We start from the raw sequence: 72,089 nt of genomic DNA, 5'->3' as shown, positions 1-72,089 counted from the left end.
AGGAGGCACCAATAGTTAAGACTGATAACCAACATCATCATTATATTATATACTTTACATTGTCCTAGACTGATCGTGAAGGTGTACCAATTGGATGTATACGGAAATATTTCAAAATCTATGTCATTAGAAGAAGCAGAGGATACATTAGTGCAAATAATAACTAGCCTACTAATTGATTAAATAATGTATAAATTTACTAATTCAATAACCTGTATATTCCATTTCACAAAGATATCATTGAATATAGTAGCTTATACAAATTCAAAAGGAATTGGGCAACAGGCGTAATGCCTATACAAGCCCTTTCCGGGTGTGGACAATGTACTTTATAACATATTAATTGTGAAATAATCTAAGAGCTCATGTAAAGTTATGATGGCAGAGATAATGTGTATGAACAGAAACTAGGTTAAATGTAAGTTTACTCACACTCCAGTTACTTACGATGACAGATATAATGTTTATGAACAGAAGATAAGTTAACTGAGAGTTAACTCACACATGAGTTGTCTATGATGACAGCATGACTCTTTCAGATAAGTAATTATAATATGCAAAATGTCCAGAAAATGTTGGAGGTCAAAGATCATGCATTGGCTCCGTTACAAAGGACTTTATCCGACGGCTGATACACCCATATGTAAGGGTTATTCTGGTGTTATCTTCCACTCAAATACCACACACAACCACGTCCTGGCCTATTAAACAAATCACGGATTTAAACATATATCTCCTGTTAAAAGATGTATGTGAGCAGAGAAGAATGTCCCTATCTTGACACGAACTCGCCGTAAGTGTTTATACCCTAGTGGGATATAAAAATGATGTGATAACAGATTTTCAACCGGAAACGCTAATGCCTGGTTTTGAATTTACAACTTTCTCGGTGAACTTATTGTGTTTGTTTATATATATTTGCCATGAAGATCATTCCTATTGATTTGTTTTTTAATTTGGTATGTATTTTTTCTCACAAAACATTAATAAGACGGCCTGGTTGATATTGATCATCTTTCAGTAACCATGGTTACATAATAATGCCGCTCGTAAGTTGTTCTTTCATACCTCTGTAGGTGCCTGTACGTGTTGACAACCTAACGGTCTATGGAACATGCCTCGGCGTCCGTGACAATGTGCATGATATTTTATCGAAGTTTTCATCGTGTTGCAGCCCTCTTACATCATGTAGCCTCACGCAGGAGGCCTTTTCCCTTCATTCACTCTACTCTTTCATTTTCTCCCATGCTACCATTAATTCAATCTTCCTTCTAATTCATTCCAACAATATTATTATTTAATTTACTTATATGAAATTACATATCATATCCAATAAACAAATCCTTAAATTTATATACAAATATTGAAAGTACGTACATATGTATACATGCATTTACAAAATTCCTACTGGATTAATTTTAGGTTGCTATTATTTTCTCAACCTAAAGCAAATTTATATTATCTTGCCATTCTTTTTCGAGATTAGATATGTGGTTCATATTCACAAAATTATATCATGACTAAAATGACATAAAAATGGATAATCCTTATTCCTCCAAAGATTGAATATTTCTTCAGATTAAGTATGTTTCGATATTGAGACCGTACAATGAATTGTCATTTGTAAACAATGAATATGAATGCATAAAGAATATCATATAATAACAACATGTTATGAAGATGTTCACATGTTATGCCTGACTTATATGCAGAGAGCGAGATTATATGACCGGATGGTTAGTTTGTTGGGTGGTTTATATTTCTTGAATTGACATACCGGGCTCACCACATATTAGCCCTACCGCTCGCCCGCCAGTTCTGGGTAGGGCACTCATAGGGACTTTAGTGACAAAACACTTTATTTACACAAACATATGATAATTGAAAGGTAGATAGCAGTAAATAACAGATAAGAGCAATCCTTAACATTAAACGATACTGAGGAAATAAGAACGTAAGATGACAAATCATGTTAAACAAAGTTCAGTTATAATAATAAAAAATAAATTTATATAAAATTCGTGACAATATTTTGATGTAAGTTTTATGTGAAGTTTGGTCTTTCTCCCTTTTAGCGAGCTCTGTCAATTGAAGGAGCTCTGACAAGCGAACTGATAAGAGCTCGCGCGCGTCTATCGCCTACTCAGTCTGTCGTTTGTAACCTACAGAAGGTGGACCAACTCTGCATAAAGTTTCAGAGTTTTAACTGAAAGTCGGTGCTGAGTGATACACTAACGTCTGTGCTTTTATCAATTTTCTCTTTTGTTTGGATTTTCATCGAAAAAGTGTTTCCTTGGATCTTTGTGAGCCGTGAAGTAAGAATATCAGTGAGTGTTTCTTTGTCATGGTTATTAATGTTATTAATTATATTTTGATATGCATGAGGAAAAGACAACTCTTTGGAAATAAGTCTGATATACCAGATGATTATAGATGCCAATGTCAGTTCAATTTACTCTTTTAAATGCCCTGTTCAATTAGTTTATTTTTAGATTAATATGTTGATTAATGGTTTGTAATGGATTTATTGAATTCAATTTGTTGATTAGAAGAGGACTTTGAGAATATCGACTAGATACTTTCGCGTATTTCGGTATAAGTATACAACTCCGTTGACAATATGATAAAACCATCGGGTCTCTCAGTGTTACAGGTAAAATGTACCATGGTTAAAGTGACTCTTTCAATATATGATAAAAAGGGGATTATCAAAGCTAATTTCGTCACCTGAATGGCTCTTAATGCTAAACTTAGAACTTCCGTAAGGGATACAGATCCATTGATCTCTCCTTTAGCCTAGTTGCACAAGCCATTGAATCAAGACCCCATGTAGGACTACACTAAAAGTTGCCTACTTGAAAGTTTTACAAAGTTCAGTTCGTATGTTTTTTGCAATCTTATATTCAACCATAATGTGTTTTGATACATTACGATACATTAAAACCACATTTTAAAGTACTGTATATATAAATCTTTTGCATTAATACAATGTCTACTGTGTTATTATAAACGGTAAGCTGAGTTATTTAGTACTACAGTATAAATTGAATAGTTCTGTACTGAATACTGATATTAAAACTGTATACAGAGTTATATATCCAGTATACAGATACTGTATGCAGATCTTTATACTTTACACATAGTTATGTACACTGCATACCGAGTGAGTTTATACTATCTGCTGTATATATGGCTATCCAATACAATTTACAGAGTTATTCTTTTCCTATGTTTATGGCTATACATATTGTATACTGTAATATTGTGTACTGTTTGCTATGTTATTATGTAATGTATAACGGGTTTCTAGTATTATATACAGTATACTGGGTTTTTTTTACTGTAGACCTAAAATTGGGTCCTGAAGAGTAGTTTCGAAGTTTACATTGTAACGGTTAAGGCAAGTATTTGAAAAGCAAATTGCATCAAGGCTATTTTGGAAATTGTTGTGATAGAATGAATCCGTTACAACAACAAACTAATGAAGGATTACACAAAACGATTGAATTTGTTTCACGGAAAAATCAGGATAATAACTCTTTTAATCTATTTCATTGAAGTGATATGGCTGCGCCTCATTCGTTACAATGTTGGCAGCATTTTGGGATTTCTCAGGTAAATGTGTTTACCTTTTCAATCGTACAATACTTGGCTTATAAGTTAAAATACAGATAATCCCTATTTATGAAGCAAATAAAATGGATATGACCTATACAAAAAGAATCTGAAAGGACCTGTTATATAAAGTCGGATATGACCAGACAGTGGCTATACCTAAATATGACTTTCAAGTAATAGTCTTTTTCCTTTTGTTTCGCTATTGGAGTTCATGGTTTCTTTTTGTGTCTTTCACTCTCCTGTTGCTGTCTTTAAATATCGAGTTTGAATTCCCATATTGTTCGCGTGAGTTTGGCGCCTTAGTAACTTTACCCTATTTTACTTTACGTCAGATATACGTCAAGAAGACCTGTCTCGACGATGTTTGTTTCATAGGCTTTCACTAATCATGCTCAGCAACCGTCAGATAAAGGACCAGTGACTAATCGTCCCAGTTAATGTATGTTTATCACATCTTCATCAGAATTATGATAATATAGGCGTGTTTATTGTGGTAAGGTGGCAGTGAAACATGGGTTTGTTGATGATGTTTTGATATCGGTAATATAATTATACAATATATTATTTCTATGCCTAAGGTCAGATGGACTTTTCCTTATTGTACGATTTCATAATTGTATAATACAATGACTGAAATGGTATGCCAAAATGTAAGGATGGGTTTTCTACATGACTTTGGAGTTGCGTAATCCATAGATAGACTTCACATATCACAAGCGTGGCGCATTCATTGAGTTATTAATGATAGTGGGATTATAGACTAGGGTCAGGGTGTAAATCGGGTAGGAGTGCTGAGTCACTGTGTTAGGATGATACACGACAGATCATATAATACCAAGTCACCATACACATACACCAGGTAATATCTATGTAACAAGTCATCATACACATGTACAAAGTCATCAGACACATGTGACAAGTCACCATACACATGTACTAGGTCATATATACGTATATGTACCAAGTCATCATACACATGTGCCAAGTCATCATATACAAGTACCAAGTCACAATACACATGAACTAAGTCACCATACACATGACCCAAATCATCATACACATGTATCAAGTCATCATACACATGTACTCAGTCACCATACACTAAACCAAGTCACCATACACACATACCAAGTCACCATACAGATGTAATGTACTAAGTCACAATACATATGTACCAAGTCATCATGTTCATGTACCAAGTCAGCAAATACATATGTACTAAGTCAGCATGCACATGTACCAAGTCACAATACACATGTACCAAGTCACCATACACATATAACAAGTTACATACACATATACCAAGTCACTGTACACACGTACCAAGTCATCATACACTATGTATCAAGTCACCACACACACGTACTCAGTCACCCTACACTAAACCAAGTCAGCATATACACATACCAAGACACCATACAGATGTAATGTACTAAGTCACAATACATATGTACCAAGTCATCATGTTCATGTACCAAGTCAGCAAATACATATGTACTAAGTCAGCATGCACAAGTACCAAGTCACAATACACATGTACCAAGTCACCATACACATATAACAAGTTACATACACATATACCAAGTCACCGTACACACGTACCAAGTCATCATACAATATGTATCAAGTCACCAAACACACGTACTCAGTCACCCTACACTAAACCAAGTCAGCATATACACATACCAAGACACCATACAGATGTCATGAACTAAGTCACAGTACATATGTACCAAGGCACCATTTCATGTACCTAGTCACCATATACACATGTAACAAGTCACCATACACATTTACCAAGTCACATTACACAAGTACCAACTCACCATACACATGTATCAAGGTAACATTCACACGTAAAAAGTCAACATACACATCTACCAAGTCACAAAACACATGTACCAATCACCATTCACATCTGACAACCAAGTCAGCATATACACATACCAAGTCACCATATAGATGTCATGTACTAAGTCACCATACAATGACCCAAGTCACCATACACATGAACAAAGTCTCCATACAAAAGTACCAAGTCACTATACACAAGTACCGAGTCAGCATACAAAAGTATCAAATCACAATACACGCGTAACAAGTCACCAAACACACGTTTAAACTCACCATACACATAAACCAAGTCATCATACACTTGTACCAAGTCCCCAAACACAAGTACCAACTCATCATACACATACAAAATGGTGAATTGGTACTTGTGTTTGGGGACCTGTTACTTTTGTATTAAGAGTTGGTACATGTGTATGATGTCATCAAACGCGTCATCGAACGCATATACTAAGTAACCATACACATATATCAAGTCAGTATACACATATATCAAGTCAGTATACACATATATATTTCTGTCAATACTTTACATGCGTCCATAATTTACTCTACAATGATTTCATATTTCACCAACTCTTCAACTACGATTTGTCCCTTCTTTGACTATATAAGTAAACAAAAATCGTCATTTTTGTAATATCTTAGCTCAGGATCAAAAAATACCACTACCACATTCTGACCGATTATGTGAATTTTATTTTTCATAGCGAAGACGGAGACTTAGATATCTACAACTGATAGCCTACAATAGTAACTATTTCAACACGCATTCAATGATGTAAGCTTGCACTACATCACACAAAGTAAATCATTTCAACAAAGTGTATGGTCATTTTGGATATTTTCGTCACCGTTAGCACGTAGTACGGGAATATTTAAGCATCAACTGATAACCAGGATTGAACCAGAACGACCTGTTTCTCCAATAGGCCAAATGACAAACGTCACATAAACTATGTACAGCGACATAAGTAAAAAGTCCCCGATCTGTAATTATGTTAATCGGCATGTGAACCAGAAAGTATACTTCAAAGTTATGTTTTATCATTTATCAGGAGATGACATAATCAGACCAGAAAAGGTAAATTGGCAAAAATGAATATTCCAAAAATACAAAAATACTGAGGAGGCGTTTCTTCCGTCACATTGCGGATGTATTTAGATACATTAACCACATGGTCCGAAAATATTTTCACGGCTTTTAACGACGCTACTTGACCTTCTGTGTTAATTACAAACGGACGTAGGGTAGCCGGTTACTGAGATACATGATGTTGTTTACTGTTGAGTTATGTACTGAACGTGTAGGGGTGAAACACACAAAACCACCACCGGAGTCGGTGAGATAGACTTTATAAATAGCTAGTTATAGTGTCGGTAAAATATATGATATTTTATTAACACTTTTTTATATATATATAACGACTCTTGTGCCAAGTTATTACACAAATTACGTTTTTTTAAAAAGTGGTTCCATTATTTGGATAAAAAAAATAGGAACTTGCAGCTGACTAAGCTTTAGGAAAATAAGCAGGAAGAGTTGCTCGCTGACAATAGACAATAACAGGGATTGATAGTGGTTCGGTGCACAGTGCGGACTAGAGTCTCAATACCCACTCTTGTCGGCGAAAGCGTGATAGCAGGTATTTTATTGCCATTATGTATAAAACATTTAGTTACTTATCTTTCTTGTGTTAGAGATAAAACTGTTCCCATGGTCTTGATTTCGTCAGAAGGGTCACCTGATCTTCGCGATCCGACATCATTGTGTCTGAGAGGAGGGGTAGGGGAACACTGCATGCCATAGAGGAAGTATGGCCACACTAGGAGGGAAGCAACATGCGTCTAAGGCTTTGTTAAGAAACTTTTAAAAAAGATTTTGCAGTGTTATAGCTCGAAATTTGCAATACAAAACGAACATTATAAGTTCAAAAAGAAAGAAAATATTGTCTTCATAGGGGTCGTATCTTACGTCATATTGAAACAAATGACGAACAACCTTTGCGTAAAGAGCGAATGTAACCAGATGAATGCATTGTTTTGTTACACTAATTTGTTTATCTATCCGGCCTAGATACATCTAGTTTGGCAATTATTAGCATAAGGTGACCAAGTGTTGTGTCATGCTACTGTGTCTCAGTTAAGACGTTTCAGTGGGATAACACTTTAAAATGTCCCTTGAAAGGCTCCATCATCTTTGGCAGGTGCCTCATGTAGCCTTAAACGTTGCAAGGACACTTTACCCCAACGAACAAACAAAAGCCCGAATCGTTATATTCTATTCTACTGTAACACAAAATAAAATGTCAAAATACATTATTTTTAAGAGAGCCAATGCAATATCAACCATAATATGAGAAAATCAATTATAAATCAATACATCAATGAGTTCTGTTATAGCTAATATTCACAACAATAATTATCAGTTTTATTCCTGAAGTCGAAGAATTCCTACTGTAATGTTAACCGTCGTTCTTCGTTTGAATGTAATAGTTAGAATCTTTCCTTATGTTTGAAGTCAATACGTGAGATAAGATCTGGTACGAAACAATATTCTACAAAACTCCAAGTACAGCACATTCCAGGTGACAGCGGGCTAGTTCATGTACACCTGCTTTAAAGGGACAAATACTTGACTTGATCGATTTCTCGCTTACCAAGGGGATCGGTCTAAGATATTTTGTTAAACTCGTTGATATTTATTTTATCTCTGAGGTACAAAAAGGAATCTCTTAACTTAATACAAAATACCTTAACAAAAAATGACCTTAAACGAGATCTCAGCTGTTGTTCTTAATCACCTTTATAAAGTTTTAAATGAAAAGAAAAAAAATGTGCAAAAAAATATCTTTTACATTCAATTATTTGTTATATTTTTCCTACTCTGAAAATCTATATAATGTTTTTCATATATCTTTTACAGTGAAAATCCGTAGGAAAATCTAGGAAATAAAATACTTGATGATGTCCGATATTGTGCTAGTGACAAGCTCGTCTTGTTTCCCACGTTATTGGTTAAACATCTCCGGTACCCCTCCTCATACTGTGTCTCCTCACCAGTAGTGTTGCCACAACAACTTCGGCGTGTTTTCACAACATACCATCATACATACAACTGTTTGGGTCAGTTAGTGCCAGGATGGTTTGGTTTACATCTAAGAGTCAACATTCACTTCCCAAGTTAGTCGTAACGTACCTATTGCCCCAACTCTTACTTAGTCCAATATAGCTTCCTGTATATCTTTATATTTAAATATAACCATCTTATCTATGGTCCGATATCTAGTATTTGTATGGCCGCTGTGGTTGCCCACTGCTCCCCCTCACTGGGCCACACCCACACCCCAGTGCTATGTTACACTATTTCTATTTCCCACCCGACAGGGGTTAACACCTGTCTGTAAGTCTGTAGACGTGTGGGTATAGGGATTATCTGGGATCATACCGTGATAGAGGGACCTGTAACACCCTTTCACTGTCAACACATTCATTACAGCCTCTGTTACTACTCACGTTTGACAATCAGTTCGGATACGTCAATCTTACTAGTATCTCTGATATCTGTTCGTGTAAAAGGCTGCGTTACTGCAGTGAATTTTATGGTTTCCAGGAGAGATGCAAATTTGAATGGGTAGAATTCATTAAATTGTTATTGAATTTTATTTAACTTTTGATGTTTATTGGATATTCGAGGAACTGGTCAAAATATGATATAATAAAATATAGATAGGAAATGAATTTATTAATATATGAACCAGCTATGTTATTATCAGAATTTCGAGAAAATGTAGTTATGCATTAAAGCACGTGTTTGCCTTTGTTTCATATAAATCAATAAAACGATACTTTGTTTTAGGTAAATGTAAAAAACGAAGGCGTAGCGAGTAGATATAATTGTTATGAAAAGGGTTTAAGTGAGTTCCTTCGATGACATAAGGACAATGGTCGAATTTTAGATTTGTTTCTATCACAAGATTTACTACATAAAATAACAAATGTTTCACAATAATGAAACGCAGACATTTTTTGCATTAAACCGTAATCTGGTGACGTCATCAGGATCATGTGATTTACCACCCACCAAGTAATAAAACAATGAAAATACTTTAATACAATTTGGTATATCCAAACGCATGTATGCTAAGGGATGCATTAATATCTTCTTTGTACATGTACATATACTTATGTTAAAGTACCACACTAGTAAACCAACCAATTGGTTTAACGTGAGTACATATAAACGTTTGTCAAACAGTACATATATGTAATACTACATGATAGGCATCAAACTGGCGACACATATCGATACAGTATATCGAGGAATTATTAAAATTCGGGTATTATTGATAAATGACAGATGTCGATTTATTTGTAAAGGAAATCATTAAGATCACATGTTTTTTAACACGTGGAAAAAATGTTTATCGTAACACATTATCTTATATAAAGATTGCCAAATTTATTGATAAAATTGCTTGTAAGCAATTCCGTTCAATTTATTATTAGCTAAGGAATACGTTTCTATTTTGGTCAGGTTATGAGGTGAATTCCCCCGTTGCTATCTATCAATTCACATGTGATCAAATTGAGAAAACCTGTCCTTATACTTACAGACTTTTTCTGAGAATGGTTCATAACTGTTTTATTCAAAAGTCTGATCAGTGGACACCAATTTCATTTCCAGAATCAATAAGAATAACAGCCTGTAATTTGCTCCGTGATTTTGTTGTGCCCTATTGTGTTGTTAATTATGTCTTTGACTCTTGCCCTATTGTACTCGTCTTGCATAGACTTGGAGGTTGGACCATGTCATTGTGTAGTTGCGATGCGGTGCATTTTTCTGTTTATTCTTTCCTATTGCAGGCAATCTTAGAATTTAATACAGAGGGGTAGCAAAAGTAATAGAGATATCTATAAATATAATGGAGATTGGAAATATCTTTATATGAATTGGATGATATTTTAAAACACAACTTAATAAAGATATCGCTATTTCAATTAGCACAATTTAAAACCATCGGATTACAAACTCTTGGAGGTCGATGAACATGCAGGTCTTTAATTTGTGTTAGTGCAGGTCAATTTCCAGAGATTATGCAGGTTTTTTTTGTTTTTGAACAGGTCCATATTATGAGATTATTTATCGTTATCATGTGATTGCGCTGGTCTGTCTCCTGTGATTGCACAGGTCTAACTTCTATGCATGTGCAGGTCTATACATTTTGTGAATGTGCAGGTTCATACCAAATGATTTTGCATTTCTATATCCTCTGATGGCACGTTTTTATATCCTGTGATAGTATAGGTATGTATCCTATGATTGTGCAGGTCTTTATCCTGTGATTGACATTCTCCAACAGGAAGCAGGCATTCGTATACAGTCAATAAAACGCCAATTATCACAAAACAATGCATATTCCGTTGATGTAATTGTCTCGTGCTTAGCGGAGCGTGTCAATCTGAACTATCTCCCCGCTCCGATACACATAGGTACAAACGTACAGGTACAAACCTTACAGGTGTTTCTGATGTATAGGCTTCCCATATCTCATGATCCTCTCGACTGGGAGCTCGCTTTTATTGATGGATAATCTTTGTTTTTTCACACTCCGATTAATTTCAGATGACTTCGGATCTTTACACCATTGAGATTAGATTGAGCATAGGGAAATCCGAATTTTGAGGAGTGTGCTATTTGTGTTTTCATATTTGGATTTTAAAACTACATCGCACATTTTTGAAGTTAAATAATATATCACTTCATCAATGAAAGGTAAGATTTTTTGTTCTTCTGCATGTTAAGATGTATATAAAGCACTTTCATCACACTCTTTTTTATCATTTGTATATTTAACTTTTATCTCATATTAAGAAACTTTTTAGCCTCAAGCATCGCTGAGAAAATGTATTAATGGAGACAATCGTCATTGCTATAGTAGACGGTTCTTATGTTTTACTATTTTCACCAGTGACTATTTTTAAAATATGTTTTAACTTCCATTTGTTATCTAATAAGATTAAGAAGTTAAACAAATTAAATCAACTTATATTCTGAGTAGGAAACTCAAGCTTTTTTGTTTTGTTTTGAGTTAACAGATTAATCCCTTAACAAATCCCTGATACTTAGCACAATATGATTATAGCTGATAAAAACACTATGAATAACAACACTTATGTAACCAATATACAACCCCCAAATGTCTCCACTAGGAGTCAGACGAGGAGTTACATAGAGCTAAATTGCAATTAATTTTGACCAAGTCAGAAACAAATCACATGGCGGTTTACAACTGCAACATATTGCACATCAATTGAACGTCACATCTTCTTCTTCCAAAGTCGACCAGGCTTTGGCTTGAAAGGAGGGAAAGAAAAAGGGGTGTATCGTAGCTCCTGGCCCATTTTCGTCTGAAGTCTTCTGTATATCATTTGAGATTTCCTTAAACTTTGAGATGTTGACATATGTGGGGTCAACGTCACTTCACCTTACCAGTCTAATCCACTATGGATGGAGCTAATAGAATATTCCTCAAGTTAAGTATGGAACCATCGACTAAATAGTTCACTACTGTGACATTCATGCTTTCTGGATATTATGAGTATTTTGTCAGCAGAGAGAATGGCAGCGAAACGTGCTGAGAATGGAACCATGGTTTGAACGGTAAATTGATACTTCTAAGTATAACAAGGCATAAGGATACTTTTGTGTATAGAATCTGGAATCTAACTACCGAAATAATTAGTTGAACACGATAGTTGTAACATACACTTTACGATTCATATCGCTATGTTGGAGCTATAAAGTAATTCAAAGTATGTTCCGAATTCATTCTTATCATTGAATCGCTATTTATTCAATTTTGTTATTATTCAAATAGTTAAAAATGAAGACGTGTTTTAATCTTACATTTCTCATTTATAAAATGATTTTACATTTTTGGTGTTCCAATGTTGGTTTCTGGGTTGTATGCATCCTAAACCTTACATTATATCTATATGAGCAAATAATAACGGGTGCCAAATGTTCTGGTTGTGTCCGTTTATGATGTGTATTTTTATTTTGTCTTTTCACTTCTTTGCTTATTGCAATTTTGTATCAAATTAAATTTCGAAGTTTGTCTAAAGTTCTTGTGGTAACTATCTATTTCTATTTTGGTTTATATATATATATAAATAAATATCCTTTTTTTCCTGTTATACATTTTGTTTTATTCCAAACGAGAGTTTGTATAACAGGTCACGTATGTGTGATTTCCTCTCGATGATTTCTGATTCCTTGATAATAATAAGTTATGGAAAATGTCTTTATTCTATTGAGAACAAGCAGTGTGTAATATTATTTGGGATTTATTTTTAATTTTTAAATGACGACGTAAAATCTTGTTTTAAGAATGATATTGTATTGATTTGTGATTCCATGTTGATATTGTGTCGTATTTTTTTTTTGTATTGTTTTTTGAAAGTGCAATTTATTCGTCTTATCACAAATGAACTCCTGCGGAATCAGGGATGGCTATGTCCTTGTCTTCTGCTTAGGGAGTATCAGACAAACTAAAAAAGTCACCTACTGTATCCAGATGCAAAATCGTGAGAGAAGATTTATGTCAACCTCTAAAGAATTGGTTGTTGTCAACGTTGTCTTCTACCTAGTGGGGAGATGGAAGGTAGACTCTAGTTGAGGTTTATATCTTTATCTGCTGGTACACAGTTGATAAACATGTTTAATTTGTTTAAAATGTCGATGATGTCCATGAAGCGTCAGATAGAAGGTGGATTTGTGATAAAAGCTGTCAACATATGGCTGGTTAGTAAATGTGTGCACTTAGCCTTAATCTTATCAGTGTTAATAGCTAGGGTCAAAATGTGTATGTACAAACCAGGCCCACCCGTATTAAATGGAGTTTGGTCTGGAGTAATTAATCTAGCTCACCTATCGATCTCCTCTTCGTTCACGGACATAACCATGTGGAGGTGTTACCATGGACAGAGTCTTAAGTTGAATATCAGTTTTAACAAAGCATAGCTGTCCTTATTAGATGTCAGCATACATCATATGGTGACTTCAATAAAGGACAGCTATGAGTAAGCTACTAAAGTGCAACTTGCTTTACAGAAAATAATATGAATAATAACAAACATTGAAATGTCTTTCTTTCTGACAAATAGCAGTAGTACCGTAAATGTTTCGCCCATTGAACATAAACTCTCACAATGTTTAATTTGCTAATGTACATTTTCTGGTATTATACTTACTGAATGTGTTGTTCTCCACTTGTTCAATTCGTTAGAGAAAGTAAAGAGCAAAATTGCAACAGGGATGAGCCTTTAATGTTTGATAGTAAAAATGCATTTGGGTGACCACCTAAATATGATTAGCAATCTGTTGAGCTTGAAGTAAAGAGGCTCATGATTGATTTTTTTTCACAGTTTTGTAGAAAAATAATTAAAAGAAAACTTATATAATAATAATATAATATAATATAATTGTTATAAATCATAGTTGCTTGACGGGCCCGCTTTTTACTGACATGGCGTGTATGGTATGATTGACAAGTAATCTCGCGGACGGTCATCATGTATCTGTCATTCCGGAGTGTATACTTACCATGATACGTAACAAGTAATGACAATGGCCAATGCCGGCTTGGAATACGGCAAGGGTCACTCGGGGTCAGGTCCATGTGGTCAGTGGACAGCGGTCATTCCTTTATAGGTCCTACAGATACATGTACAACCGTCGGTCAATCACTGGGATGTTGTATGAACAAACGATTGTTAGGAGTTTGATTTTGTTAGACAGCGGAATGTTCCCCTAATACTTAATTATCGTGCCGCTGTCCTCTATCGAACCTGCTGATTCACAATGTAGAGTATTTTTCATCTAATTTCCGGAAACAAAATCAATTAATGCATCCGGTCGACATATTATGTACACAATTAAAAGATATGTTCTTGAAATACGTTTTATTGATACTGGATATAATTTAATTTATGTACGTTTAATTCCAAACAATTAAGACAAATTTGTGGTCACCATCCACAAACGTTAGTTAACACTTGTATCTATAATGTACGAGTATTAGAGCAATTATTATGTTGGCCGCCAGAGCCATTGGGATTTGCTATCAATTGCTCTTTAGCTGTCATCAGGTTCGACAACCTTAAATTGTAATGGTTTAAAATGAAACATATTGCCAAGATCAAGCAGCAGACAGTAGAAAAAAACATCATGTAGGTTTACCCTAAACTTGGGAGTGGTACTCTCTTAACCCTACTTTCCTCTAATAAATAAAGCAATATTTCATTTAGGCAAGATTGTGAACGCCGTCTATAGACTGGAAAAAATATCTACTTCATTCAAGCATTCCAAACATCATGGAATGGCAAAAGATAAGTATCTAGTGACATTAATGTCGGAAAGACGTGTACTTCTTATGTAAATTTTAATTTATTTGTATTTAAATATTCTTTAAAGGAAAATCATTTATCAGCGAATTTCAAATGGCTGTAACTAAGGGATATGAAACATATATCACAAATCAAATACGAAAAGTAATTTCTTGAAAACTTAGAGCCTATGGGAACCGCAGCTTCTGATAGAATCTCCGGGAAGCAGCTATATAACGTCTCTACAAATTAATATCACTTATCTCACAGGCCATCGCACACCTAGTTAAAACAGGCTGGAGTATGTTAGGAGATGTCTTACTCTGTATATCTACCCAGGACTTTTTGAATTTATATCAATTTTGCCAATTTATATTTAAAAGGAATGTTATGAGTTATACATTCGTTGACACATTAAGATCCATACTTTCCCAGTCAATTTTTTTAACTGAGTCAAGTAAGCAAACATGGGCGTTACATTTGAAGTAAAATTCTATAAATCCATTGGGTTTTTTTAAACATATTTGTTATCAAATGATTCAAAAGGATCGTCAAGTCTTAACGTATAACAGTCCTCACCATAATACAACAGCAGGGAGGTGGAAAGTGGCTATAGGGTACAGTTGGGGTAGGAGAGGGCGATGGTGTATCAGTCAAACCTATTTGCCTTGATATTACATATAATGCAACTCATACGAAGTACAACATACCAATATAAGTGTATTACTTATAAGTATAGTGTACACGGCTATAATGTCAAATATGAAATGGTCCTAAATATGAGATACACTTGCCCACAATTAAAATCGATTGCTGGATTTGATTAAGTGTTTCACGTGTGTTAGACGGTTCAGGATCAGATTTGGTACAGAGGCTAATGCGATAATGAAATAATAATTTTCTTTTGAAAACATAAGTGAAAGTAAGCAACTTCCCATTCAACATAATGTAGACAAAACAGTCATTTTATTATGAACAATATTGCTTCCTTTCCGAATTCGTGAAAAGCATTTGCGATGAAGCCATTCGGTCCTGAATTTATGAACTGAACTCCATTCTTTTGTAGGAACCGCAGTTGCAATAACATTCCATTTACCGCTATAGTCAACCAGTTAACGTTTGGCATACCAATGGCTGTTTTGATAGGCGGCTATGATAGATGATAATGACCAGTAACATCACGCCTGTCCGAGTTCTCATTAAATTATCATTGTCACTGACAATCAGAGCGGACATCACTGATGGATCTGACCGCCGTAACGTTACGTCATGTTCTGTGTATACGTCGCAGTAGCTACGCGCCACACTATACCCACTTACCGTATAATGAATAACACATGATGTGTGTGTAGATCTACAGTCGCAGTAAGGCGACACGCGAACATGCACATTACATACTTTGTGAATCTTATTATTTAATTTCATTTTAAATTAAATCTGACTATACTGATACAAACAGGTCAAGCCAGGTTATACAAAATTAGCAACCAATGAGTTTGAGCCAAAAGTGAAATCTGACAACTGGGGTGCTGCAACATCTTGTTTTATCACATTGTGAGATACGTAACCAGCTGGTTATACATGGTCTGAGCACTAGTCGTATCTTTATAATATGGATTAACGTTTTATGTAATAGAAGCCAAAGATAGTGAAGTTATACATACGTGAATACCATTTTGCTGTAAACATTTACATCAAAACATTTACACCAGAATTAATGCCTTTGTTGTATAAATCTCGTATATATATATTTTTTTTTGATTATTCGATGTAGGTGCTTTTTAACGGAGTTAAAGTTTTTTTGTCCTATACATTTTCTTTAGCAATCTACTTTTCTTTATTTTGAATTATTTTCATTCTTGCGTCGTTTGAATCTAAATATCAAATGTTTAATAAGACATCAGTTTTACAATTTAAAAAATATAACGTTAAATATCCAATAGTCGATCGAGTGCTTTTTATTTCAACGAATCCGGCAACTTCACGTACAAGAATAGAAAATTGTTATGCGTCAAATTTCACAATTTCATTCATTATTGTAATAACTGCATCTCTCAATGTTAGCATAAGACCTTCTGGCCATTGGTCAGCTTATATTCACTGTAGAGTGCCAATCAACTGTAGATAGATCGTGTACTGCCGGGGGGGGGGGGTAACCAGGCGAGCACGCGACAATTTGTATGTCCATCGACAACTTTACCGTATATTAGTGTTGCGTCATCAATCATTGGCATTTATCGTACCAAGTCCATCTTGTCACGTGATCATCTATTGTGGTCTAATTGTTGGAATGTGGACTTCCGGAGTCTTGTAAACAAACTATAAACTCGTGTAAGCCACCGGAACCAGGAAATCACATGTCGTTTTACAGGTAACAGGCTGTGGTCCCTTTGTTATACCGACACTAACACACAGTGGTATAGAACAACTATATGTTAATAACAGAAACGAGTAGAACTTCAATTGACTTGTTTAGTGTTTCCGCAATCAAAATAAAAAAGAAGTGCACAGAAGTCATCTTGCGGTCACACAGAGCGGTTGTTTTCTAGGAAACAATCTACAGTGGACAGAGTAAGCCAAAAACCAATTCTCACAGTTTATTCATGAGTAAAAACTCAAAGCGTATTGACAAACCAGTATATAAACAAAGTAGATGAACCGCAGATAAAATGATTAAATCCGCCGGATACGGTGCATGTACTATGTTAGCTGTCCAGCCGAACCCTGAATCAAACCGACATTCAGCTTCGCCCACTAGAGACTCTATTTTTATTTAACATTGATCATGTTTTTTTCGCATAACTATCTGAACAAAGCATTTATTCGGTTAAGAAAGGTTTCAACAGTAACATTTGAACTACTTTTTACTCGTTGACGCAATTTCTACTCTGTCTTTTTCTGTACATTTTGATATATTTTCAGTCTTGCTCTGTTAAGACCCGACTTGAGAAGGAAACGATTTTTTGACTTTATAGGACATTTTGCCGATACCGAGACTCGGTGTTATCGCGCGCGCGGAGCCACGCCCAGGAACCCGTAACGCTAATAAATTGGAATGGAATATGAAGTGGCACTGATGACAATGAATCCCCGATAATGCAGAACTAAGCCCCGCTCTAGGACGTATTTTTATATACTCAACGAAAACAAGCCAGAGATGGCTGGTTCGTCAGGGAAGCAAATACGCCGATCATCAGACAGGATTGTCCGTGTTTGGTCTCGTCGGAGGCACGACTACGGCTGCTAATGTGTCAACGCTGTCTTGTTGATACATCTCTGGCCGTGTTTGGCTGCAGTCACGAGACAACGGAGCCAATCACGAGGGCTGTCATGTATACAAATTGCAATGTTTATGTCACGCTTCCTAACTGGTCGATATCGCTATCGAGTGTGTTGATGATGCTAGAACCTCAATAACACTTTTGACACTAACTCTCGTATGTAAATTACTTCCGTCACCAGCAGACAAGATGAGGTACACTTGTTGTCCACAACGTCCTGTTTGTGTATCGGTTAATACCTTCACGAAAATCAAAAGTCGCTGGGACAGATACACTTTATATTGTAATCATGCTGAAACTTAATTATTTTGAAACAGTACAATGCTACCACATCGGTTATATTTCACCGAAGGACATAAGATAGGCGAAAGATAGAGTTAACAGAAGAAAAAACGCTGAGTCTTCATACTTAACTCCTAGATCTCGTCGCTATGCGTAATTAAAAGTGCAAATTGCAGACGTAGTCTATAACAATTCTGTTGTAGATCCTAAAAAGAATATAGAAATTTTACGTATGAGATCAAAAATGTTTTTTTGTTGAGAAATGATGAAAAAGCAATTCGCGAATACAATTACTTTCAAGGATTGTTTTTAAACTTTTGAAAAAAAAAAAAAAAAAAAAAAATAGTTGAAGATCAATACTGAATCGTTGTTCTAAGATAACAAGTAACAACAGAAACAGAAAGATGCCTATCAATACTATAATTAACATATTTATCATCAACGGATGATAGGCGAAAAACCCCACAAAAACACACAGCAATGAGTAAACGTATACAATGTAAGATCCGAATGCATATTTGCGTACTTGCGAAAATATACAACTGCACAGAACGGAGGAATATGAAAATATTTGTCTATCATTGTTTTGTTTGAAAAGATTCCACAGTGTTACTAATTATATCTATTTTCTAACAGAACAGTTATCTATCTACGTACAATGCTTGCTTGTTCTGCAAAAGACATTGAATTTTACAGTCAGCGTTAAGATTCACAGACCGAAAACCTATCTTCCATAGAATGTCGTAAATCATGCTTGAATACCACTGGTTATGAATACACCTTCTGTTTGTCATGGTAAATTGTGTTGCTACGGTCGAATAGGGGGTCTGGCGAAGGGGAGGGTCACATATTTTGGGAACCTAGAGGAGGGAGGTATGGAAAGGGTGTTGTATGTTATACTATTACGGGATAAGTACATGGACTGCTAACGGACGATCAATCAGCGCAGACTGCAGACTGTCAGAAAACCACATTTCACTTCTCCTGTTGATGTTAATCGACGAAGTTTAGCCTAATTTGCAGCAGTAATATAGAAATCTTCACAGAAAACTGGTATATCACTTACCACATCTTCTGAACTAAGAACAAAAAAAAAATGTGCTTAAAACTGACTTATAAACTCCACAGACGAAATACAATGAACAGAAATATACATTTAACAGACAAATAATGTTTTTAACAACAAAATATCATTAAAGATAAAACTCCGTTAACAGACAAAATGCAATTAACAGACAATTTATAAAGAACAAATGCATTACCAAATCTAAATACGTTAAAATAATAACGTACTGTTCACAATTTTTCGCTCTTATGATATTAACTAAAATATTATAACTTCAAATAGATTTAAGTACAATATTGCAGCATGTGACGGATAGCTGTTGCATGCTCGACTTCAAATAATTTAGTTGTTGCAAGGACTTCATAATCCCAATAAAAATTAATTTATGAGACGTTTGAAATGTGGCTAATGCGCAGAAATAGGAGTACTTACATATATCTATATATATTGACAATACCACAAGCTGTTAGCAGTTCTTTATGGACATGCTTGGGATTAAAAGTCGTCAAGGGTCTGGATGGAAAGAAGATACATGATTCAAACAGCATTTTAGAGATTGTCTCGATGTCATAAATCTGGGGTACGTCTCGGGTAGACGTATAAGACAATGTTGTTACTTTTGGCCAGTACAACTTAAGTTCAGTAAGACAAGTTCTCATCTCTAATATCTATGTACTTATCCTGCTACCTTAACACGCTGTTTACTTTGTGTATATGACAGATCGATGACATAATGGGAATTATCGTTAGGGTAAACATATTACTATCAATGTGATGATGTGGATTGGCTGCGACATCATAATACAAATGCGACATGTGATTATGTTGTCCAATCAAACGTCTCCTTACAACGTAATTTTGACGGGTCACCGACGTTCATCGATCGTTACAGGATGTGTAGTTAATACAAAACCTAATGGTTTCGTGTCCAATATCAAATATTTCAAGATCGATTATATCAAGATTTATTTCAGTTTTCATTCGCGTTTTACAGTGGTGAAAAATATCAGAATATTAATTACACTTGTAAAATGTACATGTATTAAACGGTAATTACTTAATTTCTTATATATTGTTTATATTTGTGTTAGCACAGTTGCTACGCTTCCGTCTTTGCGTATTGCAGAGTTATATTCTCTTGGGAGCAGGTATTGATTGTTACGTCACTTGTTTGTGAGAGTAACGTCATCAATTTTTGGGAAAACGACGTAATTTTCTCACACAGACCAATGACGTAACAATCAATCCTTGCTTCCAAGAGAAGATAACTCTGCAATACGCAAAGACGGAATAAGTATGATCTGTGAACGTGCTTTGCATATATTACACGTGCCTGGGTGGTCAATGAATTAACAATTCAACACATCAAATGTAATGCCTCAGTACTTGAACGAGTTGTGATCGCGTAATTAAAAAAAAAAATACCGTTCAATTATGGTTAGCACATACAACAATACGATGTTAAGTATCTAATTCTAAAATGTCCTGTATATAGGTCTAACTTATTGTTGTAAATATGCCGGTTGTTGTGAGGGCGAGCCCATTCCTTTATCACTTCAGAAGATATCTGTATAACGTTATCCAGCTGTTCAGACGTCCCCCTTGGGTGCGTGCTGTTCAGGGTTTAAACAATAATTAAGTGAGTCTTTGTAAAATGTTATGTAACATCGAAATCAGAACGTTTTATCAAACAATCACAATTTGTTTGGAATGAATTTCTAAATGAAAAACAGGTTTTTATTGCACAGTTTCCACAAAACAAGACGAGCGGCAAAGCCACGTCATAGTAAAACAATTAGAGCTTTATTCAACGACATGAGCCCTGAATATTTGTTTCTTTCTAATTGATAACTAACCTAGTCTAGAATATATTGCAATGTTGGATAGAGTTCAAGAATGTCCCGCTGATTACGTTGAAGGTCGGTCGGAGTGCATGCGAACCTGTATAATACACCAGTAAACAATGCATGCATAGAGTGTAGTGAAAATGATACTCAATGTTTCAAATTCAGACTAGTTGCCAACCTGGTTATAAAATACATGTATAGCAATGTCAATTAAAGTATGATGATGAAATGTCAGAATAATTGTACTAACAGTTTAGATCAAAAGAATACTTTAGCTGAAGATATTGGCTTTACAGTTGTCTTGCAAGGCTAATGTAGAGCCATTTCTTAGTCAAAATTGGACGATAACCTCTCGATGAGCAACTTGCATTTGAAATTCATAAACAGCACAATCTAAAACAAGTTGTATTCTTTTATGTGTGTACTCCACTTAGTAGGAAATGTCGGACACATTCTTAGTCATCTTTTAAATTCCATATGCAACCAATCTATACAATAGGAGAGAGGAATTGTTTGATAATTGTTTTACACTTATTTCCCTACAGTTATATAGTCATCCTGTGGTGTTTATGGGTGCCGAAAACTTTAGTAGTTGGCCAAAACTCCAAAATAAAGTGTAGTTGTTCAAAATCAGAGGCTATGCCATTTTTTACTGTTTGGTCAATTGCTTAAAGTAAGGTTTTGACCGCCCTGACCTCATCTCTTGTTCCAAGATATCTTAACCAAAATGGGTCATACATGCCTAAATCATACATAAAGAACATATTTTAATAAGCTTTGAAGCATTTCCGCGTGTATTGTCTCATATGCAAGTTGTATTAGTGACCTTTTATTTTACCTGGGGTTTAAAATTGCTTCATATAAGCCCTATGGGCCCAATTTGAAGAGTGACGATATGTATTCGTCATTAAATAACTTTGTTTTTCAAATAACTTATGACATTGTCTATCTTTATAAATTGAGAATGCTTTTGTCAAATCGATATTTTTTATGCAATGATTCAGGTGCAATGTTTTGGTAAATCTATATTTTACTTCACTTTTCTTGCATTTTTTTTTACCATAGAGGTAAACAGTACACTTCAAAAGTTTGTCAGATATGTGATTTCGATAATTTTCTAAAAATAAATAATAAATCTCTAAGACTTATTTTGGTAGAATTTTTGTTACTTTGTGAAGCGGTGATATCCAACATTTTGTTGATTTGTAGGACACTGACTAACTGTGATATTGAGATGTGTCGATTTATTATTTTGTATTAAACTCATATACATGTGATTACTTTCCACACAGGTAACGAGATGAGACGGTGGGTTTGGACAGGGACGATTCTCCTCTTCATCCTCCACACTGTGACGTCACAGACAGGTAAGATATTACTTAAGCATTATGTTGTTTGCTTGCAAAATTGTGTCATTCAAATAGATCATAAATACCATACAAAAACAGTTCAATACTTATATTTATGTTTTCTCTGCCTCTTATGTTCTTTTTTAACTTATAATTTATATTTAAAATTAAAAATGCCCGCCGTATCGACAGTCCACACAATTTCGTTCAATAGTTTGAACAGCGTATTGTCGCGTGCTGATTGGCAAACAAAATAGTACTTTGAAAGTTTAACAAACACTTCAATTTTATTCCACAAATCAGTATCAATACAATTGCGTATGATATGTCTATAGGGTGATTTAAGTTTATCAATAGAACTCTGAGCTGAAAGTTAGATTTGAAATTGTTTCGATTTTTCCCCGGAACAAATTTCGCGCATGGACAAATACAGTGAACACCGTCAATCCGACCTTGCCCTCCACGAGGGAGTTATTTTTGGAAGTTAATTCGAACTTTTCTCTTTACTCATTTTGTGAAGAATCAAGGCGTGAATTTATTTGTTGATTGTATGGGAACCTGACAACAGTCGGCAGATTCTATAATAGCCTCGTTATTTGACATGTTGTCAAAAACTGAGGAACCGTGGATGCGAGACGCGTGAAACTGATAGCGTTTGAAGTGAGTAATCTTGCGACGGAGCACAGGTTCGTTACAAATGTCTGAAATGTTTGTGTTCTGTGACTCATATCAGTAGGTCTGTTACATATGTGTCAGTAGGTCTATAGGATATGTGTATTTCAGACATTTGTAACGAACCCATGTTGATCAGTGCAGTGTAACAGACGATATTTCGGATAAACTGCATGAGCGTTAAAATTGTTTCCATTGCCGGCATTGGGGATTTCAACCGATGCGCATTTTGTACGATATTGCAGACCTTGGTCTTGTTTTCGTTGTAATAAAAGGGGTTTTTTTAATTCATTTTTTTGCACATAAATTTACAATGACATTGTCAAATCTCACAATGCCCAGCGATATTTCAGCAGCCGTCATGTTTATTTATTTTGGATATTGTAGTTCCGGTCAGTGTTGTATTAATACGCTAAGAATTGTGTCTCGTGATGTATGGTAATTAAAGTCTCATCAACGACACAGCTTTCAAAGAGGCTATATAGTGATAATGCCATGCAAATGTAAATATAGTGATTTAATCCTTATACCGGCACACATACTCAATACTGAACAAAGGCTGAAGAATAGGCGAGAGTTCTTTCCCTTTGGACGGTATCGCTATACACATAATATGCCCAATCTGTGCCACCGTACATTTGCTTTAGGTATTACAACAATTTTCGTAAATAATACTATCTATGTTATCCTTAAATTTCCTATGTAAATTACAGTATTTAAAGATTAATAGCATACACAGTTCTTATTCGTTTTATGACATTGTAGCTGATTACAGTAGTCGGCACATATTGCTCATCTCATTCCGTAATTTTGTCACCATTTCGATGTTAATTGTCTACTTTGTGTTAAAACTGTATACTTATCTAGTTTTAATATTTGTAATTCATCCCAACGTACATATCACTGGCACTTTTTTCACTATAACAACTTTCACTGATATAACGTACATGCTCGTGTAAACTGTGCAGTTATGGCGATTTGATAACATTCATACATTGGTAACATATGAATTTCGGTTTAAAAATATCCAAGAACGAACAACTTTGTGGGTTATAATACATAAGGCATATAAAGGGTAGATGTTCACATTTATCCGACGGCACTGCAGGCCTCCTCACGAATGGAACATGTACATATTTAGGTAGAACGCATGTCTATCGTCATGTGACCCCTGACACTGTAGGCTGTGGTAAGTGAGGTGTCTATAGGATCATACGTATCTTTCCTCGAGAGACCCAAGACACTGTAGACTATGGTAAATGAGGTGTCTATAGGATCATAAGTATATCTCCTCGTGTGACACCAGACACTGTGGGCTATGGCAAGTGAGATGTCTATAGGATAATACGTATTTCTCCTCGTGTGACCCCTAACACTGTAGGCTATGGTAAGTGAGATGTCTATAGGATAATACGTATATCTCCTCGTGTGACATCAGACACTGTAGGCTATGGCAAGTGAGATGTCTATAGGATCATAAGTATCTCATCTCGAGAGACCCAAGACACTAGGCAATTGCAAGTGAGATGTCTATAGGATCATACGTATCTTTCCTCGTGTGACCGCATACACTGCAGGTTTTGATAAGTGAGATGTCTATAGGATCATTAGTGTCTCTCCTTGTGTGACACCAGACAATGTTGGCTATGATAAGTGAGATGTCTATATGATCATTAGTGCCTCTCCTTGTGTGACACCAGACACTGTAGGCTATGATAAGTGAGATGTCTATAGGATCATAAGTATCTCTCCTTGTGTGACACCAGACAATGTAGGCTATGATAAGTGAGATGTCTATAGGATCATTAGTGTCTCTCCTCGTGTGACACCAGACACTGTAGGCTATGGTAAGTGAGGTGTCTATAGGACTTTAAGTAACTCTCCTCGTGTGACACCAGACACTGTACGCTTTGGTAAGTCTCTCCTCGAGTGACACCAGACACTGTAGGCTAAGTGTGGTGTCTATATGTGATATGAACCTGAAAAAGCGAATATCATTTTTTCATGTTCATATCACATCATATTTTCTATCACAAAAGCCCATAACTGGATTTTTTTATATGCTTCAAAAATAACATTTTGTTTGGTTAACCTGTACTGGAACGAGCCTCCGTGTGAAATTTAGCCGAAAACAACAGTTCGGCATCGTAGCTTTCGAAGACATTTTCAAGGTTCTTTTCCTTTAGATAAGCATGGCCTTTTTTGTGTTAACAGCATTTTTATCGTCGAGTAGTTTTTGGACATTTTCAGAGTTAACAACGGAGACGAAGCGTTCGCCAGCTGCCATCCTTTGTTGGAATTCCAATCGGCGTCTGATAGATCACGTTCCAGTCTAACTGCGCATGCGCTACGACAGATTCCGGGGAATTTCCAAATAGGCTATATTTATATTTAGAAATCGATAATCACCAGATAACCAGTCTACATGAGTTTTTGAGGACTGGTCACCTATATATGATCCGACCAATCTGACTGCGAGGAATTTAATATAATATTAGTTAATAACGTAAATAAGATAGGTATTATAACTTTTTATCCTCCCGTGACCTTAGATAATAAAGCTAAATTTAGTAAGGTAATGATCACGTTATAAGCACTCGAGTGCTGTAGACTACTGTTAATGAAGTATGTATAATTGGCATCTATCCTCACATGACCCGAAGACACTGCAAACTATATATAGCATGTGACCCAAGACAATAAAGGCTATAGTTATTAAGTTATTGGAATGCATCCTCACATGATACCCTCTGACACTGTAGACTATATCCGTATGTGGCCCCAGACAATATAGGCTATAGTTAGTAAGGTATTGTACTTCATCCTCACATGATGCCCCCCGACACTGTAGATTATATCCTTATGTGGCCCCAGACAATAAAGGCTATAGTTAGTAAGTAAATTAGTAAGTTAACATTGATATGTATCCTCACATGACCCCTAGATACTAGTAAGGTATCGGAATGCATTCACACATGATACCATCCGACACTGTAGACTATATCCTTATGTGGCCCCGGACAATATAGGCTATAGTTAGTAAGGTATTGGAATGCTCCCTCACATGATACCCTTCGACACTGTAGCCTATATCCGCATGTGGCCCCAGACAATATAGGCTATAGTTAGAAAGGAATTGGAATGCTCCCTCACATGATACCCTCCTGTAGACTACTGTTAATGAAGTATGTATAATTGGCATCTATCCTCCCATGACCCGAAGACACTGCAAACTATATATAGCATGTGACTCAAGACAATAAAGGCTATAGTTATTAAGTTATTGGAATGCACCCTCACATGATACCCTCTGACACTGTAGACTATACCCGTATGTGGCCCCAGACAATATAGGCTATCGTTAGTAAGGTATTGGAATGCATTCACACATGATTCCCTCCGACACTGTAGACTATATCCTTATGTGGCCGCAGACAATATAGGCTATAGTTAGTAAGGTATTGGAATGCATTCACACATGATAGCCTCCGACACTGTAGACTATATCCGTATGTGACCCCAGACAATATAGGCTATAGTTGGTAAGGTATCGGAATGCATTCACACATGATACCATCCGACACTGTAGACTATATCCTTATGTGGCCGCAGACAATATAGGCTATAGTTAGTAAGGTACCGGAATGCATTCACACATGATACCCTCCGACATTGTAGACTATATCCTTATGTGGCCCCAGACAATGTAGGCTATAGTTAGTACGGTATCGGAATGCATTCACACATGATACCATCCGACACTGTAGACTATATCCTTATGTGGCCGCAGACAATATAGGCTATAGTTAGTAAGGTATTGGAATGCTTCCTCACATGATACCCGCCGACACTGTAGACTATATCCTTATGTGGCCCCGGACAATATAGGCTATAGTTAGTAAGGTATTGGAATGCTTCCTCACATGATACCCGCCGACACTGTAGACTATATCCGTATGTGGCGCCAGACAATATAGGCTATAGTTAGTAAGGTATCGGCATGCTCCCTCACATGATCCCCTCCGACACTGTAGACTATACCCTTATGTGGCCCCAGACAATATAGGCTATAGTTAGTGAGGTATTGGAATGCATTCACACATGATACCCTCCGACATTGTAGACTATATCCTTATGTGGCCCCAGACAATGTAGGCTATAGTTAGTACGGTATCGGAATGCATTCACACATGATACCATCCGACACTGTAGACTATATCCTTATGTGGCCGCAGACAATATAGGCTATAGTTAGTAAGGTATTGGAATGCACCCTCACATGATACCCTCTGACACTGTAGACTATACCCGTATGTGGCCCCAGACAATATAGGCTATAGTTAGAAAGGAATTGGAATGCTCCCTCACATGATACCCTCCTGTAGACTACTGTTAATGAAGTATGTATAATTGGCATCTATCCTCCCATGACCCGAAGACACTGCAAACTATATATAGCACGTGACCCAAGACAATAAAGGCTATAGTTATTAAGTTATTGGAATGCATCCTCACATGATCCCCTCTGCCCCTGTCGACTGTATCCGTATGTGGCCCCAGACAATATAGGATATAGTTAGTAAGGTATTGTAATTCATCCTCACATGATACCCTCCGCCCCTGTAGCCTATATCCGTATGTGGCCCCAGACAATATAGGCTATAGTTAGTAAGGTATTGTAATTCATCCTCACATGATACCCTCCGACACTGTAGCCTATATCCGTATGTGGCCCCAGACAATAAAGGCTATAGTTAGTAAGGTATTGTACTTCATCCTCACATGATACCCTCCGACACTGTAGATTATATCCTTATGTGGCCCCAGACAATAAAGGCTATAGTTAGTAAGTAAATTAGTAAGTTAACATTGATATGTATCCTCACATGACCCCTAGATACTATACTCTATATCCCATGTGACCCTTAGATAATACATGCTTTATAGTTAGTAATGTATTGGTATGTACCCTCAAATGACCCTGTATACACTGTACACATTATCCTTATGTGACCCCAAATAGTATAGGCTATAGGTAGGAAGGTACTGGTTTGTTTCCTCACACGATTGCCAAGCATTGTAGAGTATGGTTAATAAGGCATCTATCTTGTGTGACCCCAGACAATGTAGGTTATATCCTCAAGTGACCCCAGACAATGTAGGTTATATCCTCAAGTGACCCCAGACAAAGTAGGTTATATCCTCAAGTAACCGAAGACAATAGATGCTGTAATAAGTAAGGAAGTGATACAAGTAAGGAAGTGATATGCACCCTCACATTACCCACTATACACTATATGTTTAGTAAGTATAGCGTTAAGTGTTTGCCTATAAAGTTCTGTCACCCTATACAACAATAAACACATCAGTTCTCAGTGCTTTTTTACCACAGCCTAATTAATGTCGGTAAGATCAAAGGGAACCTTCCTTCCACAGGTGTGAATGCCTCCCATTGTACATAGTGTATTCGGTGTGCCAGATAAAACATGCATCTTAACATGCACCACATGTACTGACAGTGCAGGCAGTGACGCATATAGCTGCAGACCTCGGAGAAATGAGACACAGTTTATAAACAAAACTGTCAATTACCAATCCCTAGTCCGCACATTAACATGCACAAAGGATGCTCTGCGTCTTTTATTATCATGTGTTCTTGTGTCAATGGATATATCATCGTCAATGTGGATTGACAATAAGATACCAACATGGCACGTTAAAAGAACAGAACATGATAATTGGTTTTTACGTGCAGGTACTATGAAAGTAATTATTCAATTTAATAACCCAAAGGGCAATACTGTGTCCCAGCTTAGGTAATAATGTTATATATTTAGGTATGTTATTTGATTATAGGACTTTTGCCCACACGCATATCATTAAATATCACAAATATTGAGATTATATATATATATAACCACATTATCAAACTGCCTTCACACGTATCGATTTTGCAACAAGGTGCTGAATCTTAAATTAATGTCGATATGCAATGTCGTAATTGATATTATCTGTCAACGAAATTCAGTAATGCTAGATAAAATATACAAGAAACTATATTTAAAGTCGCTTACATGTTAACAAAGAACAACAGCTCTAGAGAGCTATTATTGCGACAAGCAATGCTGTAATGATGTACACTTGCTACGGTCAAACAAACAAAGTAATTATACATACAGTGTATAACTAGTATAACATAAAAGCAATATAGAAAAGAGACCAAGTAGTGATATACGTGGAAGTTCCCTTTGGTTTAGTCGTTACAATATAATGGGGATCAAACGCTGCCTTTATTCACATAGTTACAGGATCTTGGTGTTTCTGGGTAGCATACATGTGTAAACAATCCTTACCCACACAAAAGCATTTTGTTTGACATGCGGTTCTATTTACACGTGCTGCTGGTACTTGAGACAAGTCATGTGTTGACAGTAATGTATATAGAATCATCCAAGTAATTAATTCTTATACGTTAAAGGTTTGCGAATCACTTCTCATTTGTTATACAATGGGATTTAGATCACGGTTGGTACCGTAAATACACTTGAACTCAATACATTTTATTCAGCATAGCCTTACATCTAACGTGCATTGACCATTGTCATTCACTGGGCTAATTCTTGCTATTGTCAGAAGGGAACATGTTTACGACTTAACCGGCAAAGGTTTTCGCCTCCTTTATAATCTACATTTCATGATCACCATCCATTATCAAACAACGAACAGGCATTTGTATCAGAGCGATACATAACTAGTAAGACAAGCTGGCCCCCAATATGTCTGTTGTTCCCCTAAAATGTCTGTTTTACTGAAAAAGTTGGGTCAAACCTGATGACTGGTCATCTAGTTCAAGTAACACTGATACCCCTGTATCCAGAATTTGGTTTGAAGTAAAGGTGTTAGGAGGGCCTTAGTAGCGAGACGAATATATTAGTCTGTAACTACAAATACAGCGATGTCGCATGTTTTATACGGCGTCCATTGATGACTGCTGTAGTTACCCTAGTGTATAGTCAAACTAATGGACATCCTTGGGAGCGTTCACACGTTCTTTGACAGTACTATGATGTATTTCAAAGTGTTTATATCATCAAGCATGATTTATTCAAAGATCGTCATTAAATTAAGGATAAAAAGTCGTTTATCATCTTTGTTGAAATGTCTTTTGACGGTTACATAGTGTTTCGTTCAACAAGTGTTTCAGTATGTGAGAAACTTTTTATCATACCACTCCGGCATTATCGGGACAGCGATGACGGGACATGTGGATTGTCAATCTCCTCCATATCGTCTGAGAAGTGTTAATAAAACTGCTCTGGACGCTGTATGAATCCTTTAAAATATTAACACGTGTAGGATTTGCTGTCTGATAACGCTGTACATAGCAGGGAGGTTCGTGGACCATGGGCTCCAGACACAGCGTTGACTGACTTATCGGATACATTGGACATAGATTTTGAGGTCGGCATCACTTTGATCAACTTCCAGTAATTATTGTGCGCGGTATATGTCATTTAGACGTTGACATAACCAGGCACATGTACCATCTGTACGTGACTAGCCTCAGGTACCATGACAAAAGAAAGAATAGTGTCATAGATATGGATTTATTTTATTTAAATTTTGATTTTAATGTTTTTTTCGGGGGAAGGGGGGGGGGAAGAAAAGGGTTATAAATAGAGCAAAACTTCTAAGAAGTAGTTGAACATTTTTTTACTAATCTAAACACAAAAACTGAGAATGAGAAACAGATTTCAGTGTCACAAACAATAACTCGATCGTTGGCTCCTTACGTAAGGACAAGGACTCCGGTGAGATTGAAAATAAATTGAATAGGTTTTACAATCAGACTTGTAAATACTGTATCTTCGTATGTTGACACGAAGAACAACGATGTGCATACGAATCACATAGCATAGATATGCATAATATATTAACACGTGAATTTGTAACTCTATACCGTTTATTTCCATATACTGCAGAGCGCAAATGAGCAATTTTGCTAATTATACAGAGAGCAATGTATTTTTTTTTAAATATTATCAATCAAAAGTAGTAATAAGTAATTGCTCATCCAATGAAAAAATGTTGAGCAGCTTGCAATCGAGCGATTGTGATAGGAAAACAAATAGCACTTGTAACGGTCAACAAAAACACACCCACAGAGTCAGAACGACATAGGTTGTCATTAGGTTTCTGCTAAGAGTACATCTACTGGTGAACGCAAACACTAGATAAGCACAAGTCTGTCAGCGCTTCAAACACCTATCTCTAATCAAAATTCTTCCTAACACAAATTTACGAACAATGCATCCGAAGATTTATCTTCCTCAAACACAACTGACAGCAATAGTGAAATGCGGGTACTTTTTTTTCTCAAAGGTGCGTACACCCATCTGTCTTACATTGAAACTTACCGAGCGAATTGTTTACATAATGTTTCCTGTGACCGTTCTTACCAAAGCTTCATCCTTTCTGTACAATTTACAATTATGACGTGACGTAAGCACCAGGTCGGGGTAGTGTTGCTGTGTGTCTGTGTTGTTTGGCTCTATATCTCTGTCGTTCTCTGCCTCAGATCTACTCACTTCCTTCGCGTGCACAACGTTTGCACCAGGGGTCGTTCCGTTCGCCTGGTAATTATGGTATTATGTGGAGACATTGATGAATCAGTAATAAGTTTGAGGTACAAAGGTTCTGTAATCAGGGGTTATTTTGATGGATCCATTATGTTACTTTGACGCTTTGTTTGCAATACCAAACCTATTCCTATCAATCACTGCTTGGATTCCTGTAACCATTCAGAACCCTTTCTCAACCAAACATTTCCTCCAGATGATTCCTCAATGATAGCGGAAGCTCCTTCCTAATGGCCATTCTTAGCATAATATATGCCTTAAACACTTTCCGAGTCCCCCTCCCCGCTCCCCCTAACTTCTGGCTTTAACACGAATTTGATTCCGTAGATTTCCTCGCCGCTTTCTATAGTGTTGTCGTACGATTGTATAGTGACTGAACTGTTATTGAACCCTCCTCTCTAGTCAGGTGCTGGCGGGAGGTGGTTATAAAGTGGTTGCCCTGTCGACCACCATACAACGTCATTGACTATATATTGGGTAAATACACTTGATCACGCGCACGAGTCCGCCAACAGTTGTTCGCCTGTTACCCAAAGGATCAAACTTAAGTTCATAATTTCCATCAAAGAATTCCTGAGTAATTTCACGTCACATGTTCCAATGTTATTACGTGCAGAATTTATGTGTTTTATTGGAATCCCACTGATTTGCAATATAGATTATAACGTAATGCATTGAGTTAATATCATAGAGCTACCAGGAATATACACACACGCACTAGTATGCTGGAAATATTTCAGTGTTATTAATTCAATATACTTTAATGTAATGCCGCATTGACAAAGTTGAAAACATCTTACGACGGAAATTCTGGTGTAGTTAATAATCAGCTTCTTTAACATATCGCTTACAGTGCTTGTCTATCTGAATGTGTTCGAGGGACTAACATTGGACTTTTAAAGAAGATTTAAGAATTTCAGCGATGCTACAGATGGCCCTGTACCTGTTAGTGTTCCGGGTGATACATGATCCAGTGACCTAATAATGTCAAATCTAGCGTCGGTGTCAACTCGTGGGGTAACCACAACTCTTAAGGGGGCCATGGGGCGTGGCCTTCCAGATACACACGGACCAGTGGACAGGGATACTAATTAGTTTAGTCTGTGAGGCAGGTGATAACGAAAGCTAATTTATGAGGTTTGTCTATATGATGGGGCGACAATAAGATAGCAGGTGCTTTCTTATAGTTACAATACCTTATATTATAAATAGCAACTGTGGTTAAACATCTAGTGTAGACACGTGGGCAGTGTCACTGAGCATTATTTCTTAATCATCCAACCTGGGACCTACAATATGACACTGTCCTAAGACTTGTTATAACTGAACAAGAGCTATCTTACAGTTATCAAAATTGCCATTGAATGTTTTAAACACATGGATGCTCCCCCTATAACAAAACGCAGTGAAAACGTTGAATGGGAAGTGAATTCGGTATTAATGGATATGACAGAGCCTAATGATGGCTACAGAATACAACAATCAGGATTATAGATGAAACAAAACGGATTTCATCACCATATCATTTGGAGATACGTGCGTGCCGCCGTATGTGACATGTAACGATGAGCGACGATGACAGCCAGTGACACGGAGACAGTATGTACGGTATATGTTTTGGTGTACTGAACATTGCGGTTTGGACGTTGTTTGTAGCCCGGGTGGATACCGGGGTAGCACCATACAGGTATTCTCGGGGAGGGGCGCTCGTTTCTCATCCCAAGAGTACGTCAAACGTCAGAAGGGTTAGATCCATGGATCAGGAATCATCGCTCTCAGGGTATAAAATACGTGCCGGGGTCCCAAAAAACACTCCTGGGCCTCCGTCTAAACCACGCCTGTTCGACATCAGAGTGAAAGTTTCGCGGGGTAAGTGACGTGATGCCGTTGGGTCAGTGATGTCATGTGAAGGGGTAAGTGACGTTGTGTCGCGGGGTAAGTGTTGTAAATGTATTGAAGGGTATATGTTATGATAAAACTTTGAAAATCGTTTTGTTCTTGATGTCGAGAGATTAACGATTGAAAATGACGGTTTCAAGGTATATTGGGTTTTTTTAATATGTCGTGAGAAGAATTGTTTGACGGCGCGTGTTGTGAACGTGCTGTGGGCCAGATTAAATGGCAAAAATTGAGATAGAAAGCTAAACACATTGAAGGGTGAAACTCGCAGATTATAGTGTCATTTGTTTGCATCTGTTGATATTCACGGTGCTTAATCAAAATTCGTCTTTGCTCTTTTTTGTAGTTGTCAATAATACTCTGTAAACATAAAGAGAACAACGTAGTAATACCTTACTCAATATCGGAAACAAAATTACCAATAGATTATACATTTGTACCATGAAGCTGTACCGGTTGGATATTGCAAGATTTCTCCATTTTAATTTGTTTGTATAAAGAAGACCTGTAAAATAGGTTTACAACTTGTACCTAGAACAGAAAACCCATTTGTTATTGGAAGTGTTTGATGTTGGTTTACGAGTGTTACTCACTCACATGAGATTGCAGCCTGAAGTGATAAATACTGAACAGGCAAGCAACAGTTTACCTTGTTCTTCGTCTGCTCGTCCACACAGAACCTATGTTACATAAACAACCGGTATATAGCTGTATACTACAGACACATTAAATATTTAGGCAGAGTTACTGATATTGTATATATTGTATAATGATATGTTATGCTGGCATTTCTTCCTCCTTTCAACGTCACCGGTAAAATCACTTGTACAAACCACCTGTTAATATCGGTGAAAATATGTTTGTAGTTCAATTAAAATAAGAATTTCATATGTGTGCAGGGCACCACGTTTTCCATGACGATAGGCACGAAACACATATATAGCTTATATAGGTTCGCCCTTCTTACCACGCGAAAGACTCCTATTTTTCCTGTAACCATCTGCACAGCGGCAGGCAGTTCAAACCACTTGCATTATGTATTACACTTGCACTAGTTACGTATAACAAGCACTTAGGCTTTGAATTGATATTAACGTTAGTTTGTTTGCGTATGAAGCGTCTAATTGGTACTCCTTTTAGAAGCGTCTGTTCCCATCCACCTAACCTTACTGGGCCCGGACACATTGAGACGGGAGAAAAGTTGATCTGTTATCTCCATTACAAGACATTTATACAATCTATTTGTTTTTTCTCTGATGTACTCTTTCCTTACATTATATCCTCTGATATCCCTGGTTAGCCCATTTTCAGAATAATGTTAATTAGTGAAATGGCATTGTTGTAAGTTACCGCCGTCATCAAATGATCGTTGATGATGCCAAGACGTAAGACGGTCAAACGTATTACTGAACAAACAAATAAACATATTGTGTAAGAAAATAGCCCTAGCCTAAAAATAGTTCTGTATAACTATACAAATTATACTCCCTTTAATCATGAAACCGCGTTTCAAATATTTAATACCCCAAGTTAAGATAAGAAGTCGGACAAATATCAAGGAAATTCGGGGAAGATATCTGACCGAGTTAAAATAGCAGAACCTAACACATACGAGTTTAACTCTAAGGCCCAGAGTGTCCAATAACGGTAAAACAATATAACTGTAAACACATCACACTCTGTCCTTACTTTTAGCAATCAACCTTTCTTATTTTGCTGTCTCTAACGAGCCGATGTTTACGAACTGTGGCAGGTGAGGTGAAATTGTATACCAGAATGTAAAACAGAAATTGGCGTCCTGCGGAGTCGGAGTTCTATTTGATCTGAGATTACCATTATGATATAACGATAGTGTTCGGTAGGCACTTGTCTACACATCGTCAACTGTCTAACACTTATAACCAAATTCCCATCAAATTGGTTGTTGATGGTAAACTATCAAGAGCACGCAGAGTAGATTTGTCCTGATAGTTCTAAAGCGGTCTCAGAGTTACATTATAATACGGTCTGTCCGAATCCTTGGCTTGTGTTGTGATACTTATCCCGAATATGTTCCGTCACATTATATAATATAAATTTATATGTAAACTTGAATAGTCACACTTTTACCATATGAATATAAATGAAATCCCGTTGTTCAGCATTGAAAACTATATATAAAGTTTAGTTGCTTTACTATAAAATATGAAACATTTATTTCAACTTATATATCATTCGTAATGGCCCGGATGTTAGCGATCGAAAGAGAGGGAGGGGGTGGGGGGTCTTAATGTGTGGGAGGAAACCGGAGTACCCGGGAAACCCTACGCGTTCGGGCAAGTGACCCCATGACTTTTCACGTCCGATTGGGGAATCGAACCCCGGCCGCCTTTGTGCAAAGGCGAGTGTGTTATCCACTGCACTACACGACTTAGAGCACTACATCAAGTGTAACTAAATCGTAAATGATATGTCGTAGGGATGGACTAGTTTTGCTTAAACTGGTTGTGAGTCATATTATTTTGAGTTCTGTTTATCTACATTATTGTATACTCCATAACACTACTCTACTCGATTGTTGATACAATTTGTGTGGGGCGCTATATGCGTAATTATTATATTCAAATTGACTACATGTACTTTTAAAGGTAAAGCGCATGGTTTTATATATAGTTGATGCTCCAGACATATTGTGTGTGTCTGTTATTTGTCAGTTTAATAAAAAAAAGTATCAATACAATGAGAAGCGTTGGGCTCTTGTGTTCTTGTGATAAATAAATAGCTGTAGAGGAATCCTTGGCAAATACATAAATATTGTATATGTTCTGTAGTATATATGATTGTTCTTTTTCCAATGTATGATATATAATAAAAGATTTTCGCTACTAGTATTCATTTGCTAACTCTACACTATAGTTATCCAATATCACGAGGCAGAGTATATGCACCGTAAACAAGAGCGATATTTAAAGTAACCAGCAGGTTTTCTGTATAGTACTGTATTTTACGTATAACAATCTTCTTTTTGAAAGTTTAAAACTGGTGTTTGTTTCCTTTTCAGCGGTTTATGTACAATGCCTCGATAGAGACCGTGTTCTGCCTGTGATGCATAGGAAAATTTTCATAGCGCGCAAATAAGCGTTAGGCTGTAAAATGGTATTAAAAGTCACCGCGTCCGCTTACCAGTCGTGTTCTTTGTTATAGATAAAACATAGATTTACGTTGCTGTTCGTTGTTTGGTAAATATTTTATCATTATTCCTGCTGGAGATACTTATTATCTACCTATCTGATGGAGTAATATGGTGCTGGAATTATGCGGTGCTATTTCAAATTAGAATACAAACTTTTTATGATAACGAAACAGCTGTAATTGTACCTATAGGCGAAATTTCTGCCACAAGTTTGGCTCACATGTCGTATTGCAAAAACTGCTTGATATGAATTATACATATAGCAATTTTACGGCTAATTGATAATGGTTTAAAAACCAATCAACATTTCTGAATAAAACACAATTGAAAAATTCTCAGCAGTATCTTTATGATTACCATTGCACATATTTGTTCCGTGTTTCAATTTGCAGGAATCTGTCCCACAAAAGTACACTTTCGATGCCGACGACTCTTAAACTCTCGGCCAAAAGCCAAAACAAAAACAATCTTGTGTCAACCATGTATCAAGATATCTTCATGTTATCTTTCTTTTTCAGGTGGCCCGAAACCCGTGCTTGTGCTGGATGTGATGCCATACCCGGCCCGTATCTATCAGAATGCACCCCCTAATACGCCAGTGTTGACAGTCACTGGCTACGACAATGGGACGGGGGGGCCACTTGACGAGTTGGCACTAACTCAGCCAGAGGAGTCGTCCTACTTTAAGCTCCATAGGTCCACTCCTTTGAGCTGGGTTTTGGTCACCCGACGATATATAAACCAGCCCTTCAACTACACATTCCACTTCCGGGTCTACGGTACTGTTGAGGGAGTCATAAGGGACAAAGACGTCATCATTGACGTCGTAGAAGAGAACATGTTCGCGCCGACGTTTGACCAGCCCCAGTACGACTTCCTCACTTACCGAAAATCGTTTGAGAAGGGGATTGATCTCCTCGGGACAGTGCATGCCGTCGATAACGACACCCAGATTTACAATTCGTATTTCCAGTACCGAATCCTTGACAGAGATGTGCGTCCATACTTCAACATCACGCCAAACACAGGAAAGATCATGATCGTAGGATCGTTTCCCGAAAGCATTAGCCAGTATACTTTCACTGTGACTGCCATCGACTCAGGATCGCCACAGAAACAAAGCTCGACCCGCGTCCGAGTCAACATGACCGACGTACCACGTAAGTAGCTCTCGTTTCTAGTCAGTGATCTGTCATAACTCATACATGTATTAAGTAAACGTCGTATACACTGTAAATACTTATTTTTATCATTTTATAATAGACTTTTTTTTTACTTTATCAAAATACGTCGAATATAATGTATAGCATAATATGAACATTAAGGGCAAAAAGAAAGAGAGAGAAAAATCTGACAAAACCGTCATTTGGTAACGAAATCGTCATCTAATTGTTAATTAACGATAAATATCGAATCTAATAAACGTAATATCAACAAACATGAACATTAATAATGTCCCATCTGGAGCAGGACATGGTAAGACGCCTTTTGTGTAAGAAGCAATAAATAGTTGTCATTATTATGTGTACTCCTTTGGTTCATTATCTACTTACTACTGGATGTTTGAGATTGAGATTTGGAATTTGAAACAATATTATTATTTTTCGTTCATAAACTATAGTTTCTTAAACGGCCAAAGTGTCAAATACATAAGCAATACCACATATACGTTGACCTTTATTAAAACGATGTCGTTTCCGGGAATAATGTACCTACTGTCCGTCAATGGATAAAACTAATTGGTTTATATTATAACTGACTCTTATAAACAATAGAAAATAATCTTATTTAGCGGTGAAAGCCATATTGCAGCTAAAATTATAATAGAACTTTTTAAAATAATTTGCAAAAAATAGCTAAAAATAAATCCTGAAAATTCCCTACTAAGGTGATAACTTGATAAAGACGTGTGTTACTTCCTTGAAATATTATCCACGCTAAAACTTTTTATTAATATAATAAAACGGTTAAAGTATGGTTATCAAAGGATATGTGAAATTTCTGTTAGTCTGTGTACAGCTTTCATAATCATACGTTAATTCTTTACGAATATCATATAATGCATTAGAAATGAGTTTTATGAACACTGTATACTGATCTGTATCGCCAAACATGCTATCCTACTCGACTTCTTGAGAGTGTGAAATAGATAACCCTTTCTACTTTTATAGTTCTTAACCCATTACAATAAACTCAGCGTGTCGTCCTAAGAAAGTTTGACGAAATCGAATTCGACGATTTAGAGTATGCTGTGTATTTCCGTTCGACAACTTGTGATGAATTGTTATCTTTCATGATCTTCAAATCTATCAAAATTAATAGCAAACCGTATAGAATGTAAGTTACATATTCTTCACATATGGTGTACCGCCTAATGTCGGGACCGCTTACATCGTTCTGAGTTAAAAAAAAATCAGTTCCCGAAAGATATCAATTAAGATTAAAGATTGTCTTCCTGTATTTTTATGATATATTCATCTTTTTGTACTCGTGTAGAGCATATGACAGGCCAGTGATATGTAAATCAGATTCACACAAACGGTTTGTCATCTACATTGCCTCTGTAAGGCGTACTTCATAGATAAGTTGCACTTACAATAATATACAGTGATTCATGTTAACTTTTGTATGGGTCTGGCGAGATAAATCCGGACTGTCACATATGTGTCCACGACTGTGTTTATTTAAACTGTTAAAATTCCCCGAGAACAACAATGTAAGTACATGAAATGATACGTATATTCATTTTAAATACCATTAAAGAGAGAAGTGGCTTTCCACCGGGGATCGAACCCGCGACCCCGGACTTCCTAGTCAGACGCTCTACTAATGAACTTAAGGGAAATTCTCTCTAGCGCGAAGCTAGCAGGCGACAGTAATCATATGTTCAATTAAAATTTGACACACTACTGCCCCCTTTTTAAATGTGTTCGCCCTCGAACACCACAACAATACAGTTTCTAACTTCCTGTCACCACAGAGAGGGCCACGGACACCATTTGTGTCAAGAAACATCTCATGGTTTAAGCCTCCGTTATATTGAATTGTATTCATGTCTAATAAGATTGATGCATAGTCGTTCAGAAGATTCTGTTTCAATAAGGTAAAACATATTTCATAATAAACAAATCGAAAAGGATCAACGATTATAACTACATAAGCTACTTATAAGTTGTGTGAACAAGTTGTTCAACTATATCGTTCTATATCTTTTGATAAATGTCTATCTTGTGACGAGAAAAGCAAGTTAAAGAAGTCCGTTTATCACGAAGGAACGGAAAATTCTGGTCAAACTTTACATTTGGTTAAGCCCCATATCAAAACGTGATATTGTATACGAATAAACATGTATCAAATTTAAACTGAGTTCCAAAAATATTATTTGTTTTATCAATATTTAAATTTCGGGAAGCCAAACAATCGTGATAAAGCATAATAAAAGTTCATGGATTCACTCTTTTTTTTAAAACTGACGTCATGCTATGCATTAGGATGTTATATTTAACTTCTCATACGTGAAACGGCTTTTCACACTCCTAGTCCATAAAGATGATATGAGGCTATATCATTTCAATTGATCAGCAATATTTGGTCAATCATTGTTCTCTAAACACCTTATAGTGGTGATAAGTTATTGGTCCGCTGAAGGTTATGATACGCATGGACGTTACCAGAAGCGAGCCCTGTGACAATAAAGATAATCGTATTGTCCGAAACGATTTTATTTGATGTCCCCCATCTGTCGCCCTTGCAATACGTACCAAGTGTAACAGTATATACACAATGACGATAGACGTATGACTAAACATATTTATGGCCAAAGACTTTCAATGATCGATAGAGGTGCGAATCCATACACCAATCAGGCCAGGCGTACACGCGGACGCGCTCCTGTATGTGGTACCAATCCTGTTGACAAACTGTCGCGCAATGCGTCGAGTCGAGATATTTACTTCATTCGTCTCAAATTCCCCGTGCGGGACAGTTATAGCGACACAGAGTGTTAAGGAGCCAATGTAAAGTTGACAGATAAGTATCCGGACAATGGCCGTCGGGCTCGTTCCTACTTCTGTTTGGCCAAGACAGGTCAATTTATCAGCCGAGAGGTCCAGCTTCAACCTCTGTGTGACTAAGTCTCCCGTGATACTGTGACGAGCTCCTCACTTTTATGTGCGGCCCCTTCCACACAGGATACACATCTTGCGTTTTATTTGTTTGACAGATCTGTTAAGCTCATTTTCTCACAAACCGACGGTGCAACGTTATTACAAAAAAAAAAGATTTATGTAGTTTTCTCTCCTGCAGAAAAAGCAACATGTTCGGTAGTTAGGGAGTTTTTTCTTTGCTTTGGATGATGTCATTTACAGGAAATTGCGGCGCTGGTACTTTTACGCTAGGGATCTATTTAACAGGCCTCTGTCATTTTCCATTATGTTACTGACGGATTCTGTGTTGTACAGTTTTGACATTATTCTGGGCAAGATGAATTTATCACAAATAACTTAGCCAGTTTGATAATTGGAGGTGCAATTTTGGAACACTTATAAGTAACAAGTGCTTAAACCGCGAAAGACATGAAGTAAAGGAAAGTATGATAAAGTTGTTAGCGATAGCTAGATGGATGCATCTTGTATGATATAAAACATGGTCAATACTACTTGTGCATTTTAATTTCGATATACTAAAACAAAATGGAGGTGATTTCTATAACATTGACGTTTTACTTCACGGTAGCACCGGAACTCTTCTGTGTGTCGGTGGAGGGACTCCAGGCTCGGATTTGTTGGAAGGATCCAACCAATGGCGCTTACGTGGAACGGTATCAATTACAGATAGCCATGAACGACAAGAATGTTACCAGCCACCCTGTGGTGATCAGGGGAAAGAAAAATGAGGTGTGTACCCAGGTACGAGCCACCCGACCAGACCGTTCTTACCGCTTCACAGTCAAGGTGTTCAACAACACCCACTGGAGTCCTGACAGCGTACAGAGACTCGTCAACATCACCAGGAACGGTACGTCAGTTTATGTTATAAATGTATTGCACGTCCTTTAATCATTACATTAGTTATAATCAAAAAGGGTATTTAACACCTTTTATTAAATTCCTTAAAATACTATTTGATTTAAACTATGTCATATGCATGTATTTAACAATAAGTAAGAGTTATCGTTTTCATGAAATCATTCTCATGCTAATTTCTATTACACTCGCTAAAATAACGCAACATATTCTAACGGTAAATTCTTAAAGATGAAAAATGAAGCTCGTCTTTAAGTTTTTCTAAAGTCCCTTAACATTATTGAAAAAAAAGTGAAATTTGAATCACAGATATAAATAATTGGTTGTTAGCATACAACACGTTTAACGCATATACGTGTCTGGTTCTCAATTGTTTAAGAGTAAGCTATTTTATTTTTAAATCTCGGGAAAGGCATGTCTGTTTTAATTTCTAAACAATAATGAAAGTCCCTCTGTTTCGCGTTTTCTCCACGTATTACAAGATTTCAGTTTTCACCAACTAAAGTCTACCCAACTTCATTCCTCAGTTTTGAAATTCTGAATAAAATTTCAAGCTAATTTACACAATTTGTTCATCATTTTATAACACTCAATGTAGATATATCGTAGGTCTCTTGATGTTTAAATAACTGATCGATGTTTATGTATTAACCATGTCCTACACGGTGCTACATTATATTGTAACTCTTTCTATATACACAAAGTGCGGATATATCGAATACCTCGCGCCACTTAAATAGTTTTACTTGCTTTTGTTTGACACTTTATGACTTGAAATTTAATACACCACTTCACGACAAATGTATAGAAGTATCAACACATGAGGACAAAATCAGACGAGCAAAGTTAATGCGAACATAACTGCTTGTACATTGATATCAGAGTCGCAATGCTTCCCCCCATAAGTCGTGTAATATCAGCATCTCTAACGTACTGATTCCATGTATCATTGTAGATTCATTACTCAAGACTTTATTTTCTGAGTATCAGGAATTACTGCTAGATCGCTGCTTCTGTTTACCAGAACATTACGTAGCCAGGGTTTCTAACGAAAGGGCTACATTCTACAATGTACAATCTATAACGGTTATTATCATCATAATACGCAGACAGAGAGTTTACAGTCTGCTATCATAAAATACAAGACTACTGTTGTTGACTTACTGGTTATTATGCAGAAAACGCTTACCCTCCATGGATACCTGGTCTCACGTTCAGTGTTTGTGGGGATTGTATTCATTCTAATTATTTCTGTTTTAATGTTGTAGTACATGCATATGTATATAATATACAAGTCTGTGAAAACTAATCAGGGGAAAGTGCAAAAACTTACCGAATAGCCATGTGGTCTGGTTTCATTCTATTAGGTATGTTATTATTTTAATTTCATCTGCTGGCCAATAATTATCACCTATGCATATTCTGAATTGCAGCTGGTTGGTTTTGATTGTAAAATTGACATGCTGATGTAGTATTTAGATTTTACGGACAAAATATATAATGCAATAGCTATTTGTATAATCACAATGTATGTTCAATCTCAACTAAAATTCTAAATATCAACCATTATTTTATCAATTTGATTCAACTGCTTTTAGGTAAGGTACTCATATAAACTATAATATATTAGTTGCAGATTCGCCAGACACAATTATTGAAGTATGATAGTCCTTCTTAATTTTAATTCATACTTCAAAAGCTGCTTTACAGAGACTATCCAGCGGTGTATAATTATATTTTAACCTCTTCATAAATCCTGTATTTTACGTTCGTGTCCGTGTATGTCAATATATTGCATTCCATTAGATATCCTATTTATTATCAGCTGGTCAACCGATTATCATGAACTGATAACATTGTAGATGAGTTTCCTTTATGTCCCACCCCGTAAAGGATATAAACAGTGTAAGGTGAATAGTTCGAGATAACAGTTGGCATGTACTATTGTGAGACGGACAGTCCAGAGTGTCCGGCCAGTGACAGATGGGTCCGTGAAGGCAATACTAGGGTTATCAACTATGTCCCGATACAGCCTTATCACCAAGGCCACCCATCATCACAATAACCAGGAAATAGGTCGTCTGTGATTGATATCTTCTTTCATAGTTAGTGTCCCCTTAGACGTTCTGTTCCCTCTTTGTGGCTGAGTTGTGAATGTTACGAATTTGGTCTTGTTAACTCATTCACCCCTGAAGACACATTTGAGCTCCCCCAATCCAAGGTTGGAATAGTTCATTTTGAAATTTCAGGGGTGGATGAGTACAGGAAAACAACTACATATCACCGAATTTAAAATTACATTTCTGTTTTTAATGGATAAATGGGTATTGGTTACTATTTGTGTTGTTGGATCCTTATTTTCTGTCTCCGTAGTGTCTGCCATTGTTTTTTCGTAACTTCCATAAATTGATATCAATTTTGTCCCTGAGTGTTGACGTTATGGTTATTTTATAACTTACTGTTCCTTCCAGTTTTTGTCATATCAAAATAATCAGAATAGTTGTTTGTATTACCTTTCTCTTCTAAGTGATTGATATCTTTGTTCGTTGATATGTTTGATTATTTACTGAACATCCCGTTCAAATATTGTAAAGCAAACTACGTCTCAAGGCGCACGTTCATTTCAAAACATGAACCATTTTGGGAGAATATCATGATTGTTGATGCTGTTATTTTCTGTTGATATTTGTATATCGTTGATTGCACGTTCATATTATGCGAAAGCAACTTTCGTAATAATTTTGACCCCATAAACTTAATCTCAAGGTAGCAATATCATAAGAAACCTAAAATAATATCTATCATAAATAATGCTCGTTTAGAACATACAGTGACCTGTTATAAAGTCGACGATAAGCAATTGCTTAGAAATCTTTTGTGAATTATATGTCCTTCCCTCGAACAATAAAACTATACATCACTTAACTGTTTTCATAATGCCTATGCTTTGTTTTGTTTTGGTGTTTCCTCGGTTCTGGTTTTAGTTTTTTTTTACATATCTATGGGTTCCAAAATGTAATGTTGTTTACGTTGTTTTTTGTTTTGTTTTTATTTTGTTCCAGTGCATCTAGTGACGTTACTTAACTATAACAAATGAAATGTCTCCTGATCGATATGTATTGTGTGACTGTTTTAGGTCTATACGGGGATTGTCACCTGTTCAGTGACTGTAGTGTGCTACAGCCCTGTGTTAATGGTGGAACCTGTCGCACCCTCCCGGATATGTCATATCAGTGTGACTGTAGAGACGGCTATAACGGACGTAACTGTACAGAGACAGACATGTGCGTCCAATCACCGTGTCAGAACAATGGGTCGTGCACATTTATCTCACACGAACAGTTTAACTGCACGTGTCCGGTTCACTTTTACGGAGACACATGCCAGTATATTAATAGATGTGTCTCCAATCCGTGTCTTAATACTGGAACGTGTTACTCATATTCAAATGGAACATCCGAATGCGCATGTCCAAAAACTTTCATTGGAACGCATTGTGAGATTTACAATTCTTGTCATAATTCGCCATGCCAACATGGAGGCAATTGTTTTAGTCGTGCCAATGGTACTCACGAGTGTTCCTGTGCTGAGGGTTACTATGGGTCCATGTGTGAAAATACCAATGTCTGCATCATTGCGAACCCATGTCATCATGGGGGGATATGTAACTTTATGGACGACGATCTATTTAATTGCACATGCGCTGGAGGGTTTATCGGTGAAAAATGTGAAACCGTGGACATGTGTCATTACATGCAATGTAGAAACAACGCAACCTGTGAGACCTTTAACGGGACGGAACCACGCTGTGTATGTAGCCCCGGGTATTGGGGGCGGGAGTGTCAAAATATTGACGCTTGTTTTGCAGATCCTTGTCTTCACAATGGAATTTGTCATAATTACACGGACGGCACTTTCAAATGCACGTGCGTTAATGGTAACTACGGAGATCGATGTGAGCACACCGATCTGTGCTATTCTAGTCCGTGTAGTGTCGGAGGCACGTGTACAAGCACGTCCGATACAGACTTCCTGTGTCAGTGCACACCCGAAAGATACGGGATGACATGTGAAAAAATTGATGGATGTAAAGCCAAATTATGTGAACAAGATTCCAAGTGCATTAATAAAAGCGGTGACGGTGAGGTGGAATGTATATGTAAGGAGGGTACGTACGGACAATATTGTGAGGAGGTCGACCCCTGCAGAAGTTCTCCCTGTAAACATGGCAGTCGATGTGTTAACGTCACTACTGAGGGTTACCATTGTGTGTGTCCTCCGGGCTGGGTAGGTAGCACGTGCGAGGTGGCCGATCAGTGTTCTTCAATCCAATGTCAAAACAAGGGTGTCTGCAAGTATGGCATCAAAGACGGGTCATTCTACTGTGATTGTAAAGAAAATTTCGCAGGTAACAGGTGTGAAAAATACAATTTTTGCAATCCAAGAAGTAATATGTGCCTGAATAATGCTTTTTGTCAAAATGTGGATCACCAATTACACCAAATCGTCATCAACAGAACTGTCGCTAACGTCACCAATTGGTACAGCTGTGATTGCTCCAACGGTTACACGGGTAAGTTGTTAAAACAGTGCCCGTAAAGTTTCCGCTATGACGTCACGATGAAACGATGTCATGAAAAAAAAACTAATAACTGTGGCACAATTATTTATTTATTTCAAGGTAAGGTGAGGCTTCCCGAAATGGAACACATTTCATCTGTCTACCTTTTGAATAGTATTCGCATACCCAATTGGTGTTTGAGAAATTATTAAAAGAAAATATTTAAATGTGTAACATCGGGTCACCTCACCTTAATTGTGTTTTTTTTAAATTTTACATCCTGTATGATAAGTGATATCGCAAAGTCGTTAATATTCAATCAAAAAAATACAATAAAAAAGGATAAACGAAAGGGGAAATTACATTACAATGGAAAGGATAGCTGTTTCTTCTATCCTACCAACTGATTCACCCGTTATTAGTATAATGTGACCAGGCGGAATACAGTGCGGGATGCCTTTTGCAGTTTAAGTCGGCAGCAAATCCGCGCTATCAAAAGGAGGCAATAACGCCGTCATACCCTTCCTCCAGCGCACATACACACTTGCATGAATATACAACTCGCATGGAGGCACACGTCTTTCAATGACCTTGAATATTGATAAGACATTTAACACTTAACTACTCCCCCTTTCCATCGGTGTTTTCAACCCTAAAAATCAAGCCGTCATGTTACCTTAACCGCACTTGTAGCATGTAAAACAAATCATGGAAAAATACTCCATAAGACCTTGAAAAGCTATCTTCTACGTAAGACAAGAAATAGCAAGATAACATGACATATACTCCTCTATCGTGGCTTACCATGGCGATGCATTTCACAGACCTACATGTCAGATCAGAGGGAAACATAAATACCAACATAGCAGGAATTTGTACAATAAAGCAATTATTTCATAAACATGTTGTTATTAACATAACGCATAACAATCTCGAACATTGGTTAAAAATGATTGCACAGTAAGGGATGCTACACAATAACTCGTTCTAATACTGTATAACACGAAATATTCGTGGGTACTTTACTTCGTGGTTTGAAGCCATTTAGATCGTTTCGTGGTACACACTCTCGTGGAACCCCTTTATTGGTAAACAATAGACACGTATATCATTCCAATTCGTTGTATTTATATTCGTTGTTCAATAGCAACCACGAAAACCACGAATGTTTATACACAACGAACATTTCATGTTATAAGGTAATTCAGTTTGACACCTATTCGGGTGATGAATCTCACCGAGACTGTATACCCTGGTGTGTAGTGTGACACAAACATGGAGGACCATTTAGCAAGATTCAGAAATATGTCTATGCTGCACATAAAAAAACAAATGTACACTGACACACAAATATGAAAACAGCATCAGCGGAAGAAACAACAACAATAATATTATTAACAACAACAGTAGCAGTAGCAACAACAACAACAACAGAAAAAGTAAAAGTAACATAAATTGATTTAGAAATCAATGTTAATTAGTTTTACTATGGTAAATTATTGCAGACCATCTCATGACATCATAAAATGTTTTTTTTTTTTTCAATATAACATATACCTTTGTATTGTAACATAACTGCCAACAGCTACGAAAAGGGTAGTAAGGATGGATTTGATTTACCGACTTCCAGATGTGTCAGAATTCGTAACTTTTCTGGTTGCTTAAAATGTTGCGTAACTATGAAAGTCCACATAGTTTGTTTATCTTAAAATAATATTTTATGGAAGTGGAGCCACGTTTTAATTCATCTAAGTGTTCAAAACATATAATAAAGGTAATAAAATGTATCAAATACAGAAATATGTTCTGAGCAAAACACAAATAATGAAAGCGACATTATACATATATATGGGCGTTACACAATATTTTGTCAAAGTTACTTCGGTGGGGTTTTTTAAATGTTGTTCTGATATTTGAGTACAGTTACGAATAAACACACGTCCCATTCCACAGTATCAAGTATCTTTTGTTATATTAAAGCTATATATAGAATTTATAATGCTATGATTAATTATACCTATATGGTACACCTGATGTACGGTTTATTTAGTATACTTCAGTCTGCAGTCTAAAATATACCGTCATTAATTACTACAGCGAATGGTCCGGTTGCTATTCATTATAGTGATTGTTTCGCTTTTTCTTATGTTGAACATGAAGTTGAGGGATGTACATGGCATTTGTACACAGAAACATGATAGAGCATGCCCCTGGAATAGCATGTTTGTCTGTGTATTGCCAAGATGACACCGGACGGTACAGAAAGCTTGACAGGTGAATCAGAAAATCGCGGAGTAATACACACAGCACTGGCATAACCGGAAGTTATTCCGTCACGACAACAGAACTCCATAGGTCATAGGTTGGTCAATCACATGCTTGCGTTCCCTGACATGCAACACATGCTGATAATCCGAGTGTGAAAGATATGCATAATCTTACCATGTTATCTATTTGTCATTAGATAGTTTCAAATTAACACTTGTCCTGGTAGACTTATTGAATACATGTCGAAAAACTGAAATAGAACTTTGTATCAGACATAGCAGCTGTGATAGACATTTTATCGACGGGCAAAAGTTCAACCCGCCAATTGAAGTATATTTCTTTCAAAAATAAGTCAAGAACATCGGGTTTCTGGCTAGGCTAGCGTACACCATATCCGTTAAACAAATAAAGACTGTTTTAATGAGATCAGTAGCAAGATATACGCCTCACTTTCTGAAAGGTTTCAGGCGGACATGACTAACAATGTGGAAACTAAGACAATACTGTAATGCATATAGCAACAAAGCCAAAGTTCGAGATAAGATTTATGGCGATAATGAAAACCAAGCGTGGAGTAAATCAGAGGTTGGGGGAGTTTAGTAAAACGTTTCCGCGATAACAACAACACCCACACATAATGGTAATTCCATAAAACACGGTCTAGGCAAATTGTCTTGCAGGCGATTGTGATATTTCGAATGATGCAGTAATTTATATCCTCTTTGAAACTTCTCTCATCAGTTATATGTTCAGAATCCCGTCATTAGTTATGAGTCTATTTAGGGCTCGTCGGTTATAGGTTCAGTGGTGACCTCCTCGTCGGTTATATGTTCAGTGGTGGCCTCCTTGTCGGTTATAGGTTCAGTGGGGACCTCCTCGTCGGTTATAGGTTCAGTTGTGACCCCCTTGTCGGTTATAGGTTCAGTCAGTGGTGAACTCCTCGTCGATTAAACGTTCTGAACCTCCTCGTCGGTTATAGACCCAGTGAAGACTCACCTCGTCGGTAATAGGTTCAGTAGGGACTGTCCTCGTCGGTAATAGGCTCAGTGAAGACTCACCTCGTCAGTAATAGGTTCAGTAGGGACACTCCTCGTCGGTAATAGGCTCAGTGAAGACTCACCTCGTCGGTAATAGGTTCAGTAGGGACTGTCCTCGTCGGTAATAGGCTCAGTGAAGACTCACCTCGTCGGTAATAGGTTCAGTAGGGACTGTCCTCGTCGGTAATAGGCTCGGTGAAGACTCACCTCGTCGGTAATAGGTTCAGTAGGGACTGTCCTCGTCGGTAATAGGCTCGGTGAAGACTCACCTCGTCGGTAATAGGTTCAGTAGGGACTGTCCTCGTCGGTAATAGGCTCGGTGAAGACTCACCTCGTCGGTAATAGGTCAGTAGGGACTCTCCTCGTCGGTAATAGGCTCAGTGAAGACTCACCTCGTCGGAAATAAGTTCAGTAGGGACTCTCCTCGTCGGTTATAGGTTAAATGGGGACTCTCCTCGTCGGTTATAGGTTAAATGAGGAGTTTCTTCGTCGGTAATGGTTAAATGATGACTCTCTTCGTCGGTTATATGTTCAGTGGTGACCTGCTCGTCGGTTATAGGTTCAGTGGTGACCTCCTTGTTGGTTATAGGTTCAGTGGTGACCTCCTTTTCGGTTATATGTTCAGTTGTGACCTCCTCGTCGGTTATAGGTTCAGTTGTGACCCCCTTGTCGGTTATAGGTTCAGTCAGTGGTGAACTCCTCGTCGATTAAACGTTCTGAACCTCCTCGTCGGTTATAGACCCAGTGAAGACTCACCTCGTCGGTAATAGGTTCAGTAGGGACTGTCCTCGTCGGTAATAGGCTCGGTGAAGACTCACCTCGTCGGTAATAGGTTCAGTAGGGAATCACGTCATTAGTTATGAGTCTATTTAGGGCTCGGCGGTTATAGGTTCAGTGGTGACCTCCTTTTCGGTTATATGTTCAGTGGTGACCTCCTCGCCGGTTATATGTTCAGTGGTGACCTCCTTGGCGGTTATATGTTCAGTGGTGTCCTCCTCGTCGGTTATATGTTCAGTGGTGGCCTCCTCGTCGGTTATAGGTTCAGTGATGACCCCCTTGTCGGTTATAGGTTCAGTCAGTGGTGAACTCCTCGTCGATTAAACGTTCTGACCCTCCTCGTCGGTTATAGGCCCAGTGAAGACTCACCTCGTCGGTAATAGGTTCAGTAGGGACTGTCCTCGTCGGTAATAGGCTCGGTGAAGACTCACCTCGTCGGTAATAGGTCAGTAGGGACTCTCCTCGTCGGTAATAGGCTCAGTGAAGACTCCCCTCGTCAGTAATAGGTTCAGTAGGGACTCTCCTCGTCGGTAATAGGCTCAGTGAAGACTCACCTCGTCGGTAATAGGTTCAGTAGGGACTGTCCTCGTCGGTAATAGGCTCGGTGAAGACTCACCTCGTCGGTAATAGGTTCAGTAGGGAATCACGTCATTAGTTATGAGTCTATTTAGGGCTCGTCGGTTATAGGTTCAGTGGTGCCCTCCTTGTCAGTTATATGTTCAGTGGTGACCTCCTTGGCGGTTATATGTTCAGTGGTGACCTCCTTGTCGGTTATAGGTTCAGTCAGTGGTGAACTCCTCGTCGATTAAACGTTCTGACCCTCCTCGTCGGTTATAGGCCCAGTGAAGACTCACCTCGTCGGTAATAGGTCAGTAGGGACTCTCCTCGTCGGTAATAGGTTCAGTAGGGACTGTCCTCGTCGGTAATAGGCTCAGTGAAGACTCACCTCGTCGGAAATAAGTTCAGTAGGGACTCTCCTCGTCGGTTATAGGCTCAGTGAAGACTCACCTCGTCAGTAATAGGTTCAGTAGGGACTCTCCTCGTCGGTAATAGGCTCAGTGAAGACTCACCTCGTCGGTAATAGGTTCAGTAGGGACTGTCCTCGTCGGTAATAGGCTCGGTGAAGACTCACCTCGTCGGTAATAGGTTCAGTAGGGACTCTACTGGTCGGTAATAGGCTCAGTGAAGACTCTCCTCGTCGGTAATAGGCTCAGTGAAGACTCACCTCGTCGGTAATAGGTTCAGTGAAGACTCACCTCGTCGGTAGTAGGCTCAGTGAAGACTCACTTCGTCAGTAATAAGTTCAGTAGGGACTCTCCCTCCTCGTCATTAATGGGCTCAGTAAAGACTCACCCCGTCGGTAATAGGCTCAGTGAAGACTCACCTCGTCGGAAATAGGTTCAGTAGGGACTCTCCCTCCTCGTCAGTAATAGGCTCAGTAGGGACTCTCCTCGTCGGTTATAGGCCCATTGAAGACTCACCTCGTCAGTAATAGGTTTAGTTGGGACTCTCCCTCCTCGTCAGTAATAGGCTCAGTGAAGATTCACCCCGTCGGTAATAGGCCCAGTGAAGACTCACCTCGTCAGTAATAGGTTCAGTAGTGACTCATTTCGTCGCTCATAGGCTCAGTGAAGACTCACCTCGTCAGTAATAGGTTCAGTAGGGACTCTCCTCGTCGGTAATAGGCTCAGTGAAGACTCACCTCGTCGGTAATAGGTTCAGTAGTGACTCATTTCGTCGCTCATAGGCTCAGTGAAGACTCACCTCGTCGGTAATAGGCTCAGTGAAGACTCACCCCGTCGGGAATAGGCTCGGTGAAGACTCATCTCGCCGGTATAGGTTTAGTAGGGACTCTCCTCGCCGATTATAGGTTCAGTCGGGGCTCTCCCCGTCGGTTATATGTTCAGTAGGGATTCTCCTCGTCGGGTTTATGTTCAGTAGGGACTCTCCTCGCTTGTATATGTTAAATGCGGACTCTGCTCGTCGGTAATAGGGTCAGTGAAGACTCTCCTCGTCGGGATTAGTCAAATGGGAACTCTCCTCGTCGGTAATAGGCTCAGTAGGGACTCTCCTCGTCGGTTATAGGTTAAATGTGGAGTTTCTTCGTCGGTAATGGTTAAATGATGACTCTCTTCGTCGGTATAGGTTAAGTGGGGACTCTACTCGTCGGTATAGGTTAAGTGGGGACTCTCCCCGTCGGTATAGGTTAAGTTGGGACTCTCCCCGTCGGTATAGGTTAAATGGGGACGCTCTTCGTCGGTATAGGTTAAATGTAGACTCTCCACATCGGTTTAGGTTAAATGTAGACTCTCCCCGTCGGTTATAGGTTAAATGGGGACTCTCCTCGTCGGTTATAGGTTCAGTAGGGACGCTCTTCGTCGGTATAGGTTAAATGGGGACTCTCCTCGTCGGTATAGGTTAAATGGGGACTCTCCTCGTCGGTTATAGGTTAAATGGGGACTCTCCTCGTCGGTTATAGGTTCAGTAGGGACGCTCTTCGTCGGTATAGGTTAAATGTAGACTCTCCCCGTCGGTTATAGGTTAAATGGGGACTCTCCTTGTCGGTTATAGGTTCAGTAGGGACGCTCTTCGTCGGTATAAGTTAAATGGGGACTCTCCTCGTCAGTATAGGTTAAATGGGGACTCTCCTCGTCTGTTTAGGTTAAATTGGGACTCTCCTCGTCTGTTTAGGTTAAATTGGGACTCTCCTCGTCGGTAAAGGTTAAATGGGGACTCTCCTCGTCTGTTTAGGTTAAACTGGGACTCTCCTCGTCGGTATAGGTTAAATGGGGAATCTCCTCGTCGGTATAGGTAAAATGGGGACTCTCCTCGTCTGTTTAGGTTAAATTTGGACTCTCCCCGTTGGTTATACACTAAATGGTCAATTTCGGCCTTCCCGTTTGATTTTAAGTTCAGAGTAAAAAAGAGAGTTATAATTATATTCTTTCTTATGTAGCATTCGCCCATTGATTAATTTACATACTGGAACACGATGATAGGGAAGTAAATGAGCCTTTGTCTATTTTAATTTAATAGTATATGAACAATTATCTGGACTGCAAAATTAAACTTTTGACTGTGAGTAAAATTAACAAATTCATGCTTGTTCGTCCGGATTTCTATCGAATAGGACCTATTATCTAACAGAAATTACAGTTTTTCCCACAACACATTCACACTTTGACATCAACAATGACGCACCGTCTAACCGGAAATGCACACTTATCGCGAGGATTTAAAGTTCAGATGAGGATGCTGCTCCCCGTAAACATTTCCAGTCATCTCTCATTAGAAACCAAGTGATTGTACTTTACATATGAACACGCCTTGTTATATATAACAGCTACGCCCCCGTATCATTTCCGCATCATATGAACTTCAAGAAGCAGTAAGTGAAAAATTATTTACGATGCATTAATTGGAATCCTGAAACTCTCCCTAAAGACAAGCTATTGAGGATGTAAGTTAGTACATTTTTCGTTGTTTAGTTTCAAAGCATACAGCGGAAAGATTTACTATTTCAATACGATTACAATGAACATAACGTTTTACTTGGATGAGTTTAGTACCAGTCCTAATACACGCTCGCTATCAAGTGACATGCTTTATATTCTGGTACGGATATATGCTTGAGTGAACAATAACGCTATCAAAACTCAAATAATCCGGATACCACACTTTAAAAAAATACGTGTAAGCATCATTGTATTGTGTTCCAAGCTTTCTGTAAACACTCAAACTTGATTGTTCATCAACAGTTGATTGTACAACCCTTACAAAATCATATACGGCATATCAACACAATATGGTCACAGTGGTTCACCAAACATTAGTTAACAGTACTGTAACTATTGCAATTGCAGTCTGCTATCGAGAAAACGCAGAAAAAATACTATGCTACATGAATCCCCAGATTAGTCGCCTCGCACAATCATACAGTGGGTTACAGAAGGTCATTAAACCAAAGCCCTACACACCACTTAATATGCAGTGTGTAACCCAACGTATACGTAGTAGATCCACTCCACTTTACAGTACATACAAAATTTACTGATAAACTATGGCCGCCATGTAGACAGTATATTGTTTAGAAACCAATTAGCCAAAAACTCGTTATCTAAAATCTGTCATATGGTGTTTATATCGAGCGGTAGTATAACATTTTCTAATTTATGTTCCCGATTAATAAATCGGTAATCAGTTTTTCCGCGGAAATAATTACTTGCGGTATTTAGAAATTGGAGGAATAATTATCTATAAAATTCCAATAATATTTTAATGTCTGTCTAATAACGACTTCCTATTGGATAAAATATATCACAGTTAATTGATAGACCCATTGGCATCCAATGATGGATATTGCCAATAAATAAATCGTCAATAACCAGCCTCACAGCTACCGGAACATTATGGTCGAGTTATCGACTTGGTCGTGTGGTTATTCACGTCAATGACACGTGACCACGGATATACCCTTTCAGACGAATAAATGGGGTCCCGAGGGGCTATTTCGAATTCATATAACTGTACTTTCATTAACTTTTGCGTATGTATAGCTTGGAATGAATACACAAAAACAACTTTATTAAAACGCAATTCAATCAGATGATCGGAACATGCAGCATTATATACTCTACACTCACACTCTGTATAAAACAGGGATTTGGAATAGTATTATTGTTATAACAAACACATATATTGCACTCTACCGAAAGACTGAATCAATCAAATTGCACACATAAGCCTACACACGGCTAAATTGATTACATTCGGAGCAGAGCTGTCACTTGAGGACAGACAAACCTACACGACACCAACACGACGGCGCATTAAATTTCCTTTTCTGCGTCGTCCCTTTCACAGCGCTATATGCAAATGATTATCAGCACACTTAATTGTTTGATAAATCTGTCGTAAAACACGATATGATAATAATGTGATTACCTACTGTATGTATGTAGAGAACCATAGCATGATCTCCAACCCATACCCTGTAAACTTACAGCGACCCGGGATTAATACTGTGATGCATTGATGGACCTCCTTACAGGATAGAAGCTTAGACATCATGTTTAATGATATTTGAAACAACTTGTTAATGCTGATGGAGTATGGCTTTAAGTGACATGCTGTTCAATAAGTACCATATACATCAGTTAAATTGATGTTACAAGTTTAAGATAAATTACTCAAAACATTAATGTTTCGTATTCATATCAGTGGCTACTTCAGTTTTGTATGTACTATTATGCTTAAAAGGTATGTTTTTATCATGCAAACTGTTATAATTTCAGATTTGTTTGGGCACGTTATGACAAACAAAATATCTGCATATATCATATCTGCATCGACAATCTCTTGTTCAACTCTGCGAGTAAACGAAATAACATATAAGACAAGATAATTATGTCGTTCTAGATTTTCCTTCCGTGTTTCGAGGATCCATTTTCGTCCATGTTTTTTTTATTTTATTTTTACAACGCAAAAAAATCTAATCAAACAGTTTATCGGCACACGATAATGTTTAGCGATAAAGGGGGGTATTTTTGTTTTTACACGCCCCCCCCCCCCCCCCCCCCCCACACACACACACACACACACACACACACACACAAAAAAAAGGCTAAAAAAATATTACATGTCGATCATAAATCTTGGAAGTTTACAAGTATATATGTTTCATTATAATAGCGTGTGTTCTGGTGCCTCGTCCTGAGTTTTTATGATAAACAAGGATGGTACCCAGCTCGTTGAATGTAAAACGCTACACACACTTGACCTCATGGTGTCTACTACATCAGAAGATGAAGCCTGTCATACTACTTAGCCCTAAGCTGTGACCGCCGTCTTCTCTATACATATCCCGCTGTAAACAATACATTAATATCCCCATTTAATGCACATGTGGTCTGACTGGACTGACCCTGTGTAAACTAGATAGCACAGTATAGTACAGATATATTATCAATCTTCGTGCTTGGTTCAGGAATGTTCCACATTGTAATGTCACTTTATAAACATCTGCATTAATGTCGCAAGTAGAACAATTCGAATGTCAGGTATAGGATTGTAACTTTGCCTCGATCATTGATAATTTCGTGACTATAACACATTTTGTTTTATAACACAACACTATGATAGGATTTTATTTGAAAAAATGTAATATTGCCAAACACATACACCAAAGCGGTAGCTCATCAAACCTAGAAGGCCCCAATACACTCCTTTGATAGGTTCGTAAATACATATCTAGCATAATTTTGTTTCCCACGAAGTAAGATAATCATGAAGCAGTCATTTATCCATTGGGGTCTTTCGTGCGTCTTTGTGTCTGTTAAAAAACGGTTGAACATTTCCTTATGACGTTTTACATTAAGACACGCACCGCTCTCAGACCCGTACACTAAAGGTGAAGGCAAAGAGTTAAAAGTCAAATACATATAATGCCAGTTCTGACTATGTCTTTTCAATTTCAAACCTTTGCTAATGACACTCTCACATAAATGTGCATTAGGAACACTTAAACGTTATGGCCAGTAGCCAAAGGTGAAACCTATGAAACCGAACAGATACGTTTACGTTTATATGACCAGACAGCTAGTTGCGTTGCAGTCTCCAGTCGGTACTCAAAGACCCGGATTTCTGATCTCAGATTAAGCGTTATAAGTGTGTCTATTATAGTTGGATAGGACGGCGGCAGCGCTGGTAGCAATCTCAGAATCCTACACATGATGTCAAATCCTTACAAGGAGCTAGTGAATAACGTTAGCGTGTCCTGTCTCAGTTTGTTTTATTTTAATTCGCCAAACTGAAGAAGAATAAACGATTTTATAATATAGCTTGGATAATCGAAAGGGAACCTTGTAAACACGTAGGAATATTTTTTTCTTGTTTCTTAATATGAATTCATTTTGATATCAAAACAAATGATATTATTAAGTTCATGTAGATGTCATTATCAGTAATTGCCATTAATCAGTATTTTGGTTTGCAGGTCAGAAGTGTAACGTGACGATTGATCCCTGCAGCTTTTCACGATGTGGTACGTACGTGCTTAAACCACGGTAACAAACGCATATGCTTTGCGTTAATGATTGTGGTATCTTTATTAAGCAAATAAGTATCACAGGTGTTATCAGAATTAGGTTATCCACATTCAACTCATAAGTTTAACGACATATTCTTTCATTTTTACGTTGTTCGTATCAATTACTTTAGTGACTTTCTTTATTTCTTTGGTGTTCTATATTTATTGCGGAAGTGTTCTATATTTATTATTTAGTGTTCAATATTTTATTCTTTGGTGTCCTATACTTATTACATTGTACTTTGGTGTTCTATATTTATTACTTAGGGTTCTATATTTATTACTTAAAAGTTCTATGTTTATTACTTTAGTGTTCTGTATTTATTACTTAAGTGTTCTATACTTATTACTTTTGTGTTCTATATTTATTACTTGAGTGTCCTATACTTATTACATTGTACTTTGGTGTTCTGTTTTTATTACTTGAGTGTTCAATATTTATTACTTTAGTGTTCTATATTTATTATTTGAGTGTTCTATATTTATTACTTAAGTGTTCTGTATTTATTACTTAAGTGTTCTATGTTTATTACCTTAGTGTTCTGTATTTATTACTTAAGTGTTCTATGTTTATTACCTTAGTGTTCTATATTTATTACTTAAGTGTTCTATGTTTATTACTTTAGTGTTCTGTATTTATTACTTAAGTGTTCTATATTTATTACTTTTGTGATCTACATTTATTACTTGAGTGTCGTAAACTTATTACATTGTACGTTGGTGTTCTGTATTTATTACTTGAGTGTTCAATATTTATTACTCTAGTGTTCTATATTTATTACTTGAGTGTTCTGTATTTATCACTTAAGTGTCCTTTATTTATTACTTTTGTGTTCTATATTTATTATTTAAGTGTTCTATATCTATTACTTGAGTGTTCTATATTTATTACTTTGGTGTTCTGTATCTATTATTTAAGAGTTCTATATGTATAACTTCATATGTTCTATATTACTCTAGCGTTCTATATCATCATAGCATTTGATCTCCAACTAAACATGATATGAAGTGTCACATGTCTTAAATCATGCCTTTATGATATGGCATTCCGTATATTCTCGATCTTCAGGAAGGCTTTCCAATACTGTTCATTGGTTCAATGGAAGTCGCAAGTTTTTTTCCCAATGAAAGTGTCCGTCTCTTTTGACTGTTAGTATATTGAGTGTCATTTGAAATCTACCGGTAATAACAAAAGATGTCATTGCGCATAGTGTTTTGCATATTGTCATCAATTGTCATTTAAATCAGTTTTTAATTTTGCTGAAGGAAAGCATTTTTTTATTGATAATGATACAGTGGATATTCTACGAGTTTTTCATATATCACTATACAGTCACATACAATTGAATTCATACACAAACAAAATATTGTGTTTGCTAGTATTTGACCGAAATTAAAGGATTCTCTTTACCTAAAGTGTTAATGATTGGTCATGCCACATAAATGAATATTCAACATTTCATATTTTTACCGTGAACATGTTTTATGTGAATGGTAAACGGCATACAATTATTTGTTTTTTGCAAAAAAAAATATAATATTAAATTTGCAGTCATTTAAGTTCACTTGAAAAGGTAAAAGAATTTTACTATTAGTATATTTGTTAAGGAGCTTGATTATCAATTCAATTTCGATATAATACTGTATACCGGGAGACGTCCTATTCGCCCTACGTAATGAGGGCGAACTTTATCATTACTGCGACTATACGTAAATGGCATACTAAACATAGTCATTAAATGTGAAGGGCCAAATATTCACTGGGCGAAAATTGATTTCTTGGAACACTGGGCGAAAGTTTTACTGACTGAAAGTACCCCGGTATGCAGAAACTGTTCAGTCTATCAATGCTGGTGACGCCAGTTTCATTGTTTATCAGAAAAGACGATGTCTAACAAAATATTAGATCAATGGTAGGCGAATCCTTACCATATGTCTTAGTGAAATGAAGAAGTAGAAAACGGATTGTTTTACGTCAGATGTGTTATCATATTTTTTGGTTGTCTTTGACAATCTATTCTCTTATACGCTAATCTGTTATATTGCTGTTTTATTTGTTATGTTTCTGTTTTGTATATGTGATATTTCTGATTTATATAATGTTATAATTCTGTTTTATATAATGTTATATTTCTGTTTTATATAATGTTATATTTCTGCTTTATATAATGCTATATTTCTGCTTTATATAATGCTATATTTCTGTTTTATATAATGCTATATTGCTGTTTTATTTGTTATATTTCTGTTATATAATGTTATATTTCTGTTTTGCATATGTTATATTTCTGTTTTATATAATATTATATTTCTGTTTTTGCTGTATATATATTTGATATCTGGTATATTTTCTGACAATGTATAAGAGCCTGTATCAATAGTATGGATTATATGTAACAATTGTTTATATGCGTTATCGATATTTCTCCTGTAGATAAAGTTTGTGCGGGAAACAGTGTGTACCGAGATAAGACGGGAAGATACATCTGGCGGGAGACTGGGCTGAGACAAAATGTCTCTATGGCCTGTCCGTATGGGGCCCATCCCCACCATCCGTTGCCTTTCGCGTCCAGGCCATGCAACAGGAGTCCGTCTGGTCATGCGTACTGGGGACAGCCGGACACGACAGCATGTAGAGAGGTGAGGTCATCTCATAAGTTGCCTCTCCACAACGCAATACATGAAAGACGATTTCAGTGGCTCATTGAGGTTCTTTCATTAACCTTGACAATTGCTTCATGGGTTGTCGTGTATTTAGAAATATAAGTATTCAGAATAACGATTGAAATTTAAACGTAGATTAAAAACCATGTTTTATGTATTTAAATATATTTACTAAAACAAACAACAGGAGGCTGATGAAGAACACATAAAGAAAAGCATCAAGTGGTGTTACAAATACTTATCATACCTTACAAATGAGTATACAGATAAATGTTTAGCTGAATTATTTACTTAAAATATTTAAATACCTCGTGTTTTAGTTGACTGCTGCAGAGGCGGAAAAAAGATTGCTGGATCTAATGGCCTTCACCCATGACCCCAGCCACCTCACTGCTGAGGTCGTTATCAACGCCACAGACATCCTGGAAAATCTCCTAGTGTTCGCCTTTGATGATGACGAGGTTTGTGCAATGGGAATGGGTAAAAGAAATTCCAGGCACTTAAAAGCCTCAGCATGATGAATTACGCGGGGGGAAAAATAAAAAGATGTGCAAATTATTGAAAAGGCTTTATCAAGTCAACTGCAACAAAACTATCTACCTTCCTTGATCATCCCGTATCAGGATACAGTAAAAGGCTTTTCTGTGCTCTATTCTATCAAGCCAAATCAATATCTTTCTGATTTAATAAAGAATATTTACTACTAACAGTGTTGCGCGTATAGTAAACCCCGTGAAATTATTCCAGGAACAATTGAGATAATTTTAACCCCGTCGCTATACAAAAGCACTTTTGTAGATAACGTTAAATGAATAGACCCAGAGTCGTAATCGAAGACAGTATAGTCTTGTGGAGTTGATGGTGGTTTTTTTTTTAGATAGTTATCGGTATTTTCTTATTTCAGATAGCAGAGGAGGTGACGAGGGTGGTTAGTAACCTGCTGACCGCCACAGAGTCCGTGTTGATAGAGAGTAACCACAGAAATCACTCCAGTGAAAGGTACCATCGAAACGCCTCTTGAATAACTCCGTAACGAATCCTTCCAAACAGAACGTTTACGTTTAACAAACTACGAAAGAGAACTTTCAAATGAACCAAAACACGAAATAGTCCGTGCACATGCGACGAACCTGCATATATGCTCTCTTTGTTGGGAAAAACCACACTAAATATCTCAACATGCGAAAAAAAACCATCAACCTGCTTTATTCATGTGAACAATCTACAACTTTTTTAAATGCATACCAGGTTTAAAGTTATATGCGTAAAATATGCCAAACAGGTATTCGACAAGTGTTAAATCTATCGTTTTCTTATCATAAGGGGCAGGACCCTCCCAACATGCAGATATTTTAATTGCGTTAAATATGTGTTTTACATAGAGATATTTAACAAACACTGTCTACTAAAAGTTTTAAATCAAAACATTCACACGAAATGCCAATAAATACACTTATGCAAGTCCAAAAATGCTATTTAGAGGAGTCTGGCGTTATGAATCAGAACTTCTTTTTCAAACCATTGAGTCGGTGTAAGGAATATGTCATCTGACGATCATAAAACGATAGAAATTAATTAACGTTCCAGTTTGATAAGATTCCTAATTACCATACCAACAAATGGATATTAGCCATTCAGCGCATGCATAATCATTTTCATTGTCTTCATATTTCGTTAAGTTGTTTTGAATCCATGAATCCTGATGGCATTACCGAGAGTGTGCTGTAATAAATTGTTTATTGGTTATTTAGCACGTTATAAATTACTTCGTATGATCATATGAATGCGTCATCAAAGTTTACATTGTATAAAGGTATAACAGTGTGTTAGGCTAGCACTGCACACGACCGCAATACTAATTATTCATTGATGTACAGGGAAACGAATTCCGTGTAAAGAAATGTCTTAAATATCCGCTAACGTGTTACAAACGCTGATTTAAAATCCTGTAAGAGTCCAATTATATTAACATGTATATTTATCGTATCCGAGTTTTCTAGACAGCCCACAAAGGGTTTACAAAACGATGTATCTTTCATCACAGCGGAGGTATTGCGTATGCCGGCAGGGTGTTTTTCGGGCGCGCGTCTGCGTTGTGGTGCTCTGCTTCACAACATGTGGTGTTATAGGCGGGGATCACGTCACGTTGTTTTGCAGTATTGAGTTGTTTGGAAACGTTCACATGTTTTACGTACATCTAATCCTTTGCTTAATATCAGACAGTTTGATGATGTACGAGGTGATTATTTTCATACTATCAATTAAATATATATGTAGTTTATAAGCAGATCATATGAAACTATTTCTGGTATGATTCTTTATAAAACACAACTTAAAATGTCGATAAAGTGCAAAGAAGAAAACACACGAGGAATCGTTTTAAGATTTATGAGACAGCCTTTACGGGCGGCAATGATATTAAGTTAACTGAAGCAGTGCTGGAGGGTGAGAAGGGGGTGGGTCGGGTAATATTATGACAAGGAGAGAAAGAGAATACACAGTGTCAGCAAAACTGTTAGAAAACGTGACAACGAAACAACAAAGCACTCTAATTAGCATAATCATGAACGACGATCTTCATAAAATAGAATAAATCTCAGTAAAATCATGACACATGCTTATTGTCTCACAACCTGCATCTCTGGAAAAAGCAGTCGATATCTAACAGGATAACTGAAATAGTGTTTTGGACTGATAATTCAATTGGAAGCAATTGAAGCAGTGTTCAATGACAATAATAACAAGATAATTGAAGCAGTATTCGGGAAACTAATCTGAAGATATTTGAAGTAATCCTCGGCGGCAATAAGATCATTGACGCAATGGGCGAGGACAACAATATATGATAAATGACGACATGTTCGAGGGCAGCAATCACAAAATAAATAACGCATTGAACTGAGGCAGTATTCACAAGATAAATGAAGCAGCGTTCGCTGGCTTTGTTTATCCATGAATTAAGAAGCCTGGATCATTGGATATATACATTAAGCTATTAGATGAACTATTTTGGACGACGCCTTTTGACATTTTATTCAACGTTATATTTGCAGATTGATAAAGCTATTAGAGGACTTCACTAAGGAAGTGAAGACAGAGACTAACGTTTCCATAACAACAGAAAACATCAACGTCATGGTGGTGAATTTTTCTCTCCCTCACAATGCCAACAACGATACTGCGGCGTTCCAATATCAACCCGTCCTGGAGAATAGCCAAAACCAATCAGGCTTGGTGAGTTACATAACACCTACTCATAACGCTCCGTAGCATACTTCAGTAAATATCTTCTTTGTACGGTTTTTTTCATACAGTTGTGTGTCAACTTTGCCACTTTCTGTGTGTAGGTACCGTCTACGTATCTTTTTATAGTTTAGTATTTTGCCACTTTTACTCACAGTTGTAAATACTGCCCACGTATACTTGTGGAAAACTGTGTTCTGTTTTTGGCATTTGGTTACGGTAATAAACTGTACGGTTGTACACAATATTGCCCCAGCCTTAGGAGAGTCATTTACTTCTTCGTATCGTTTCAAACACAAGAACTCATATAATGGTAAGTTCCAAAGCTTACATACAGTTCTATTTAATATTATTTGGGCCCTTCCAGCTTTTATGTAAATTGTTATGCTATTTTGTAAAAGCTAAATTTCACTGTCCGAAAATGTGACATATTGTATAGCTTTTGAATAAAGATGAAAACCAGTCGTTGACCTTGAATTAAACACATTTTATTTGCAATTTTATAAATTGAAAGGAAACAACTTAAAATACTATCATAACATTCTATCCGCAAATATATGTACATTCGCATTCAATGGCACTTTGAAAAATGTATTAATAAAGTAAGACAGACATAGGGCTATACATGTCATTCGCGGACGTTTTAGTTATAATAACGTCCTAATGAAATGTTTTCTTGTATATAATTGCAACAAAACCAATAATATATATTTTATAACTACACGAAAGTAACAGTATTCATATGCTTTCGAATGGTAACCGCATGCAATAAAATGTAAGTTTTGCCTTTTATAACCCAAAGGTTAGATCATACAACAGTTATATGTATGGTTTCCGATAGATTTAATTTAATTGGTTGTCTTTCAGCATGGTGTGAAAATGGCTTTACCAAAAGAGGTTTTTGATGTTGCTGGCAACAAAAATGTCCGACTCGAGTTTGTATCCTACCGCACATCTGCCTTCTTTCTTCCTGATGACTCTCCGCCGGAACATATAGTCCTCAAACAAAGAGTCATATCAGCTACTGTCCACAACACCGACATAAGCGGCCTCAACTTCCCCATCGACTACTCCGTACCAAACATAGAAGTGAGTCAAATAATCCATAGTTATTATTCAATTAAGCATATATGTATAATTACTGAATTTCTCCTTCCAAGAGAATTAACATACTTTTAAGGTATTTTAATAGGGACTAGGTAACGAGGTTTAATATATATATATATAAATACATATATTTGTTATAAGATTTGTTATTTGGTGACATTTTAGAGAGCATTCATGAATTACTGGAGTACTCATGAATAATAAGAGGATACAAATGAGAACTTTCAAAAAATATAAGTTTGACATAACAAAAGTGTATCAAGTTTTCAAGATAAGATACACATATTTCAATCGATTGTTTCACACTATGTCAACAGCGCCATTTTGCAATAGATACAGTAGATATCGTAATAAACAAAATCATGAATGCTGCATCGTCATAATATCAAAGTTGATATGCACTGTACTACATGCAACATTTTGTTATGTTTGATATATACTAATATCTAACGACTGGTCTATCTAGTTGTTTAGTTTGTCCATTATATTCTGTGAGAGGATCTTTTAGACGATAGATGTATGTTGCCCCATCACTTATTATATATATATCTTGTTTTTGCTTATTGACTTTAAAGTGTTCAAACTGATTCCTGTGAGAGAGAACATGTAGTTATTTATAAAACCGCTTTGATTTTTCAGATCGGAAGTAACCATACATGCGTATACTGGAAAACAGAGAGTAAGTTCATTATAAATTATTAATCTTAAACGTGTAACAATATTCATTTTGCACAAAGAAGATCATGTGACCTTGTATATTGTATGTTATACAATTTATTTTATCTGAAGAATACGTTGCCTTATATTAAAAAACACTCATTTTCTTAAACAAAATGTAAACATAAAATATATTACATATAAATCCCAATCATACAAACTAATGTCACTTAATTACATTGTTCCGATATAAAGTATTTCAATGTTAAGAAAGAAAGCATGTAGTAGTCGTATTAAACTTTTAAAAGCGAAACAATATATTTCCTGAATCAGATGATCAGGGTTTTCCTTTTTGTGAAATACATTTTTACACAGATATTGTTTTTCAAAATAAAAATCGTTTGTCTTCAGATCGTACGTGGTCAAGCATAGGGATGGAAACTGTGTCAACAGGAGGTCATGTGACCGATTGTCGAGCCTACCATCTCACTAGTTTTGCCGTCCTACTGGTGAGTTATCCAAACAATTGTTAAAGAGATTTACATTTGTACGTCTGGATTATGGATTTATTGTTTAACTAACCCAACGCCCCTCTCTCCTCTCATCTCCCTCCCCTACCCCAAAAAGCAAAACCTAGGACTGCCATCGTTTTGCCATCTTTTATCCCTTGCTTCTTCTTCCCTTTCGACGAGGAGTCCTTCAGCACGTTTGATGAACTCGTTATCAGAGTAATGTTATCGAATGTGGTGTCACGCTAACGTTTCCAAATTTTGAGACTGCAGTAGTGTGATTGTGAAGTTGCCTTGGAGCGGACATGCCATATGGAGGCATTGTCGTCATTACGACCGTAGCTTTAACCCACATAGATAATCAAAATGTGGCAAACAAATAGACATAACAAAGCATACTGTTCTCCTTTCTTATACTGTAACAAGTGTTTAACAGGTTGATATGAAAATCCAATGAAGTCAAAGTATAAACGTTACTAGCATACAATACTGGGTTGCCTTTCGTTAGTTGTGTTTGTGGACTCTCCAGATATCACACATGAAAAGTAAGTGCATCGTACAATATGCATACCAATCAACACCAAATACATCATTTGATAGTCTTAATTTATACATAGAGTATGTATGTATCAATTATTTTCTATTTTTTCAGGACCCGACACCGAACATGGTTTTATCTGAAGACCATGACAAAGCACTGACTTCCATATCTTATATAGGTTGCGCGATTTCCATATTTGGTTTGACATTCACCATCGTCACTTTCTCCATTTTCAGGTAAGTTATTGTTTTAATTGTAAGTTTATGTTTGCATGATTACAGAAGAAATGCGGGGTCGCGGTTGACTTATGAATATTGTACTTTGTATTACGGTAGAAATCACTAACATACAGAATAAATATTTCATTCAAATTTTGTTTTATTACAAATATTGTAAGAAAATATACCGCTAAATTTATTGACATTCTGTGAGTTTGAAAAATGTAGAGATAACGGATTACTAAGAAAACGAATTATTGATGTTTCAGGTCTTTGAACCGTGAGCGTTCCGGGAAGATCCTGTTGAACATGTGTGTATCCATGTTGATGCTGAACGTGTCATTCCTGTTGATGGCGGAGACGTCCCAGTCGGACGGTGAGGGGCTGTGTATCGCTGTTGGAGTCCTCATCCACTATTTCTTGTTGACAACACTAACATGGATGTGCACGGAGGCCATAAACATGTATCAGGCTCTCATCAAGGTTTTCACCAAGTACTCATCTTATTTCATCCTCAAGCGCTGCGTCGTTGCCTGGGGTACGTCTATTGGTTGTTGTGTTGGTTCATCACCATGTGTTTATATGTGGTTTGCTCTGTTGTCGTTGCTGAATTTCCTCTTGGTGTGATGCCCCTTCTTTCTTCTTATGCTGGTGTCTGTTGTGTTCCGTTATTTGTCGTTTCGAACTTGAATTTGAATTTTATTCTTTTTATTTACGTTGAAGTACATTCATTATATAGATTTACTCTATATTTACAGAAACATTTGTATCCATAACAATTAGTTAATATTTTCGCATGTTTGCCTGTTCAAATTAGCTGCACTGCTTTCCGCAGGATTGTCGATAACAAATACCGTTGTCATAGTTCCCTTAATCATCTTCATATAAATTATCTCTAAGACTTTTCGTTTGCACATTTCGAGACCTCCTCATGTCCTAGCTGTTGAATGTTGTACGATGTATATATTACAGGACTCCCGGCAGTAGTGGTAGCCGTTACGATGGGGGTTAATAACCTCGACAACTACAGATCCAAAGGACAATTGTAAGCTCTTTTTACTTAAATTGTCAAGATTTTTTTCCTATTACAGTGCTTTTTTCTCATCGGAATAAATGTAACATTCACTTGCACCTTCTTTAATTGTTCAGATGTTTAATTTGTTCATGAAGTAAAAAAAACATCTTAAGTTAAGTACTTGTATGTGTTTAACAATGCAGAAATCGCAATCATATTTCGGTGTAACTGCAAATCTTTATTTGATCCGATACATTTACTGAAGATTTATAAAATCATATAGTAGTTCCACTATTACTAAAGTGTATATGTATTTGTATTACGGATTGATGTTTTACACAAGAATATAAGATGTCTTGAAACGTTGCGGCATGTTTATAATTACATTGCTGATGTAAAAATCGAACTTTTATATGTATATCCAAACTGATGAAAATCATCGATAAAATTAACATGTCTTGTGCATTTCTATCTTCAGGTGCTTCATATCACAATCGAACACGCTGGCATTCTACATTACATTACTTGGTCCAGCCTGCTGTATTCTCATCATTAATACCATAGTATTCACGTTGGTTGCTCGTGTCATCATGAAGCCAAAGTTCAAAGGTCACAGTCCTGCTGGGGAGAAGAACGAAAAGGTGACCCCAGCTCAGGTGCGCGGAGCTTTCACCGTTATGGTCCTGCTTGGTATCACGTGGGTGTTCGGTCCTGTCGCCATCAAGGAGTCCAAAATTGTGTTCTATTACCTATTTACCATCCTCAACTCTTTGCAAGGATTTCTTATATTTGTGTTCCGATGTCTTTTCAACACTGAAGTTCGTTCAGCTTGGGTGCTGCTGATAAAAACTGGAAAATTCAAACGCAGGAGGGGTCCAATCAAATCAATTGTTGAATCCTCATCAAAGGGCTACCATGACAACCGGATGAACGGAAGTTACGTGGATAGTAACAATACAGACAAATCTAATATCGGTAATAGTAATGTTATCAGCAAAAACAATTTAAAAAACGAACGATACAAAAATAATGGTAACGTTCAAAAGTACAAAAACGGGAATATGCCGAATGACGACAGGCGAACGAGCAACGAGAGCAGGGGCAGTAACGACCGTCGTCATAGCGGCGACAGACGGAGCAGTTACGACCGTAGTCATAGCGGCGACAGACGGAGCAGTAACGACCGTAGTCATAGCGGCGACAGACGGAGCAGTAACGACCGTCGTTATAGTGGTGACAGGAAAATATCAAACCCTTCTATATTTACGCAGTTCTGAACAAAACAAAATCCCAATATACCGTGACAACTTTCTATTGCAGGTATTAAAACCATCTTCTCAAGACAGTTCCCGAAACTCTGAACAGAGTATCTTCCGATAATGGCAAGTTGCGCAATCGGTTCGACATGGAAGTGTTTAATGTATTAAATGCATTTGTTATTTGTTTTCACCTTGTGTTATTCAGAAATAATTTGTATAAATTTGGCGTTCTCTATTATCATATACAGTTGTTATCAATGATTTATCATGTTTTAAATACGCTTTCTTTTTGAATTATTATGAAGTCAGGCTGCATAACATTGAGCCTGTATACAGTTCTACTGATTTCCAATGGACTTTTTGTGCCAAAGTGTATCTCACTTATGTTTAGATATTATTACCGTTCGCATTTTAAATTATTATCTTTTTGCATGCATTTATAGGCTATATCAGTGTTAGAAACGAAGACACAGTTGTTGTTGTTTTTTCATATGAAAGATGGGTTGTTGTTTTTCAAGTGAAATATATTTAATATAGTTGTGTCTTAAGACAGCTGAATCCACTTGCATCAAACATAACAAGGTTTGAATTATGTAGATGAAATATAGAAGCTACATTTGCAAAAAAAAATGAAATATATTATATTAACATTTTAGTTTATTTTTTCAACTAATGTATTATCTGCGGGTCATCATTTTGCATCGAAAGATGTACGTATTTTATGTTTTGATTTAATCATTATCGAAAATAGCACTGACTAAAATTGTATCTTTATTTGTCGGAAAACTATGAACTTGATACAAACGAGTCCTGGTCATTGTCATATCGTAAATAGTTGTTAATTGTGAAATCGAGTTTGCTTGTTGGAGTAGCCAATGTAGAATACAATTGAAAATGACCTTTGAACAATACTTTGAATTCGATGTAAGAAGTTATATGTGTATTCAATGGGCTCCCATCGTATTCCTTTTTATCAACTACGATGGTATATTTTGCGGTACACAAATTCGGTAGATTGTATGAATTTATTTGCTCTGGTAATATAAATGGTCAATAACAGTGTTGGATCGATGTACCACAATAATTTGGACACGAGGGATGACTTCGGACCGTATATGTATATCAACCAAAGATTAACTGTCTCATGAACTCGGCCATGATACATATACCTACTTTTATTTTAAGATTCGTTTGAACAACGAACTATCAAAATCTGCTGTTCTATATCTGCGTTAACTACAATGCCCCAACTATAACATGTCTGTAGTACTGTAGATTTCATAATTAGATGGAAACGTTGGCAAAATCGTTGATTGACTAATATTGTATTTGTCAGGTTAAGCATGCATGAGCCGCAGACGGATAAACAAAAGCATTAATGTCAATATTTCTATGAGAGGCACAGTAGTCTAGTGGTTAGGACGCCGGGCTCGTGACCGAAGGGTTTTGGGTTCGAGTCACGCCACGGCACTTTACTCCGCTTGTTCCAGTCTACTCAGCTGTAAAATTAGTATTTCGTTGGGCAGTGCTAGAATTGTTGAATGCTAGCTTCCCAGGGAGTTGAGGAAGATATTGGCTAGTTCCAAAGGCCCTACAACCGCAGATAATAATTTGTGAACCGCTTTGAGACGACCTTCAAACTAGGTTGTGATAAAGCGGTATATAAGAACCTCGAATTTATTATCTAATTTAAAAACAGTCTGCTCTACACCTGTTCGTACGTCATTCTACTCTAGCCGAAAAATTGTTACGTCATGGTACTCTAGTCGGAATATGTATATATGTATTATTTCAATCTGGGACGTTTTGAAAGAGGTAGAAGACAGGGAAAAGTTTAAAAACGTGGCATGGTGGTGATTTCCCGCTTAATTCGTATATACTTTGACAGGAATTTTTATAATTTAATAATCAAAGGGCACAAAACTTGGTAGACAAATGAAATCCACAAAAGATAGAAACCGGTGTTTTCTTTGTGTAGACCGCAGATATAGAGGGTTTAGTCGATGTTTCTTAGGTCAGCAAAGCAATAAACGAGAAATTGAGAAACGAATATTAACCAGTAGAGAGTAGAAATTATAATAACTGCAAGACGATAAGCATACTGTTGAATAATCGTCCGTTTTAAAATTTTCAGTTTTCCAATATGAAAGTGGTGCATTTCAATACATGTTAAAAAAAGTTTGTTTTAATTATTTGAAATGAGTCTATGTAAATAAACGGGCATCGTACGCGTATCCTTAGACAAGGAAGTAAAACGCTGCATTAAGTCTTGCATATTCAGTATGTATATGTTCTCTAATCTCATACGATTTATTTAACATGTGCAACGTTACCTTTTTGGTGCTAAAGGCATCTCCGGTTATATTCCGTTCATCTATTTGTATATTTCATATAAAATACTGAAATACAAAAAGCTGAAATGCTATTATGTATCCAGAATAGTTTACACGTCAAGTATTTACATATGTGAATGTGCCCTATCAGGAAGGGCGCTCTAATCCATATTTTATCCATAAAATGTATATGTATATACGGGGGAATTGCCATAAGCCAATACTGTGACTTTGGAAATACAAAAACGAAGATCTACCTCTGTTTAAATGCAAAATATCAAACGTAAAGCTTCCCGATTACCAGGGGTTGTCTCAGTGTAACTTTGTTTTGTCTTTTGGAAAGGTCATCGATGGTTCTTATCATTTAATATCACATTATATCTAATGATGTTTTTCTCTGAATTGAACTACATTCTACTTTTTAGTCGGGACGCTTTACTTACTACGATATTAGGTTTGTTATCAAGAATGGTTATGTCAGATTTGATTTTACGATATTTTGGTAATTGATGTTCTCACGAAGACTCTTACTATATTAAAAGTGTTATGTGTGCACTGTTTAAAGTGCTGTCAAACAACAATATCGTGTCATTAGCATAAATTATAAAATAAAGCAACATGTGTTCACTGTGGAATCAAGTCGTACGATAATGTAGTATGCTTATGTTGACAATAATGTGGTTGATTCATTGTAATTAACCCTCATTTATGTACGTGTTTTGT

The 72,089-nt window shown here is 36.9% G+C and overlaps 1 protein-coding gene across 2 annotated transcripts; it reads left to right on the top strand.

The window, feature by feature from the left end:
- Positions 1-22,633: 22,633 nt before the first annotated feature.
- LOC110442604 (cadherin EGF LAG seven-pass G-type receptor 1-like) lies at positions 22,634-70,501 on the top strand. Of its 2 annotated transcripts, none has more exons than XM_021486287.1 (16): positions 22,634-22,702; positions 37,585-38,226; positions 41,801-42,082; positions 45,227-46,663; positions 57,728-57,775; positions 60,255-60,460; positions 60,805-60,945; positions 61,389-61,483; positions 63,538-63,718; positions 64,595-64,816; positions 65,474-65,513; positions 65,903-66,000; positions 66,653-66,777; positions 67,029-67,297; positions 67,732-67,804; positions 68,253-70,501. In XM_021486287.1, the coding sequence occupies exons 1-16, from the start codon at positions 22,636-22,638 to the stop codon at positions 69,049-69,051; spliced, it is 4,725 nt and encodes a 1,574-aa protein (XP_021341962.1). In that variant the 5' UTR covers positions 22,634-22,635; the 3' UTR covers positions 69,052-70,501. The 2 variants fall into 2 exon arrangements, with proteins under 2 accessions (XP_021341962.1, XP_021341961.1); XM_021486286.1 differs by lacking the exon at positions 22,634-22,702 and adding an exon at positions 32,412-33,864.
- Positions 70,502-72,089: the final 1,588 nt, after the last annotated feature.

This window comes from Mizuhopecten yessoensis, unplaced genomic scaffold (genome assembly GCF_002113885.1).
Source record: "Mizuhopecten yessoensis strain PY_sf001 unplaced genomic scaffold, ASM211388v2 scaffold716283, whole genome shotgun sequence".
NCBI lineage: Eukaryota > Metazoa > Mollusca > Bivalvia > Pectinida > Pectinidae > Mizuhopecten > Mizuhopecten yessoensis.
The sequence above is the reverse complement of the archived record's forward strand: the minus strand, read 5'-3'. Positions and strand labels throughout refer to the sequence as shown.

Bases quoted from the DNA above. Each gene is read 5' to 3' on its own strand.
- LOC110442604 (XM_021486286.1), top strand. From the start codon at position 33,597: ATGTACGGTATATGTTTTGGTGTACTGAACATTGCGGTTTGGACGTTG. The intron at 61,484-63,537 runs GTACCATCGAAA...TTATATTTGCAG, and splicing joins AGAAATCACTCCAGTGAAAG to ATTGATAAAGCTATTAGAGG. The intron at 66,001-66,652 runs GTGAGTTATCCA...CTATTTTTTCAG, and splicing joins CTAGTTTTGCCGTCCTACTG to GACCCGACACCGAACATGGT.